A 72,089-nucleotide genomic window follows, 5' to 3' on the forward strand; every position below is an offset into this window, starting at 1 on the left:
AAGCAACAATTGAAAAACGCATTCCAGGGCCTTTCTCGCACCGTGCGAGTTTCCAGACCCCAGAACTCGCACGGTGCGAGTTTTCTGGGCTGGTTCCGTTTTGTGTTACGGGCTTTGCCTATGTTAAGCTCATGATTATTAGGTTATGTTAGGCTATATATATGATGTTTTCCTCTAGGTTAAGACATCTTATGCCACTTTAATTAATCAAGTTGTAATTTTGGGAATTATTCATCTTTGTTATTGGGTTTAGATCTAGCATGGAGAACTAATCTGTAACACCCTCATTTATTCGGGAGCCTTTAGCTAGACATTCCCAAATAAATAGGACTGTTACCATCTCGGTTTCCCGAGGTAGTGAATAACAAAGTACAACAAACCAAAGTACTTTAAATTAAAACTTTAGTGAATACATGTTTATTACAATTTAACTAACTAAAACTTAATATAAAATAATTACAACTCGCAGCGGAAATAAATAAAGTGATATAATTGTTCTATGTGATCTAGACTTCCACTATGGTCCAAGTCGAGTTCTCATCCCAATGCTCCCGAGTCAGTTAATCTTTAGTACCTGTCAAATCTGCTCCCCATAAAACGGTTCACCGCAGGTGTTCACGAATACACAGTCAACCGCGAGGTTGAGTAGGAATAAATACTAACAACAAAAACATACGATAAATAATCCAATTTCCATTTATATTGCACAACTCCCTGACAACGTGCTCCTTCCCTTTTTTTATTAGCACACTAATCATCCCGCCAATTCCTGGCTGGGGCAGCCTCAACCCGAAGGTGAGTAAACACATACTACATTACCAAAAGGTAATGTCTGCCTCAACATATAGTTGATTAATATCCACCAGATGGCCTGCAGACCAATCTGGGGCCTGCCTCGAGTAAACACGATAAAATATCGTCTGCCAGAATAAATCTGAAATACGTCACCCGAAGGCTCTTACCATGACGTCTGCCAATATAACCTCAAAAATAATCTACATCACCACGAAGGGATGTCTGCCAGTATTATACTGAATAACCGATGCAATAACAGTAACTCCATCATAACTAATTCAACCAACATATACAATATAATTCTCTCTTCCAACAATTTCAATGATATCAACCAACACAATTCTCATATGATCATCAATTCACTTTAATATAAATCATCCAACAAACATTATCGAGTAAAAGTTGAGTAGGATTTATCCTTACCTGATAAGTAATTCCAATTAAGCAGCTCAAGCAATCCAATAAATAAAGCAAATCCGATCCGATTATAATTCTTCACAACCGTCACCTAATCAAAATATTTTAATTCAATTTAATTCAATTATTAAAATTAATTAATTATTATTATTAAAGGTCTATGATATTAAAACCCGATTCAAATTCAATCCCGAGTCATACAAGTAAAACCGGTCTTAAAGCAAATAAGTCAACCCAAGTAACCAAATACCCAAACACGTGAAACAACCCAAACTACCAATGACAAACCACGTGAAAACAAACCCACATACACACTTATTATACACGATAAAACCGCGTCCAACGCCCATCCTTTAACCGCCTTCTCCCGACACTACCAACCACCAATGACACCACCATCGCCTGCCTCCTATTGCCTGCACTACGACAAACCCCGACATCCTCCTACCACCAGCTAAACCGCCCCCTGCAACCCTCAATCACACGCCCTAAACAGTTCCCGAAAACCTGACACAAACAACAACTTCACACTTAACCACCCTCACGGCCACCAGTGGTTATCACCTGCCGACAAAACACTCTCCTGACACCGGCGACACATCCCCACACGACCACCAGAACCCTGCCCTAGCAACGCCACCACGACACCCTCACAACATCAACACTATCGACACAACAACAACTCCAGTCTCTATCACCACCAGCAGCCACCTATGGCCACCACCATCATCGCCACTAACTCAAGGAGCTTCCATGGGTTATCTCCTCACCCCCTCGACACCATTACACAGGCCAGAATATTCAGTTTTAGACGGTGGCAAGAGAACAAAAACGAACCCCTGTTTTCGCGTTTTCCGACTACCCACCAGCACCAACCACCTTCTGCCGCCACGACAACACCACCACCATGGTCGACTAACTACCCCCGTCACAAACCCACCTTACCCATGTCAAGTCTCGGCCATTTGAGGGTTCAATTACCCACTACAATCACCCACGACCTAACCCGCAACACCCCCTGACCAGCCACCTTTAGCCACCCCAAAAACCACCCTATCAAGGTCCACGTCGGTCAAATAAGGTCAGGTCATAATCTCGGCAGTCCAAGGTTACTCTAGGTCCAAATCTCGAGTCCTATGGTGGTCTAGTTATCGAGTTATAATATGCTAAAGTGTATACATAAGATGGTCTGAAATATTACCTTGGGTCGATTAATTGGTTTTGTTAATTCCTTCTTCTTTCCGTCTCGCAAAGCTCCTCCTCTTTAATTTGTGATTAATTTCTCAGATTTAATAGGGTATTTATAGCGTAGGATTATAGAGAATACGAGGTCAATTAGGACACTATCATAATTTATCCTATTCCAATTAGTATAGGAATTACCATTATTATAATTACCATTATATTATTATTTTTACATATCTTACCATAAATAGGGTTCCCTCATACAATATTTACTAATTTATTATTGCCATAAATTATTATTATTATTGATATAATTATTATTACTTTTATATATTATTATTTCCGTATTATATTATTATTAATTCTCGATACAAATCCCGATTATATTCATACCAATTTAATAAATTTCGGCCCAATTAATCAATGGCACACGGTCCAACACTCGATTATCAACTAAGCCCAATTCACGACTTGGATTATTAAATTATTAATAAATTAATTAACGTCTTTCTTTATTATTAGAAATGCCATTAATTTAATTATTTAAATTACATAAATTATTCTCATAAATTATTATCAAAATACGGGGTATTGCAGTCTTCCTCCCTTAAAATGAACTTCGTCCCGAAGTTCGCCCACAGCTACCACAACAACATTTACAAACATTTACACAACTAAACCTCATTCCAACTTATGATCATTGCAACATAATCAATTTACTTAATTATTATCAAACCATATCTTACTTATCAAAAGATGCTTCAATAATTATTCAAAACATTAGTAGTATCACATTCCTTCCCCCTAAAAATAACTTCGTCCCCGAAGTTCGAGATATCAAACAACTACTTCTCTTTCCATGCTAACGAGATCATCAAAACCATAACGATAACACCACAAGAACATCTAACATACATTGTAAAATGAGCCATCTATTATTTTCGACATATTATCGATTGATGATGTAATAAAAGTTACTAAACATAAATTAAATAACTTCAACCTTTGAATTAATTTAGATTTACTACTTGCGCGATTATTTCTTACTAACGAATTCTAACTAAAACATGGATGCAATTAATGTAATTATACGTATAGGCTTAGGGGCAACACATTCCGCATATCACTAGACAGGTTATTCTACTTCACATAGATCATAACATCAAAATGCCAAGGTGAGATAACCAAGAAACATTTCTTTACAAATTTTAGCACAATTACATTTTCAAGGATAAGGAAATACATGTTACAACATCCAAAAATCATAAATAAATAATAACCTAATTATTCCTCGAGAGTTTATACTTTTTAGAAAATACAGAGAGTTAGTAAACCATGAGAAAAAGAATCAAGTCAAAGACTCAAAAGATCAATTTCTTATGCATTTTACAATTTATTTGGTCAAAACAAAAATTTCACAGCAACTTGTCAGAAACTTAGGTCAATTTGTAAAAATCACTATTAATTGTCAAAACTTTACCTTGCAACGTGGCTTATCAATTTCGAAACATATACGAATATTTTAAACGATGTAGTTGTAATTACACTAAATCGACAGGTAGTTTTTATGTGGCAAATTTTACAAAAACATGGCGCGAAGACATCACTGTACAGGAACATTCCGACCACTGTCCACTAAAATATTTATTTCTCCTAAACCGTATATTATTTAAGTATGAGACCAATGACATTTGAAAGCTAACTCACAAGGCTATTAATCATAAAATTCTCGTACAAGGATTTTAAACAGGCAGTAAACGGCAACCAAAACAATCAGGAGTAAAATTTCGAGAAATCAACCAAAATGACATTCTTCATAATTCCACGCAATTCCTTTAACACTTCACATATTAATCATACTCACACTTCCCACATATATGCCAGCATACTTTCCCCATATCAACATGCATATAACAATACCTAAAAGAAATCATATCACATCCCTTCACCGTAAAAGCAAGGTTACGTCCCGTAAACGCAATCATGAAAATAATATGCAAACAAGGCAACAAAACTCCTAAGAGAAATAATCTATATTCATTTAAATTACCCTACAATATAATATATCTCAAGGTAACCGGTTCAAAACTGTAAGGGCCAGATCAAGGACGTCTCCCTAACCTAATAAGGGGCACCTAAACAGTTTCTACCCGGGTTCATTTTATTAGACATATCCTAAGTTCATTATAGTTCAATGGTTAGGCCTGAGGATCGTTTTGCTCTGATACCACTTTGTAACACTTCCATTTATTCAGGAGCCTTTAGCTAGACATTCCCAAATAAATAGGACTGTTACCATCTCGGTTTCCCGAGGTAGTGAATAACAAAGTACAACAAACCAAAGTACTTTAAATTAAAACTTTAGTGAATACATGTTTATTACAATTTAACTAACTAAAACTTAATATAAAATAATTACAACTCGCAGCGGAAATAAATAAAGAGATATAATTGTTCTATGTGATCTAGACTTCAACTATGGTCCAAGTCGAGCTCTCATCCCAATGCTCCTGAGTCAGCTAATCTTTAGTACCTGTCAAATCTGTTCCCACGGTTCACCGCAGGTATTCACGAATACACAGTCAACCGCGAGGTTGAATAGTAATAAATACTAACAACAAAAACATACGATAAATAATCCAATTTCCATTTATATTGCACAACTCCCTGACAACGTACTCCTTCCCTTTATTTATTAGCACACTAATCATCCCGCCAATCCCTGGCCGGGGCAGCCTCAACCTGAAGGTGAGTAAACACATACTACATTACCAAAAGGTAATGTCTGCCTCAACATATAGTTGATTAATATCCACCAGATGGCCTGCAGACTAATCTGGGGCCTGCCTCGAGTAAACACGATAAAATATCGTCTGCCAGAATAAATCTGAAATACGTCACCCGAAGGCTCTTACCATGACGTCTGCCAATATAACCTCAAAAATAGTCTACATCACCACGAAGGGATGTCTGCCAGTATTATACTGAATAACCGATGCAATAACAGTAACTCCATCATAACTAATCCAACCAACATATAAAATATAATTCTCCCTTCCAACAATTTCAATGATATCAACCAACACAATTCTCATATGATCATCAATTCACTTTAATATAAATCATCCAACAAACATTATCGAGTAAAAGTTGAGTAGGATTTATCCCTACCCGATAAGTAATTCCAATTAAGCAGCTCAAGCAATCCAATAAATAAAGCAAATCCGATCCGATTATAATTCTTCACAACCGTCACCTAATCAAAATATTTTAATTCAATTTAATTCAATTATTCAAATTAATTAATTATTATTATTAAAGCTCTATGATATTAAAACCGGATTCAAATTCAATCCCGAGTGATCCAAGTAAAACCGGTCTTAATGCAAATAAGTCAACCCAAGTAACCAAATACCCAAACACATGAAACAACCCAAACTACCAATGACAAACCACGTGAAAACAAACCCACATACACACTTATTATACACGACAAAACCGCGTCCAACACCCATCCTTTAACCGCCTTCTCCCGACACTACCAACCACCAATGACACCACCATCGCCTGCCTTCTATTGCCTGCACTATGGCGAACCCCGACATCCTCCTACCACCAGCTAAACCGCCCTCTGGAACCCTCAATCACATGCCCTAAACAGTTCCCGAAAACCCGACACAAACAACAACTTCACACTTAACCACCCTCACGGCCACCAGTGGTTATCACCTGCCGAGAAACCACTCTCTTGACACCGGCGACACATCCCCACACGACCACCAGAACCCTGCCCTAGCAACGCCACCACGACACCCTCACAACATCAACACTATCGACACAACAACAACTCCACCCTCTATCACCACCAGCAGCCACCTATGGCCACCACCATCGTCGCCACTAACTCAAGGAGGTTCCATGGGTTATCCCCTCACCCCCTCGACACCACTACACATGCCACAATATTCAGTTTTAGACGGTTGCAAGAGAACAAAAACGAACCCCTGTTTTCGCGTTTTTCGACTACCCACCAGCACCAACCACCTTCTGCCGCCACGACAACACCACCACCATGGTCGACTAACTACCCCCGTCACAACCCCACCTTACCCAGGTCAAGTCTCGGCCATTTGAGGGTTCAATTACCCACTACAATCACCCACGACCTAACCCGCAACACCCCCTGACCAGCCACCTTTAGCCACCCCAAAAACCACCCTATCAAGGTCCACGTCGGTCAAATAAGGTCAGGTCATAATCTCGGCAGTCCAAGGTTACTCTAGGTCCAAATCTCGAGTCCTATGGTGGTCTAGTTATCGAGTTATAATATGCTAAAGTGTATACATAAGATGGTCTGAAATATTACCTTAAGTCGATTAATTGGTTTTGTTAATTCCTTCTTTTTTCCGTCTCCTAAAGCTCCTCCTCTTTAATTTGTGATTAATTTCTCAGATTTAATAGGGTATTTATAGCGTAGGATTATGGAGAATACGAGGTCAATTAGGACACTATCATAACTTACCCTATTCCAATTAGTATAGGAATTACCATTATTATAATTACCATTATATTATTATCTTTACATATCTTACCATAAATAGGGTTCCCTCATACAATATTTCCTAATTTATTATTGCCATAAATTATTATTATTATTGATATAGTTATTATTACTTTTATATATTATTATTTCCGTATTATATTATTATTAATTCTCGATACAAATCCCGATTATATTCATACCAATTTAATAAATTTCGGCCCAATTAATCAATGGCACACGGTCCAACACTTGATTATCAACTAAGCCCAATTCATGACTTGGATGATTAACTTATTAATAAATTAATTAACGTCTTTCTTTATTATTAGAAATGCCATTAATTTAATTATTTAAATTACATAAATTATTCTCATAAATTATTATCAAAATACGGTCGCAGGGTCGCTCTGATACCATTTATAACAACCCGACCCACCACGGTCGTAACACAACCCAATAAGATGGGATATGTATCTTTGGGCCCATTACTTGTCCTCACTTAAGCCCAAAAGCACAAGGCCTTGTTACTAAGTGGTGGTGGAATCCCTTATAAACATATCACAACCTCCTCAATTCCTCGATGTGGGACAATCTTATTCTCAATAACTTGGGGTGTTACATAATCTCCCTTTCTTAATCCGGCTCAAAGGTGTAATCTTTGGTTGTAAGACTACTTAATCTTTCCTTAATTTTTATTATCATTGTTAACCCTTTGTGTTTATTGTTTGAATTTTGGAATCCTTGTTTACATTGAGTAATTAAGTGTGATTTCCTTGTTGCTTAATTAATCAAGTTCCTTAATTTATTGTTGTTGGGATTATTAAGTGTGATTTCCTTGTAATCTCATCTTTGCAACACCTTGTTATTATGCTGATGAATGTGATTTCTTCTTGGCTTAATTAGCAAGTAAAGGATTAACTTGTAATTAGGCATTAATCGTGATTTCATTGTGTCTAATTACCCCTATTTAATCTCTAGTGCTCATATCTTTTTGTTAATTTGACCAATGTATGTGATTTCTACTTGGTAGAATTGATAAGTTGGGTTATTTGATTAAGTGTGATTTCCTTGTCATTTGGCCATTATTAAGGAGATCTAGAAGATTTATCTTCACAATAGGGTGATAATATTTCGTTAAAGGATTGATTTTGTGGTTTTACTAACTAAAGTGCCTCACTTTATTGAGTCGGATTAAGTCTCTCTCTAATTTGATAAATTTCCATCTCAAAAACTTACTTGTTTAATTACTTGTTGCTTACTCTTATTTGAATTTTGCTTTGTCTTTGTTACTTTTGAAAACCAAACCAAAATCCCCTCTTTTTACATACTTGTTTGTTGTTTAACTTGTCACAATTGTTCTACTTGCTCTAATTTACACACCATTGCAAACCCCCTTCTCTTGGGTTCGATCCCTTTGCTTACTACTTTACTAGTTTAGAATGAGTATTAATTAGTACGTATTGTGGTATATAAATTGTTAATTTGGCCGTCTTAAATAGCGACATTTTAGGCGTGTCAGTGGGTGTTGCAGTACATAAGGTGGAGTACTGCAATTCAACAAGCACCTTCAATGGAGCCGAGCTCAACGTTAAAGATGATGAAGAACCCTAGATAGAATAGTAGAGAGAGATTGTAGAGAGATATAAAATGAAAACTGAAATGTGTATATTTGATTGAATGAATTGTTTGTTACAACTTTGACAGTATTTATAACGACTTGACAACTAATTATAATTTGACTCTAACTAACAGACAGCTAGTTGCCAGCTCATCGACAGCTATAAACTTCTAACTGATTTTTAACAACTTAACAGCAAACTTTATAACAACTTTCTGATACTACAACATACTTTCCCCCATCAAAAATTGACTTGTCCTCAAGTCAAGCATTAACTCCTGGAATTCAAAGTTAGGATACTTCTCTTCAAATGCCAAAGCATACTCCCAAGTAGCTTCATGATCTGCAAAGCCCTATCACTGGACCAAGTATTGGATTTGAGCTCCATTCTGAAATTTAACAGTCCTTCTCTCGAGAATTGTAGCAGGCTGTAATACTCCATCTGACCTCTGTCCTTGCAGCCAAGTAAGAATGTGTATAGCTATAGGTAAGTTACCCACAAACTTCTTCAATTGTGACACATGAAAGATATTGTGGATTCTAGCCTCACTTGGTAATTTCAACTTATAAGCCACACTACCAATTTTAGCTTCAATTTGAAAAGGGCCAAAATATTTATGAGCCAATTTCTGATTACTTCTCTCTTGGACAGATATTTGTCTGTAAGGCTGAAGTTAAGCCAAACCCAATCCCCAATCTAAAACTCTCTTTCAGACCTATGTCTATTAGCCATCTGCCTCATTCTATTCTGTGTCTTCAACAGTTTTTCTTTCAACACTGAAATCATTTGTTCTCTCTTTTGTAATGACCTATCCACCGCCTCAACATCAGACTCTCCTGGTAGGTAGGGAAGGTGTAGAGGGGGAGGTTGATTGTATATCACCTCATAAGGAGTATTCCCAGTTGCAGTGTAGTAGTGAGTGTTAAACCACCATTCAGCTAGTGGTAGCCACATACACATCTTAAGTAAGCCTCCAAACATCTATTCACCACTTTAGTTTGGCCATCTGTTTGGGGATGATAGGCTGAAGAAAGCTTGAATTCAGTACCAGCAACAGTAAATAAGCCTTGCCAGAACTGACTAAGCAATACTGAATCCCTGTCACTCACAATACTTCTAGGCCACCCATGGAGTTTAAAAACATTATCCATGTAAGCATGAGCCACTTGGACAGCTGTAAATGGGTGGTTCAAGGCCATAAAATGGGCTCCCTTACTTAGCCTGTCAACTACCACAAAAATCACTTCTTTCCCTTTGGACTTAGGTAAACCAGTAATGATGTCCATGAAAATGTCCACCCACACCTCCTCAGGTATAGGTAAGGGTTGCAGCAGCCCTGGATAAGCTGCACAGTCAGCCTTGGCTGCCTGACAAGTCACACAGTTCCTAACCCACCTTGCTACATCCTTTGTTAAGCCCTTCCAATAGAAAATAGCGTTCACCCTCTTTAAAGTAATATCTCTTCCAGAATGACCAGCTTCTCCTGAAGTATGAAGCCAACTCAGAATTTTCTTCCTTAATTCTTCAGTATTTCCCACAACAATCTTTCCTTTCCTCCTTAATAATCCATCCCTCAATGAATAGTGGGTGATATGGTTTTGCAGATTAATTTGCTGGATTTTATCAGACAAATATTGGTCTGAAATGTAGTTGTCCTTAATCTACTACTGTAAGTCAGATGAAGCTACACAGATAGCCAAAATTTCTGACCCCTGAACTCTAGACAAAGCATCAGCTGCAAGATTTTCTTTGCCACTCCTATATTGGATTTCGTAGCTAAACCCCAAGAGTTTAGATAACCAAAATTGTTGGAAAGGAGTGGAAATTTTCTGTTGAAGTAACCACTTAAGGCTCCTCTGGTCTGTCTTTATGATAAAATGCTGCCCTGATAATTACTGTTCCCATTTCTGAAATGCAAACACAATTGCCAATAACTCCTTCTCATACACAGACAATTTTTGCCATTTAGATCCCAAGGCCCTGCTAAAGTAGGCTAAGGGGTGGCTCTCCTGCATCAATACTGCCCCTATCCCTTCATTTGAAACATTTGTTTCAACAGTAAATTGCTTAGAAAAATCTGGTAAAGCCAGTACTGAAGCAGTTGTCAAGGCTTCTTTTAATTTGTCAAAAGCTGCAGTAGCTTCATTATTCCAATTAAATGCCCCTTTCCTTAACAAATCAGTAAGTGGCCTGCTGATTACTGCATAATGCTTAACAAATTTCCTATAATACCCAGCCAAGCCTAAAAAACTTCTCAACTCCTTAACTGACTTGGGCGTAGTCCAATTTGCAACAGCTTCAATTTTCCTTGGGTCAGTTTCAACTCCCCTTCCAGAGATAAAGTGCCCTAGGTATTCCACCTTTTCCATTGCAAAAGAACATTTAAATGCCTTAGCTGACATCTAATTGTGCTGCATTATCTGAAATACTTCTTCTAAATGCTTCCAATGTTCATCTGGGGAATTGTTGTACACAAGTATGTCATAAAAAAAGACTAGCACACACTTCCTTAACAATCTTTTAAAGACTGAATTCATCCAGGCCTGAAAGGAAGCTGGTGCATTTGTCAGTCCAAAGGGCATGACTAGGAACTCATAATGGCCCTCATGAGTCTTAAAGGCAGTTTTATAGACATCATCCTTATGCATCCTAAGTTGGTGGTATCCTGCTGTTGGGAAATGTGTCCTCAACAATAGTGCGATCACATGATTTAATATCATAATTAAATCTCATACTAAGAATACGTGAGGGATGATTCTTTATACTGATCGATCGAGTCGTCATTAATCGGTAATGATTGGCTAACTAGAGTTTGACATTACTTGTCGTGTGACGGTGGTGGTCGATTGATCCCTTTAGGTCACACCTATAGGATGAAGCCCAAAATAGATATTTAATTAATTGTATGCGATACAGATTAATTAATTCCTTAATTATGGGAGTGCAATTTTGCGTCTTATTTTAATGTGATTAAATAAAGATAATATTTAGTAATTAAGTGTTATATTACTAAATTAGTTGAGATATTAATATGAGTTTTGAGGTAGAGGTAATAAGTTATTTGAAATTACAAGAAGTTGTAATTTTAACTAACTAGCAATTATGGGACCCATTATATGATGATATAATGGTAGTATACTACTCAAAAAGTGGAGTGTATATAATATTATTAATTGTAATATTTAAGTGTTAAATGATTACATTAATAATTAAATATGTAAGATAGTTAAACATATGACTTATAAGCATTTGTGGGACAAATGACAAAAGGCAAAAATGGTCCATAAAAGGACCAATATTTTGGCCAAAGACAAGAGCAAAAGATGCTCTAGTTTGTCTTGTTCATTTGTTATAACAATGGGTGATAGTGACTTGTCCATGACATATCTTACAAAGCATAAATCCTACACACTACCTACATAAACTATAGACTAAAAAACAAAGACAAAAAGATTCCTCTTTTTGTCCATAGCCACCGGTTTTTGGTTGATAAAAGGAGCATTTGGTTGCTCATTTTATCACTTGTTGTTTTTGGCTAGTTTTAGTTTATATCTCTCTAGTTTTCTCATGCAAAATTCAAACAAGCTCTCAATAAATACTAATACACCAAATCTATTACTAGAAGTAGTAATATAAGAATATTAGTATTATTAAGGTAATATTTCTACTACATATCTAGTTAATATTAGTAGAGATTTTTGGGATTCATCTTGGGTGCAATTTATTGGAGTGGCTTCTATACTTGGAGTCTTAGGAGGATCATCCATCATTATTATTAGCTCAAGAACAAGTGAAGGAAGGTGACCTTACTTGTGCCCAAATTTTCGAACCAATCTACAATGTAAGGAACATTGTTTTTCTTATAAATCTTTCATTTTGTTATGCATGCACTAGATCTAAAGAACAAATTATTAACAAGTTAATTAGTTCAATATTAGAGGAGTCTAATAATAGGTATATGAACTTTACAAGTGGTATCAGAGCATAAGGATGTTGCATGCATAATCGGTTATTGTTTTTCCGAGTTAAAAGGTTAACATATAAAACTTAAAAATTTGTGATTTATATGTATAAGTCACGAAATCAGCATGCATGTTATATATTCTGGTCCTAAAGTGTTTTTAGGTCATTTTTATGATTCATGGAAATTTATTGCTCATTTTAAGGATTTTTGGTCATTTTATTACATTTTTATGACTAAAATGGGAATTAAAATGCTAAAAATAGTTAAATTTCGTTTCTGACCTTGAAAAATTTATATGACCTCACATGCATATTTTACAAGTTGTGTGTAAAAGGACGAGTTAATTTGATTAATTTTGCATGATTTATGATTTTTATGAGATAAAAATGGATTAAAAGAGGTAAAATGGTTAAAATTAGTTAAATTTCGAATTAAGCCATGATCTTTTAATATGATGTCACATGCAAGATTTACAGAGAGTATGTAAATTTCTAGATTTAAATATCTTCTTTAGCATGATTTATGGATTTTTGAGTAAAAATGGCATAAATAGTGACTATTTTAGCAAAAATTAGCTAAAACGTATTGCATGGCTTGAGAAAATTATTTTAAGTTGCATAAATATCCCACTTATCAGATCTAAAGTTGTAAAAATTATTGGTTTAATTTTCGTATACTTTATACATTTTATGAGATAAAAACGATAAAAATGCAACTATATTTTCTCAAAATTGATTCGAAAATTTTAACCATATTTTTTGACATTATGAGGGTCATGGAATTATTCCAGAATGTTCAAAAATTTAAAATTCAAATTTTGAAACTTTTATGTATTAATTTGGATTTATTTCATATAAATTATGATTTTAAGGTCAAAAATGAGCATAAAATTAAATCAAGTTGAATTATTGTCAAAAATTTAGTGTTGACTGATTTTTGAGTCCTAAAATGTGTTAGGATAATTAACTTGAGCTTAGATGTGATTTAAGTGTTAATTAGTGATTTTAAAAGGTTATTATCACGCATTTCCATGAAACCGGGTTATATGTACGACATAAGTTAAATAGGGCGATTTGGCACATGATTTTACATGATAGGTACATATTATAATGCTGCATATTTCAATTGTTGAATGTCTTTTATTTATATAATTTTGAATTATGTAATTTTATCTTAGTATGGCCTTAGTTTTAATCAATATTACCCGTAATGAAAGGGAATATTGATTCGGTTGTAATTTAATGTGATCTCGTATCACTTTTATTTTTATTTTTTATTTCATTAGTTTTCATTTTACAAATGTATAATAGGAATAGCTTTGTATTTTTATTATTATTTGTAATTATGGAGCATCTTCAAGACGGTGCCATTCGGAAAGGTGATCCGACAAAGACGGTGTCTTGGGAGGCGTGCCATTTGAAGATTCAAGGGACCAAAGGAGTTGGTTTCCGAATATGTAATAGATTATTTGATTTTCTATTTTTAGGAAGGCCATACTAGGAATTTTATTTATTGCTTTGCATTTCTTTTAATATGTTGCATGCATTGCCAAATCGCCATAACAACACATGCATATCATATCGAGTTATCGACCGTGTCAATTATAATTATCGTAGTTCACCGCTTTAGTTCACTTAAAACGTGATAGATAATAAATTGACAAGACCTCTCACATATAATAATTGAGATAAAGCCTTACCAAATAGTAGAAACTCATGAAGTACCAATTTCGCAAGGGAGTTAATCCGGCTTCACCGTAATACAAACCTTGTTACGTTGGCGAAGTGGGGTAGTAAAATGTTATTACATCGAAATTTGGATTGAGCTCAACGGAAGTATTGTTGACCGTAGTCGCATGTGTTCCGGGCTAAAGATGAGAATTAGAGTAATTTTTATCGACCGAGAGTTCTAAAAGTAGAATCGATTAAAAGGTTAATCCACCGAGTTATATTAATAAGGGATGAATCGGCTCACCGTGCCCGAGTTGATATGAATTTGGATCTCGGAATCATTTATATAGTTGGGTGGAGGTCACTATATAAATGCAATACTTGTAGTTAATTTACGAGTATTATTAAAACGATGGATGTTAATTATTTCCTTCATTTCCGTTTTTGTAGTTAAATATTCGCAATGAATTCATCTTATACTCCTACACCAATCACCTTAATTCATAGCTCCAATCATACGATGAAAAATGCTCCGATTATGTCAATCATACGATTTGAGAATTACGCGTTGGCATTAGTAAGGATGGAAATCTTTGTCTTTTTACTACTTCTTCACCTCCCACTCACATACTCATGCCTACCTCTCAGGTAAGAGGTTCATATGAGAGGAATCTCATAAATTCCAAGATATCCTTGTTTGATGAAACAAGGAGTAATATCAAATTTAGTGGGAGTTCTAGGAAGAGTGTCCTTGCAAATGGAAGTAGTATTGGTGTTAGAAGAGCAAAGATATGTGAGAAACCCAAATCCGATTGTGAATTGGAAGTTGATAGTGAGACTACCACAAAACTAAGATGGGTATCCAATCCTACCATAAATATCATTATTTTAATGTCATGGGCCAATGGAAGCATATTTGCCCCAAGTATTTAGAAGATATCAAAGTTGGGCTTGTTACTCCAAGTGGGACTTGGAAATATGGAAAAGCTAAACAAGAGTGATATGAATCTCCGACAACGAAATGGAGCTCGGGTAGCCACCACTTCAAGAGAAATTTATATACTTGTTTTTGCTAATAGCTTTGAGTTATGATTTACATAATTGTTATTATGTTCCCACTTAGTCTAAAACATCATTTCTATGTGAGACATGAAAGGATCTATATTTTGTCCTCAAAGACAATTGTTGTATTTTATTGAAAATAGACGTGGATGTGAGCCATGTCACTTATCTTTATGATACACAAGTTTTAGACAGTTCCAACTCATGTAAAGATATCTACATAATACGATCGAAAAGACTCATAACTAGTAATCCAAATGATTTGAACATTTGATTTTTCAATTAGGGTACATAAATGAGAAACGCATTAAACGCTAGTGTCGACTAGAATTATTGAACCATTTGATTTTCAATCATATGGAATATGCGAATCTTGTCTCCTTTGCAATATAATTTGCACTTCCTTTAGTGGTAAAGGGACACAAGCAAGTGATTGTTGAGACTAATACATGCCGATGTATGTGTTCTAATAAACATCACCGCAAGGGGAATTTATGACTACTTCGTCACTTTTACCAATGATTAAAGTAGATAAGGGTATATTTACTTAATCTAATAAAAGGTGAAGCATTTGAGAGATTTGAGAAATTTCTAAAATGACGTAGAGAACCAATTGAATAAAGTTCTAAGCATTACGACCCAATCGTAGTGGCAAAGATCTAAGTAATAAATTTGATTTATTAAAGATGGATTATGACCTAGCGTCACTACCCATAAGATCAAACTAATATGAGTCGGTTTGAGTTGATGAACTCAATTTTGGGAATTTGCAATCCAAAACGGACAAGTAATTCTAATTGGATGGTCAACCATGAGATACATAGAATAGAGAGTCTATTAAACAGATGACATGGATAAGACTCGTATATTATCTAGCTGCCATGTTAGGATGGCCCATTGAAAGCTAATACATAGTCTAGATAAACTCCTAATACTCCGTTAAATATATATGTTTGTGACTCACAAAGCTATCTCTCATGAATATTGATATATTTCTGAGAGATAGAGTGGGAGTAGATTGAATCGTCACAAACATCTCTTATAGTTGAAATGTTACTTTGTGAAAGTAATTGAATTATAGAGTGGGAGTTGGTATTGAACTATTATCTATGAAGATAGTATGAGAGCATAGTTCAGTGGGAGTTTATCGCACATGTCTTATTGTTCAAAAATATTACTTTGTGAAAGTGATAGTATCATGACCTTGTTACATACGAGCCGAAGCATTACAATCCGAAAATTGTTGCTCATGAGTAGATTTACTTTAAAGTGAGGGTCTCTTTAAAGGGAAATAGAGCTTTAGAGTACACAAATGCATAAGATTTACATAAAGATGTTGATCAAGACAAATTGTGTTAGGAATTGCCGCATTTCATTTTAATGAAGAATGACAAATAGAATTCGCTTTTCTAAAATGGGAATTTAGAGAAGGAAGTGTTTCAAACACAAAACCTTAGATTAAGATCTAAGAATCCTAACATATTATGCGTAGCTATCTTAAGTGATCACAAGTTGGTTTTAAGCTAGCATTAAAGGATTATACTTTTCATTCATGTGATTATAGTGAATTGTTTCATTCACATGATTGAAGAATCATGATATACATGAAGTTAAGTGGGAGCTAGAATTGTTTTTCCATGTCTTATATGTTGATGACATATTAATTATTGAGAATAATATACCAATGCTCTCTTCTGGCAAGAGTGATTGGGAGACTAGGAAAGGGTGCAATATACGTTAGATTACCGAATCTATGTGAGAGTATATTGGCATAGAGTTGAGAGTCCTATGAGGATAAGATCTTTCGTATCTGTTGTAACATCAACAAGGTTGAATGGCTTATTCATGATGATGAAAGTGGAATTACTATGATGGAATCATAGTCGTTCACTGAACCCATTAAGTTGTTGATTACATGAAATCGATTGCTAATGTTTCCGCCATTAGAACGATTATGTATGCCAACAGACGCATGTGCTGTGATGAAAAATATGCCTAGGGCATAATAAGTCAATAACAAGATAATTCCCATGATATGGTTTGTGAGAGCCTTAAAGAACATCCTTGAGATTCTTGAGAAGAATTAGGGAAGGAGTCGTTCACATGTTTGGATGACAAACTAAGTTAGGTGTTGAAGGGTTGCACAAACTTTAGTTTCCAAACCAAAAGGGATTTGTTGAAATCCTAAGTAAATGTTATTGACAAAGGAGTAAGAAACTAAGAAATGTGTTTTAGTTTCGCGCATTGCAAATTCTACAAAAGGAATCTAAGTTAGTTGTGATAAAATGGTCAACGTAAGGATTAAGGGTGAATCCCTCTACAAATGACTTTATCACATGTTATGCGATAACAGTGGGAGCTTCTTTCAAGATAAAGAGCTCGGGTCTAGTATGAAGTCTAGACATATACTTAGAGAAATTCATGTCATTAAGAGATGACATTGATGTCATTAAGAGATGACATTGAATGGAAGGAAATAGCAATTAAAAGGTTGCAATATACGGATATCGGGTATATCCACTTTCCAAGCTTTTATTGCATTTAAACTGGTGTTTATAATACACTAGAGATTATAGAATATGAAGTAGTAATAGTGTATTGACTATTCATATGTGATAATCACATTTATCGTTTGAGTTTTATTAAACTCACCCGCTACTTTGTCGTATCCGAATGGGTTGTAGAGACAAATTGAACCCCATTAAAGTGAACTGGATTGACATGGTATTCGCCCCTAGTTACTCATATGAGGTGACGTCTCGAAGTGACTAGAGTGTGATGCGATTGATGGCAAGTTCAAGTGCCATAGAGTCATGTGGGATGACTAGTCGATCACATAGGCGGATGACGGGACAATCGCTTCGGGCGTGACCGCTTATAGAGTTCAGTAATTCATAAAGCCTGGTCGTGGCAAGAGCTACTATAGTATTCTTATGAGTCAATTCTTTTGACTAGAGACTATTCGCCCAAGTTGGCACAACTTCGGATTAGCTTTGATTTATACTCTACGATTTCTTAAACGAGGTCAAACTGGGTATATTTTGGGTTATGATGGATGTGGGTGAACGAAGGGAATAGGGCGATAGGAATTGTCCACCCCTTGTCAGGGTTGTTTGAAATCTCAAGGCCACTCGAGGAGTAGTTAACTGGAAATGCGTGGCCACGCTCGGAAAGCATCTATGATAGATAATTCCGGTCAGACAGTTAATCTCCAGATCGAGAAAACCACTCAAGATATGATCAAATGTAAGTACGACCTGCAAGACACCTTGCATTGAGTGGGAGATTGTAATAGGACAAGAGAATTGGTGACGCACACTTGTCGAGGACAAGTGGGAGATTGTTGGGAAATGTGTCCTCAACAATAGTGCGATCACATGATTTAATATCATAATTAAATCTCATACTAAGAATACGTGAGGGATGATTCTTTATACGATGATCGACCGTCATTAATCGGTAATGATTGGCTAACTAGAGTTTGACATTACTGTCGTGTGACGGTGGTGGTCAGTTGATCCCTTTAGGTCACACCTATAGGATGAAGCCCAAAATAGATATTTAATTAATTGTATGCGATACAGATTAATTAATTCCTTAATTATGGGAGTGCAATTTTGCGTCTTATTTTAATGTGATTAAATAAAGATAATATTTAGTAATTAAGTGTTATATTACTAAATTAGTTGAGATATTAATATGAGTTTTGAGGTAGAGGTAATAAGTTATTTGAAATTACAAGAAGTTGTAATTTTAACTAACTAGCAATTATGGGACCCATTATATGATGATATAATGGTAGTATACTACTCAAAAAGTGGAGTGTATATAATATTATTAATTGTAATATTTAAGTGTTAAATGATTACATTAATAATTAAATATGTAAGATAGTTAAACATATGACTTATAAGCATTTGTGGGACAAATGACAAAAGGCAAAAATGGTCCATAAAAGGACCAATATTTCGGCCAAAGACAAGAGCAAAAGATGCTCTAGTTTGTCTTGTTCATTTGTTATAACAATGGGTGATAGTGACTTGTCCATGACATATCTTACAAAGCATAAATCCTACACACTACCTACATAAACTATAGACTAAAAAACAAAGACAAAAAGATTCCTCTTTTTGTCCATAGCCACCGGTTTTTGGTTGATAAAAGGAGCATTTGGTTGCTCATTTTATCACTTGTTGTTTTTGGCTAGTTTTAGTTTATATCTCTCTAGTTTTCTCATGCAAAATTCAAACAAGCTCTCAATAAATACTAATACACCAAATCTATTACTAGAAGTAGTAATATAAGAATATTAGTATTATTAAGGTAATATTTCTACTACATATCTAGTTAATATTAGTAGAGATTTTTGGGATTCATCTTGGGTGCAATTTATTGGAGTGGCTTCTATACTTGGAGTCTTAGGAGGATCATCCATCATTATTATTAGCTCAAGAACAAGTGAAGGAAGGTGACCTTACTTGTGCCCAAATTTTCGAACCAATCTACAATGTAAGGAACATTGTTTTTCTTATAAATCTTTCATTTTGTTATGCATGCACTAGATCTAAAGAACAAATTATTAACAAGTTAATTAGTTCAATATTAGAGGAGTCTAATAATAGGTATATGAACTTTACACCTGCTGTTAAATCCAACTTACTGAAAATACTTGCCCCTGACAGCTCATCAATGAGCTCATCAATCACTGGGATTGAGAACTTTTCTTTGAAAATTTTCTTGTTGAGCTCTCTATAGTCAATGCAAAGTCTCCATGTCCCATCCTTCTTCCCCACTAATACCATTGGTGATGCAAATGGGCTACTGCTATTTTGAATAATCCCATTGCTTAGCATCTCTTCGACCAGTTTCTCAATTATATCCCTTTGCTTCAATGGGTATCTATAAGGCCTGATGCTTACTGGGCCTGCCTCTGGTTCTAGTGGTATCCTGTGATCAAATAGGCTTCTAGAAGGGGTAGTCTCTTGGGTTCTTTGTAAACTTCAACATACTTTTCCAAAAGAGTCTGCAGTTCAGGAAGTGAAGTTGGTTGCTTTCCTGCTGCCATAGTCAGGTGACTGAACTCCATTGTTGAACTGGTTGCAGGGGTTACCAGTTGCAGGAGGCACAATTGGGATGCCTCAGACATCAGTTTGTGAGTGATTTCTCCCTTATGGACCTTAAACTGACTGGCTGGCACTCCTTGCAATTTAACAGATATTCCCTTCCACTTAAAACTCCATAACCAGTCTTTTGAAATCCCATGGGACAGGTCCTAAGATGCTCAACCACTGTACACCCAACACCATATCACAACTTCCTAAAGGAATAAACAAAACATCTGTGATAAATTTTTGACCCTGCAGATCCCAAGAAAATTATTTACAAATGTATTGACAGGCCAAATGATTCCCATCAGCCACTGCCACAGCCTGAGGTGGAATTTTTTCCATCTGACAACCCAACTTGTGAGCTAGGTCTAAATCCATAAAGTTGTGAGTACTGCCAGAATCTATTAAAATATGTAATGGTTTTCTGCCATAGGTTCCCACCACCCACATAGTCTAATAACTTTGACTGTCAGATAATGCATTCATGGAAATACATGGTTCAACCAATGGCTGGTCAGTCAGTATTTCCTCATCCTCCTCTATAAAATCCAACAAATCCTCCTCCAATTCATCCTCACCCAAAATTTAACAGTAAACAGTTGGGTCTTTTTGAACTGTCAATTATGATTTTTATCATATGGCTTATTGCAGTAATAACATTCACCCCTAGCTAGTTTTTCAGCCCTAACTGATGCAAGAATGTAAGTGCGAGGGTTGAACTTAGAACCAACAGAAGAGACAGGTGTTTTAGGAGGAATAGAAGTAAAAGAGGATGTCATATTAGTTTTAGGATAAATTTGTGTTGGTTTAATGGCGGCAGAAATATTGTCTTCTTGCAGTCTAGCATAATCAATGGCTTCTGCCATTGTCAGGGGTTTAAAAGCTTTGACGAATGGTTTTAAAGAAGGCTTAAGACCTCCAATGAAGCAGTCCAAGAAATATCCAGCAGTTAAACATAAGTTTCTTTGCATCATTAAACCTTTTAATGCTTCAAAATATCAATGTATGAATCAAGGGATCCTAATTGCCGCAATCTGTTAAATCTTTCAACCACGTTATGAAAAGATTCATCCCTAAATCTTGCTAATAAGTCAACAACAAATTCATCCCACAAAATTCCCTTATGAATAACAAGATAACTAGTGATCCAAGTTTCAGCTTTGTCAATCATATTCAATGCAGCTAAATCAACTTTTTGCTCATCAATAATGTGACACAAAGAAAAATATCTAACACATTTTTTGACCCACATTGAAGCATTTAAACCATCAAAAACAGGGAATTCGAGCTTAGGAGTATACCCTAAAAGGACGAGGATGAAGAGATTCAGAATTGCCAGGATTTCCAGAATTAATAACCCTTTCAGCAGAAGCAGAAGGACGATCTTTTAGGGTTTCTTGAATGTTCTGTATCATCGTCATCATTTGAGAGAATTGAACCTCCAATTTTTGCGTATGACTTGATTGTTCTGCCATTTGAGTCTGCAAACCTTTGATTTGATCTTTCATGGCTGTCTTCTTTATTCTTGTTTTGGGCACCAGGATCGTAAGAAGTTGATACCAATGTTGCAGTATACAAGGTGAAGTACTACAATTCAACAAGCACCTTCAATGGAGCCGAGCTCAACCTTGAAGATGATGAAGAACCCTAGATAGAATAGTAGAGAGAGATTGTAGAGAGATATAAAATGAAAACTGAAATGTGTATATTTGATTGAATGAGTTGTTTTTTCTGACTTTGTGATATTTATAACGACTTGACAACTAATTACAATTTGACTCTAACTAACTGACAGCTAGTTGCCAGCTCATCGACAACTATAAACTTCTAACTGATTTTTAACAACATAACAACAAACTTTATAACAACTTTCTGATACTAAAACAGTGGGAAAAATAGATAAAGAAGCATATTGGGTTTGGCAAAGAGGATGGGTCGTTGGGTGGAGAACTGTGGAAGCATATTGGGTTTGGCAAAGAGGATGGGTCGTTGGGTGGAGAACTATGGAAGCATATTGGGTTTGACAAAGAGGTTAAACTTAAAGAAAAACAAAACTTTCCACAAATTTTTTACCAATAACTCATGCAATTATAAAGAACTTTTGCTTGCCAATCACCAGTAACTATCGTCTTTGTTGACAACCATGGGTACATGTGTGGATCCTCGACATGCATATGGAGATGTTAATTAAATTATTTAAATTTAATCAATTGAATAATTAAGTTTAGCTCTAACAAGAATTTATAAGAGAGACGTTAAAAATAGATTAATTGGAGGTGTTTAATATGGAATAGCTTTTGAGTTTTGAAGGGGGGAATGAAGATATGTACTAGCGGGAGGTGTTGTGGATAGAGATTAGGAGTGTGAGAGTTAGGGTTTTTAATTGGTCTCTAATTTGTTACTCGTATATGAATTGAGCAGCTTTTCAAGTGGAATGGATTGTGGTCTTGAGGGCTTGAGGTGGGAAATGGCTAATGGGCCGTTTTATGGCAAATTTAGGGCTATTAGCTAGCGGCAATTTCTAATTTAAAACGGGTATTTTTCGTTTTAAATTTAAGACTGGTTCCCATCATAAATTTAAGATATGCTAAATAGTCGATGTGGAATGTATAAGACAAAATCAAACCAATTTATAAAGAAATTGACATTCCATGACAAAGAAACTTTACAATATTTGTAATATTAAATTATGTAAGCAAATTTTCGTTCGTTAGTTGATATTAATTAGTATTTCAGAATATAATTTTATGGAATTCCGTTTTTAATATTTTGTAATTGAGTCAAATAGTATTTAAAACAAGTTTAATAAACAATCTCGTGCAATTTTGCACAGGTTAAAACTAATAAGAATAACAATAACAATAACAATAATAATAACAACAACAACAATAACAATAACAATAACAATAATAATAATAATAATAATAATAATAATAATAATAATAATAATAATAATAATTTAAGTTAATTTAAATTCGGATCCTATAAGTTTAGTTCAGATCCTATAAGTTCAGTTCATTTCAGATCCTATAAATTCAGTTCAGTTAAGATCCAATAAGTTCAGTTCAGTTCAGTTCAGATCCTATAAGTTCAGATCCTATAAGTTTAAGTTCAGTTCAGTTCAGTTCATATCCTATAAGTTCAGTTCAGTTCAGATCAGATATGTTTCAGTCCAAAAGAACAGGGCCTTATTTTATTTAATCAAAATAATTATTAATTTAAAATAAATTAATTATAAACATTAATTTAGGCTATCCAACAGGTGATTATGCGGGTGATAGACTATGATCCAAATCCCATCCTGAATTCGCCCATATCCATATCCCACCTTAAATTCAAAAAAAAGAAAAGAAAAAAGAAAATGTTATTCATATCCCAGCCATTTAATTTTGAGTGGATGGATATTCACATGATCAAGGATCAAGGTGACACTACCACCGTTAATTACGACTTATTACTAGGACAAATACTTGGGCTTGAAATATCCCGTCTTGGAAATTTTGAAAGGCGTAGATACTTTCAAGATTTAATACCAATTATCAACAAAAAAAACTAGGCACATGAATCAGAAATAGACAAAGCGACTAGTCAAGCAACCATTGTACGCAGGTGCACAATAGGAGCTTTTGAAGGTTGTTTCTAAGTGCTATCCAACGCCGTCAACATAATAGAGATTTAGTGTTTTTTTTTTCTCACAACCGGATGCATTCTCTTTTGCTCTTTTGGTACTCTCCATGAAAAACAAAATGGAGAGCAGCTCTCCTTGTGCTCTTAATGAAGAACAAATGAGTGTTACCTCTAGAGTTGAGTCATGACATGTGAGAGAGGAAGTTATTTGTTTGCAATTTTTTTATTTAAATGTAAACAAGATGGGGTAAGAACTTGAAATGGAGAACTTGTGAAAGAGCTTTGTTACTGCATGTGATTAAAATTAGTGTATGCTCTGCAGGTAATGAGTGTGTAAATGGATAACAAAATAGGAGATCTCCATATACTACTACCATTGTACATTCTCTAACAAACAATTGCTAATATATACTCATTTCAATAATCAAAACCGTTCAGCAAACTTCGGATTTAACAGATAAAGTACTATATATATATATATATATATATATATATATATATACCTACCTTACTAAAATATGGGTAAGGGATGTTACTATTCCTAATGAATAGTGTCTTTTTGGTTGACTTTGATTGACTTAGGTGCGGGCTTAAGATACCGGACAGAATAGGCGCAGATTCAAGGGAGTGGCCCAATTGCTCTGTTCAGCCCAGTAACTTCCTAAAGCTATCATTGCCACGTTTCGACATCGCCTTGATTGCTCCACACCTTATACAATCATCCTCATTCCTCCCAAGTTCTCTCCTCAATTATTTTGCTCCTTTCTCCATAAGCTTCCCACTCTCTTACATCACCTCTATTATTTTCTCCTCCATCAACCTCCTGTATCACGATTCTCGCTTCACATACACATTTGCTTCAAAAATTACAATTAGATCGTCACAAATCTCAGAAAGTCGGGATGTGTAAGTTTTCATCTTTCTCTTTGTACTTTGTAACTCCCTCTATTTTATTGTACTTATTCTTGATTCTAAAATTGTACATCATTAGAGGAACTGGATTAGAGGACACTCTTTAGATTCCTTATTGTTTCTCACTTGATTTGTTTATTCTAATCTAATCGTCATATTCTTGCTCTGATTAGTGCTTATATATGGAGTTTTTGGGGCTGTTGTTGCTGTTGTTGGTACCAATGATATAGCTCTAAGTTATTTAAAAGAGTTCGACAACTATGATGGTGACGAAGAGACCTGGGAGACGGGTAACCAGGTGGGAGACGGGTAACGAGGGTGGCCACAAATACAATACGTTTCCCTGGCTTCGATTGAGTTTATTTGGAAGTTCTCTATGTTATAATTTATGTTTTGTATTTTTGAAGAACATATGAAAAGAACAGGATTAAGAGGCAGAAAACTATTGTCTCCACTTTCGTCTGATTGTGGTTAAGTGTTGTATATATATCATGTGTGTATCTTAATTTCCTATTAGTTGGAATTTTGCTTTAATTTCTCTTCTATTTTATTAATTAGTGGCCTTCTGTATTTACAAGTAATAGTAGATATTTAGAAGATATGATTAAAGGACACCATTGAGAACTTAGTGGCCTACCTTCTCAAGGAAGTATATTGAACTGATAATAGTCACCTATTTCTTTCAACATCTCTGTGAGCACATCCTTCTCATTTTCACTCCTCGTTTCTCCAAACGTCCCAGTAAAGGAGTTACACAAGGCATGGTAGTAAGCATAAATTTGATCAAGTTGAGTGCCTGATCTATCTAAAATTATGGTTAGCAATCATGTTTTTGATATCTTGTGAGGTTTGATTATGTGTAAGTAGTTCAATAATAAGTAATGGAAGGGAAAGAAACAAGGAGCCTAGGTTCTGACTAAAGATATTATTAATAGAAAAACATTCTAGAGTCGGTTTCCTAAACTCATAATAGAAACATATGGGTCCTTGGTGCTAATAAGAGTCTTGTGTATTAAGATGGGTATGATCACGTCACAATATGTTGTAGCTGCGCTGACATTAGTTTTGATAAACCTGTCTAGATGTTGTCTAATTCCAAAATCATGTTTTTTTTTCTGCTTTGTTGTTAATTTGCTACCGGTTTCTTGGCCTATAATCTTCTTTGTGAATTTGGTAGTTGGATATATGATCGTATATCTTCTGTTTGTAGGTGCATTTGTACTTGAAGGACAACAGTTGAAGTAGGATATATGATCATATATCTTGTGTTTGTATGATCATATACCTTTGATTTGAGGTAGGATTTGGATGACGACGGTACAACTCAAATGCAACGACTAAAAAGTATTCGAAGCAACTCATGATTATGGTAAGTGGGTAATGATTTTTAAATCTTTGTGATTTGGTTTTTTATTTACTCTTATTTTGTCGGCTATAAGTTGAGTTTTTATGAGTTTCATGAGATTTTTGATTAATACATGGGTAAAAGAAAAACGGAAAACTTTTTAATTAGTGTTCCTGGTTTAAGGTGATAGGAGAGATCAGAGCAATACGCTGAGTCGCTGAGATGGTGTTAAGCTTGGATATCAGGACGAATACCAGGATCAAGGTATGTGACTTTTTTAATCTGATTTCAATTTGAGTTGGTACATTATAGCGATTGTGTAGTCAGCGTAGTCATCGACGGGCTGAGGACAATGCTGCAGCGACAACGATCAATTTATGCATCCATTCATATTGTTTTTGGTTTGTGTTAAGCTTTTTACTCTTGGTCCGAAAGTATGTAGGTTATGTAAGTTATTTTAAAGTTCCATTTTTGAGAAAGATTTTGTTTGTTTGCTGATGTTTTAGGAAAAGGAAATACTTTGAGACACAAAAGGAAAATAAAGAGTTTGGATGTTGTAGGACCATTGTACTGCAGACTGTACCATGTTTAAAGTGGTCTCAAAGTTACTGTAAGTGTGTTCAGGTTCTACTGAGATGAAAATTTTGATATTGTAGTAGTATAGACATTGTATTAGTTTTTCTTTGAGCATTTGAGTTGAGAATCTGTCAGTAGAAGTGAAATTATAAAGTTTATTTGCAGTTGAATTAGTTTTATTTATAGAGGGATAATTCATTTGGTATATTGTGTGGATGATCGGAATTTAAAGGCATTCGGTGGCGGGGTATTTTACTGAGTGTAATTGAAGTTGAACACTCTTTAGCATGGAAAAAAGGAATATCAATTACAGATATAACAATCGGAAAATATATTTCACTCGAAGATAGTGCGATATCTAACTATCGAAACTTTTTTTGGGTGCGAGAGAAGGGCTAGGCCACTAACTAACGGAACTTTAAAAAGGTGTGTTTATGCAAGAAGGCGGCAACTAGAACCGAGTTAACATACAGGGTGAAAATTAAGTTTAGACGTACTTTTGTTATTCATCTCTACATTTAAGTTTTAATACCTGGGTGGTGGGATGAATTCTCAGAACAACTTAAAATTAGTATGCTATGCTTTTGTTTTATGTTCCCACTCGCTGAGTCACGAGGCATTTTCAATTGGGTTTACCTCTTGAAGCTATAATAAAGATTATATTTTTGATAGTGATAAATAAATTAAGTATAACGAATCACAATCTAATGGTGATAATTATCTTTCTGTAGGTAACAGACTTGGTCTCTTTCGAATAATATTTTTACCGTCTATGAAAGTGACTATATAAACTCTCTTAATTATAAAGAAATGATAATAGTATCACTGCTAAAGAAGATTCTGATAATAATAACAATAGTTACATATTTAATTCTCAAAAAAAGAAATCATTTGAGTTATATTTATAATTCTAACTCTAATTCTTATGTGGTCAGATTTTGAGGTTATTTAGTGAATTTGCATTTCGGTCTGAAGGACTGATCAGTCTGAGGCAAAGAAAAAACTTGGTGCGGCTAACCTGCAGTTGCAGCAGTTATGGTATCGTACTGTTACATTGAGTCACATAATCTCCCTTTTAGACCAGGTCGAGGGACTATCTAAGGTATATACTATTCATGAACATTGTATGTAAATGCTACTATCTTATGCGTTCAAGTGTTTCCATGTATTCTCTTACAATTAATGTTTGTCCTTCCCTTGATTAATATATATGGATTACATTACATGAGTTCTCACTCAAACAAGGACTCGCTTCATGATCTAGCTGCTAACTTTTGATCATTTGTTAGAACTTTACTTTGAAGCTAAGCATTTCTATGTCGCTCGCTGTTCTTTTCTTGACATTATTGCAACTTTGTAGGTGTCTATAACGTGAGGTGAATTTATGATCGTATTAACAGGAAACTAGAATTTGATAAATAACTCCCTTTAATATATGTTTATGAGTTTCAACGGTGATAATACAATCAGTTTGACGCTTGTTGTATGACTCGAATCTCTTTGTTTTTAAACGTAAAATAAGTTTGTTAGGGACCAATGATATCTCTTTAGAAAAAAAGTTTAACAGTGACAGTTCAGAATATCGCTTAGCTATACATAATAATGTTATCTTAGATGTGTGTAAAATATCAATCTTTTGTAATGATAGTACTTTGGGCAAGATTTATTTAACTTGCGCTCTGTGACAATGATCTCATACTATTAATATAGAAAGAGAGGGGTAATTGGTCATTACGTTACTATTTTTAGCAACTGTACACGAGAGAGGGAGTGGGAAAGAGGTCAGTGTGTTGATTTTTTTAACAAATATATAAGAGGAGGGAAGGGGGGGGGGGTGATGTCATTATGTTGCTAGTTTTAGCAAATGTACATGAGACGTCATTGCGTTAGTTTTAGCAAATGTAAATGCGACCGGAGGAGAGCGTGTGAGGTAGTTTTAACAGCTAATAAGAGATTTGTATGGCATCGACAATGTATTCCAACTTTAGGTATGATTGCAATAGTTTTTGCGTATTCTCTTCTTTCTGAATTTGCCTATTTGCCTTTGTTTAAGTAATTAAATTGCACTTAGGAGCGGATTTTTCGACTATGTTGCGGTATTTGAGTTTTCGATTATGTTGCGTTAATTGAGGTTTTGTCCAGCTTATTGTGAATTGTTCTCTGATGGAAGTACCTTATATTTTGTTTTTAAAAAAGATGGACAAAACCCAAAAAAAGAACTCAGAAAGGCAGTGAGAGCTCTTGAGCTGCCTTCATGACACGGAGTGAGGTTGATCAACTTGAGGATGACTATCTTTGGAGAAAGTATGGCCAAGAAAAACTGTCAAAACAACCCTTTTCCGAGGTATCCTGTGTCTTACTTTTCGTACCAAGTAGCATGTTTGTTTAAAGACTTTTGAGGGTTTCACATCAATTGTGTTGACTTGGGGTTATGTATATAACGATATGTAACTAAAATACCAAAGTGGTCAAGGTATGTTGCAGGTTACCCGTAGTACGTAAGAGCGATGAGGATGCCATGAAGGGATGGAATTGAAGCAACAAAATTGCGGTTAACAAATTTCACGTCTTGTTAGTTGAATGTTTTATTGGTTTGTAATGTAGCTATAACATATGAACTACAATTTTTGATGTAATTTAAACATAATTTTTGATCTCGTATTGGAATTGGGGCATGTGCAGCATGTTCACCTAACGTTATTTATATTAAATGCCAAAATGTAGGTTTTTTTCAAACCATGATAAAAACTATAGGATTTCCTTTGCTTTTACTCCGATTACATTCCTCAAAAAATGAATCTTGCGCTTGTAATGAATGAATTACAACCTTGATAGAAGTACATATGAATCCAACCTTCCGTGGAGAAATGTCTACTCTATAATAAAATTGGCTTTTTACCCTTTTTAGAGATGGTTGTAAGATATAGTGGCCTCAATTGTGCGTGTCCTCTATAGCGAGTTTCATGACATCGTCATGCCGAAAGTATAAAATTATGCGGTGAAACTATCTTAGAGTATGGCGCGCGAAGCGCGCCGTACAACAACTAGTATATATATATATATATATATATATATATATATATATATATATATATATATATATATATATATATATTTCAAAGATAATACAGGAGACGATCTCACACATTACATTTTGTGATACTGTTCTATTTACCCATCAAATATCCAATTATATTTTATTACAATCCTATTTATTGAGCAAGACAGGGCCATACTTCAAGGTCATACAATTAAACTGAAAAGTGCCTGGACAACTCTAGGTCTCTATGCTAGGTGAATGCGTACACAAATATAGCCACCGTTGAATTATGTAAACCTTGGTCATGTAAAAGCTATATGTCGATGTCAATGTATTTTGTATTGAATAATTTCGTGTGTGTCAATTACAAGATGACGTGCATATATATATACACTTACAAGAGACATTAGGAAAAACCCTACATAAGATATGGGTATCGACCCAATATGACAGAATATGGAAAAATACCAAAATACAAATATTCGGACTATAGAAAATATCTCAACACCCCCCTCAAGTTGGAGCGTGGGGATCAACGACGCCCAATTTGGAGAGTAGATAAGCAAATTGACGTTCTCCCAAAGCCTTCGTAAGAATATCTGCAAGCTGATCAGATGTATGAACATAAGCAGGTTGAATAAGACCATCGCGAATAGCATCACGTACAAAATGACAATCGATCTCAATATATTTAGTACGCTCATGAAAAACCGGATTACGAGAGATGTGTAAAGCCGCTTTATTATCGCAATGAAGAAGAGCTGGAGAACGGGTCGAGACGCGCAAAAATTGTAAAATACCTGCAACCATTTAACTTCACAGGTCGCAGCACGCATAGCGCGATATTCGGATTCAGCGGAAGAGAGTGACACCGTGGGCTGTTTCTTAGTCTTCCAAGAGATCGGTGTTCCACCCAACAAGACAAAATACGCAGTTAGCGAGCGCCTTGTAATAGGACAATTGCTCCTATCCGCGTCACAATAAACTGGCATAGCAAGAGAAGTACGATGCTGAAACAACAAACCTTGTCCCGGTTGATTTTTGAGATACCGTACAACACGCAGAGCCGCTTGCCAATGCGTCTCTCATGGGGCATGCATACAACAAGATAAAATATGGACGCTGTAGGATAAATCGGGACGGGTGTTGGTCAAGTAAATCAGACGACCCACCAAACGACGATAGACTTCTGGGTTCGTAATCAATGCATCATTAGCTAAACCAAGCTTATGATTTTGTTCAAGTGGAATAGAAGAAGGACGTGCACCAAGAAGACCAGTCTCTGTTAAAATGTCAAGGGCATACTTTCGTTGATAAAGAAAAATACCAGAGCTGCTCCTTGCAACTTCAAGACCTAAAAAATATTTTAGAGGACCCAAATCTTTCATGTGAAAACAAGTACTGAGGTAATCTTTGACACGTCGAATACCGTCCGCATCATTTCCTCCGATGACTAAATCATCCACATATACCAAAATAAAAACCTCAACATCACCATTTTGATAACAAAATAGCGAATAATCCGACAGGCACTGTCGGAAACCAAAAGCCAAGAGTGAATCAGATAATTTCTCGAACCAACACCGAGACGCTTGACGGAGTCCATATAAGGACTTCTTAAGGCGACATACTTTACCCGGCTGATCAACAAAATAGCCATGTGGTAAACGCATGTAAACCTCCTCATCCAGATCACCATGAAGGAAGGCATTATGAACATCCATTTGATGTAATTCCCAATTTCGCACTGCAGCAACAGCTAAAAAAACCCGTACAGTAACCATCTTAGCAGTGGGTGCAAATGTTCCAAAAAAATCAATACCTGCCCCTTGTCTATTCCCAAGAATGACGAGACGAGCCTTAAACCTCTCAACCGAACCGTCTGCCTTCAATTTGATTTTGTAAACCCATTTATTTCCAATGGCTTTCTTACCAACAGGTAAGTCAACGATGTCCCATGTACCATTTCGAACTAATGCATCAAGTTCGGCATTCATGGCATCACACCATCGTGAATCTTTTACGGCTTCGCGAAAACTGGTCGGCTCATGACAATTATCAACGGCTGCTAAAAAAGCACGATGACGCAAAGAAAATTTATTACAACAAACAACATGTGCTAAAGGAAATGGCATACCTGAAGAAGTCGATGGAGAGTGTGAGCTGGTGGAAGGGCTATAATCTTCTAAATCAGTAAGTACACGCGCTGCTCCCGTCACATACTCATCTTTACTATACTTAGACCAGGGAATATGAGGTCGCTTACCACGCCCAAGTTCAGGTGCAACCGGATCATTAACAAGAGGCACCTCCTCATCCACGGCTACCCCTTGATCCACGGCTGCCCCTTGATCCACGGCTGGCCCTTGACCCGTAGCTGCCCCTGTATCCTCGGCAGCTCCAACTACACGTTCTCCCTCATCCGACTCCCTTTCATCGTCATCAAAAATACCATCATTCACAGGTGTATTAGTTAAAATAAATTCACCTTCATCACCAATGGATACACTGTCATTCGTATCATGCTCTGCGGCTGGTGTACCATTTGTATGGAGAAACGGGAATTTAAATTCATCAAAAACGACATCACGGGAAATAAAATATTATTTGGTCTCCAAATCATAAACTTCCCAACCTTTCTTACCAAATGGGTAACCGACAAAAATACAACGCCTACTACGAGATGCAAATTTATCGCCATCTTTTCTAGGATGCTTGACATAACATAGGCATCCAAAAGTACGCAAATTATCATAACTAGGAAGTTTGGCAAATAATACCTCATACAGAGTCTTTCCTTGGAGCAAGACAGAAGGAGTACGATTAATTAAATAACCTGCTGTCAAAACACATTCTCCCCAAAACTCCACTAGTAAGCCCGCCTGAAACCGTAGCGCCCTAGCAACATTGAGAATGTGACGGTGTTTTCTTTCCACCCGTCCATTCTGTTGTGAAGTACCAACACAAGTAGTTTGATGTATTGTGCCTTGTGTGTTAAAATAATTTTCTAAACAAGTGAATTCCGTTCCATTATCGGCACGAATAATCTTAACATTAGCATCAAACTGCCTCTTAGCCATGACCACAAAATTTTGCAAGAGTTGAGCAACTTCACTTTTTGCTTTAAGCAAATAGACCCAAACACCACGAGAAAAATCATCCACAATGGTAAAAAAATATCGACTACCGCAAGAAGAAGTAACTCGATAATCGCCCCATAAATCACAATGGATAAGCTCAAAAATGGAAGTAGCTTTATTTTTACTAATAACAAACTTTTCTCTTGTTTGTTTGGCACGTAAACAAATGTCACAAAGCGAAGTATCATGCTTACTAGACTTATTATGATCAATAAAAGGTAATAAATTTACTACTCTTCTCGAAGGATGGCCTAGTCGACGATGCCAAAACTCTACATCATCGTTGATGGCAGCGTGTACCACAGCAGTGTGTACCTCTACCATCGACCCTCCTTCCAGAAGATATAGCCTTCCTTGTTGCTCACACTTGTCAATCGTCTTCTTCGATATGCGGTCCTAGATTACACAAGTAGCGTTAGTAAATTTAACTTCACAATCAATGTCCTTTGATAACTGAAATATAGACACCAAATTGCAATTAAAATCTGGGACAAACAAAACATGTGTCAAATGTAAATTTCCACCAATAGAAACCGTTCCTTCTTTAGTTTTTTTCGAAAATTTCCCATTGGGAAGGGCAACCATACAGGCATCAATCTCCTGCACGTCTCGTAATAAAGAGAAATTTCCTGTCATGTGGTGCGTTGCACCGGAATCAAGAAGCCACAAATCTGTGTGGTCTGTCTTACCATTCATCCTAATTTTCGAAGAAGATGCCTTGGTATGATTCACATAAGCATCCCATTGCTCCTTCGGAATGCTTACAAACTGCTCTTTATTGTCCACCGTCTTCATTGATGCGTGCTGCTGCTGCACTTCCACGGCCAGGTCCCGTGCTGCTGCTGCTTCCCCCACGGCCGCCATTGCCTCTGCCCCTCTCACGCCAGCCCTTTGGGTATCCAATGAGTTCAAAGCATGACTTCTTTAGATGACCCCATTTGTTGCAGTGATCACATTTGGGGCGTCCTTCATTGGTCTCTTTCTCTTCTCCCTCTGGTGTGCGAGTAGAGGGTGTATATCGAGCCGCAAAACCACCAACAGGTGCTCCTCTGTTTTCAGTGCTACGTGCGCCATTTAAAGGAACGAGCTTGCCTTTGACGCCCTCTTCCTGAATCAGCGTGGAGTATGCGCGGTTGAGAGATGGGAGGGGTTCCTGTAGCAGTAAATTTGAAACCACAGTGGAATAGGCCGAGTCTATACCTAACAAGAAAGCGTGTAATTTGTCTTCATCTCGCTTCTTGTCAAGTTGTTTATTCAATCCACACTTACAACCACCACAAGTGCAAGTAGGTTGACGATCAAATTTATCGAGTTCATCGCAAAGTTTCTTGAGGCGCCCCAAATACTCAGTAATTGTCTCCTTTTCACCTTTCTTGCAAGCCATGATCGAGCCTTTTGTCCTGTGCAATTTCGGACCATTACCAACGCTAAAGCGTTGCTCAATATCGTCCCACAAAACTTTCGCTTCTTCCACATAAGAAATAGAAGACCCCAAATCCGGGTCAATGCAATTGAATATCCAATTTACCACCATCGCATTAACCATGTACCAGTCCTCAAGTTCATCCGAACCATCAGCGGGTTTTTTGATTGACCGGTCAATGAAGCCGGTTTTCTTCTTTGAGCGCAAGACTCCACGCAATTTTAATGCCCATTCATCATAATTGTCGCCTTTCAGGGTAATAACTATCAATTTATCACCCGCTTTATCAGAGGTAGAAAGAAAATAAGGACTGAGTTTACCGTCTTTCGTCATGGGAATTGAATCGGAATCAGAATCGGAGGAACTGACGTCTCCTTGAGTTGCTGCAGAATCGTGAACGTCTCCTTGAGTTGTTGCGGAATCGTGAACGGAACCGGAGGTATGAACTTCTCCGTCAATTTTAGTGCTCATAAAAAAAACTAGAATGACCTAGCTCTGATTACCATGTAAAAGCTATATGTCGATGTGAATGTATTTTGTATTGAATAATTTCGTGTGTGTCAATTACAAGATGACGTGCATATGGGTATCGACCCAATATGACAGAATATGGAAAAATACCAAAATACAAATATACGGACTATAGAAAATATCTCAACAGGTCATAAAATTTTCAACTATCTCTAGGTCTCTATGCTAGGTGACGTGCATATATATATATATATATATATATATATATATATATATATATATAGATTTAGGATCCGGTGAGAACGATCACTCGGTGCAAACGGTGAGAACACACCTCATCTGATAAACAACTCGCTGTCTCACGTGTGATTGCATAAAAATCCAAAACCAACTCACTACCCTTATCCTTTTATTTCTTCTTCCCTGCTCCATTAAATCCCCCTATCACCTATCATCACCTGTTGACCCCAACTGCCATCGTCGCCGGCAACGATCACCAACACTGACGGCTAACACCGTAAACTTCTCTAATACCGACGCAATTCTATGAATTTCATTCAACATTTCGAACCACAACGTTCCTCACCCTCATCCCTGATTAAAGACCACCACCACCAATTATCTTAGCTTCCGACCAACCAACAAAAACTACAAGTCCCTTTGACGGCAACGTCGGTGACCCATCAAGCACCCTATGCCGGAGAATCTCATGACTGCAGTCCACCATATCACCCCTAAACCATCGGTCAACAACGACACAACTTGTTTCGTTGCAGCTGAGTTATTGACAAAACCACGGGTCGACGCAACTTTTGATAGTGTCGCGGGCGTCACGGGGTTCCTCGCGCTGCTAATGGTGGTGGATGAGATTGTGTGATGTTAGGCTGACGGAATCGGACAGGGAATCTTTGGTCGAATTGGGAAATGGCAGACGGGTCGTCGCCGATGGCGACTACCTCACTTCCCCCCCTTCGTTGGTTTCCTGTCAATTTATGTATCTACACTAATTTTTGATGTATCTAATCATTAATTTAATGTATCTTACCATAGATACACAAAAGTAATTACTAGGTACATTAAAATTGGATTGAGATACATCAATTTAGAAACCAGATACATTAATTTTGTGTAGCTCAATTTGATTTTGTAGCTCAAATTGATAATGGTTGGAAGGAGAAAGCTAATGTGCTGATGAAGAAGAAATCTTTGTCCAGTGTGCGTGCGACAGGGTCTGAGACTGTTGAGGGTCGGTTGATGATAGCGATTGTCGGTGAAACGTTGCTTACCGGAGCTCCAGCGGCATCAATGTCAGAGTTATGTAATGCTTAATAGAGATTGGGTGTGTGGTAACTGGTATTATCTTAATAAAGGATTTATATATTAAATTAAACCCCATCACTTTTTGCATCGGGGATGCTCGATGGTGTTCATGGACTTTGCTGGTTATCGCCTCCACTGGCTACGACATTAGATGAGTGGTGATGGGGGATATATAAGGGGTGGTTTGGGGTTGAAGAGACAGGGGAGCTGGCGTCTGGTGGCGGTGCTATTTGCCGGTGGCTGGTAGTGGTGGGAGCTCGTCAGAATGTCTCCATGGTGGTGATTGTCGGCGGTTGTTGGTGGTGGTCGTGGATGGATATAAGGGAGATTTGGGTTTGGTTGTGTCGTTAAAATTGGGGTTGGTAGCGTCAGACTTTTGGTTGAAGATGTAGTGTCAATGTTATTGTGTAGTTCGTTCTCACCGTTTGCACCGAGTGATCGTTTGCACCGGATCTTGACTCTATATATATATATATATATATATACACTTCAAGGTCATATGATTAAACTGAAAAGTGCCTGGACAAGTCCTTGAACCTCGGACAACTCTAGGTCTCTATGCTAGGTGAAAGCGAACACAAATATAGCCATCGTTGAATTATGTAAACCTTGGTCATAAAATTTTCAACTGTCTTATTTAATATGGGTTCAAGTACCACCACCCAATATGCAGCTACGCCACTCTAACTACATGTCTCACAGTTTCTATATGTAAGACGGATTCATAGAAGACTAACCGGAATAATAGTGAACCCTTGTTAAGTTTGTTCTGCAGTTTCTCTTCTGTAAGCTTGCAGTATCTCTTTCCGCTTCTTGCTCTCTTCAAAATTAGCCTTTCGCTTTGCAGCTTTCTGAGAAGAACAAAAGACAATTCTGAATGTTTGTATTAATGCACAAAGAAGCTCAGGAACACCAGACCAAAATGAACGAAAGAGCACATCAAATAAAAGAATAAGCATTGTTACCTCTTGCCTAAAGCAACGGTCAAGCTTAATTTTAAGTTCTGTGCAGCTACCAAAAAACTTGCCATATGGGTATTCCGCATGACATTTCTGGAAATCCTCAATTATCTACACAGCAGACCCGACAGCATCATGAATATCGTTGATCTCTTAAAACAAAAATTCGACAACAGAACAAACAAGTGTAAAAATATTAGGTCAAAGCATAACTTATCATTAATGGTTACTTAGTAGTTACCACAATCTCCTTCCAAAAGAAAACAGCAACTGATCAAATCTAACTAACTAATATGGCACAAGTTTGAATGAACGAGGAGCTGATCATCTATCCCATTCCATGTCCCATGCTCTGCCCAATAATCTTCTTTTAACAAATTAGAAACTTGATATAATTTACAGGAGTATATTATACAGTTATACGGAGTATATGTTAAAGCGTGCTGTGTCAAGAAGAGAACAAGAGATGAGAAACATAGATGCGACAGAGTTGGTGCTCTAGAATGTATGTCTTAAGACAAAAGGGGGGATGTCAATCAGAATTGCGCTAAAATACAAAAATGAGAGGAGAACGATAACAAAAAAAACTAGAAATGGAGAGAACACAAAAAAAAAGCTATTTTGATAACTCACGCTTTGTTCGTTAACACTTTGAGTCAGGGTTTTCTGTTTTCAGTATACTTAAAGTGGTTTCTGTTGTTTATTTCTCATTCTCAATGAACTGATTTTAATCACTAAAGTCTAGTAGTCCATTTAGGAACTTAACGGATGTCCGCTCATGAAGCCATTTTCACCTCTTCAGTCTCTGCCGACTCACCATTATCAATGTCGCGTTTCCTTTGACTGTTATATCAAGATCTTCTGGATGAATCCCAAAACTTGCTAAAACTCTTGGTAGTTGGTATAATGAATTGAACTGTGACAAAGTACCATCACCTTAACCTGCCTACTTGAATCCTTCAATTCCCCACCCTTCCCACCTTTCCCTATATCTATTCACATTATAACATATGAAAATTTTGGTGCTTCAGCTTCGGTAGATGTCTTGACAATCATCGCCAAAGGTTTAATCAGTCCCAAAACTTGCTAAAACTCTAGAATGTATGTCTTGACATTATAACATGTGAAAATGCTGCCCACAGGGACAGTAAAAAAAAAAGAGAAAAGGAAGGGAGTTCCTAATCACATTTAATAAAACAGCTCCGAGAAAATTTTAGATATGCTACGAAAAGGAAACCATCAAAGACATTACCAAATGCAGCAAAAGTTAGAACATCATGTAGCTACCAATTTTCTTGACAATCATCGTCAAAGGTTTAATCAGTTTTATTCTATGTTTCAGTTTGGCTCACAGAAAATAGAATATAGATAATAAAGAAAAGAAAGAAGCCAAACTAAGGCATGTGACATAAGACTAGAGACAAAGCTGTAGAAGCAAAGGGATCGAACTTACTTCAGCGCACATTGGATGTTTGTGTAACGTCAAAGGTGGATGCATCTTCTAAGCTAGAAATAAAAAAAAAAAAATCAGATTTATTAGTATAGAAGATCATTGTGAAGAAAACTGAAATTGATAGTAACCAGAACAGAGGTGATGATGAACCTTAGACGGTGATTTCACTTGAACAGATAGAGGACTCTAAGAATCCCCTGACAATGAGTGTTGAGAGCTGGAAATCTCCTGACAATGAGCGTTGAGACCTGGAGAGGCAAAAGAACCTGAGCACCATAAAATAATTAACTTTACAAAAATAGAATACATCTTCTTGCACTCATTCTTCGCCCAACACTAAAACTTAATACCTACTTAATCCCCTTCCCTTCTCTCCCTTTTGCTCTTTTTTGTTTTGTGCAGTATTACATGATTTTTCGAACTTTTTGATTAAACCTCCTTATATTTTTTTAGCACTATTGGAATATGTGACGGTTTCAAAAGATGAGATTTATGTCAGCAGACCCAAAATCAATTTAGGATTAAGGGTCTGATGTTGCTCTATTCGAACAAAGATTAAGGTCACAACTCAAAAAACTTGGTTACCACATTCGCGCAACTCCTATTGAATCACGAATCTATTGGAGCGTATTCTATCATGAATCATACATATATCACACACTCTAACAAGGGAAAACGCCGAATCGGATATTATGTATGCATAACGAATATAACCATGTCAAGAACAATTTGATACTGCTTTTACTTGGTAAAATATGTAAATGAATATTCATTCATACGCTCAAAGAACGAGCCACGTACCAAGGACTATTACACTATCTTCCTCATTTCTAACTCCCATCATCATCGCTCTCCTCCATCTTCTAATTCATTTAAGCTCGATTATCCCCTTAATAATTACCTTCATTCTAAGCGAACCGGTAAAGTACCGCCAAGGCGGAGCAAAGGGATATGATGTATGCAGTCTTACAAGTGAGCAGTGATCAAATTCAATCATACGCGACAAGATCATTCATAGAGCATGAAGATACAAGGATCAATGAGGAGGTAGAAAATATGGCAATTTCATCAAATTATTAATCAACAAATAAATAAACGAAATAGAAAAGAATGTCGTGAAGCATTTTGAATACAACATAAAATCAACAAACTGAGAGCGAGACAGAGATAGTGGTGGAAGTTTGGAACCTGTCTTAAATTTCTCAGTCACCGGAAAAAAAATGCGATTTTCCACTTAAGTTTCTTTTTGGTCAAACACCACCTTTAATATATGGCACTTTATAAAACACCACTTTCAAATTTTTTTTTGGTTTTTTACCACCTTTTAAATTTTGTTTTTGTTAAACAGTACCAAATGGCCGGAGATTGATTAAAATTAAAATAATTCTGGCATTGACTTCATATTCGACTACCTCCTCACCCCGTCACTTTCCTTCCTCACCATTAATCCATTATCACCCTCTTTCCTCGACACTCCTTCACTCTCCTTCCTTTGTCTTCACATTTTTCTCTTTTATTATGAGTTTGTGTTGGTATCTAATGTTTCATTTTCCTCTAATTATCTTTACCAATTTCTTAATTCAATACCAAAAATTTAAATTATTCATCTTATCTTATAATTCACTAGTCCACTTATTACATTTGAGGTTTAATCTATCAAAAGCTAAAGAAGCAAGAGTGAAGCGGGTTGTATCTCTTCAATATCTGCTAAATGGAGGGAAATGAAAAGAATAAAGCAAGTCAATGGCGGAGTTTTTTTATTCCTGCCTAGATTCCGGCCATTTGGTACTCTTAAATAATTTTTTTTTAAAGGTGGCAAAAAACCAATTTTTTTTTTAAAGGTGGTGTTTCGCAAAACACATTTTTATAAGGTGTTGTTTGACAAAAAAACCCCTTCCCCTAATGTGATTAATACGACTATTTTTCCTGACCCAACCGTCACCCAAAATGGAACCCCCGAAGCCCCGACACATTTTACTTTGTAAGGTCAATATGAGACTATGACAGATTGAGAGCATCGCTATTCGTGGAGACTTGTTAAATGGGTCATTTAGTTTGATTTTGGATCGGTTGACTTAATTTGGGTTGACCTCTATTTCGAATTCATTTTAGTTAGCCATTTTAATCGATATGTCATATCTCGAGTCGTGTATGGTTTAGATCGAGTCAATACCGTTTAACCCTTGCCTATTTTGCCTTGCCTCTTTTCTTGTTTCTCTACCGGATGATCACTCTTAATTTCTTTGTTGGTAGTGTATGTTAAACTCTATTTAGCTTTGGTGAACTATGGTTAGAATATGTTTAAACCGTATGTTTGTGTTGACCTTGTTATCTTGTCACGTTTGTGTGTGTCTTTTCGTGTTTTCTTATGCGTGTTTGCTCTTGAATGCCATTGACATCCCTGCCCATTTTGATGATGTCAAGAGGGGGAAAAGGTAAAATCATGTTCTTAATCTCCATGCAAATCTCCATGCAATTCAGTTAACTCATAACTAGGCCTAACCTTCACAACTTTTACTCTTGTTTTGGGGCAATGTAAACTTGCCTTGGTAAGTTTGATATAAGTTCTTGCTCCATAAAGTAATATAGTTCTTTCTCTCATATGATCTTGCTTGATTAATCTTGATATTGGTCTCTCTTTTCTTACATTCGTTTTAGGGCTTGTCATCCTCAAAGGGGGAATTTGTTGGGTTCCTTTGATTGATGAGAACATGCCCATTTAATGTGTGTTATCTTAGTTTACCTTTTCAGGATTTATGATCAAATCAAGCTTAGATTAAGATGTGTTGAATTGTTGGTCACCCAAAGTATAGAGTCACTTGTGTCATCTAATGTACAAGTTAGGGAGTAGAGTACTTAAAAGCAATAGTAACAGTTAAGACTATTGTTATCCTTAAAAGTGACAATAGCCTGGATAGTCACTATGATCCGTAACACTTGAAAGTTATTTTTCACTTTTCGAAAATCCTTTTTATCCTTTTAAAGCAACTCGGATTTTATAAACAAACTTTCAGATTTCTCTTCAAAGAATTGGGTTTCTAGAAAAGAGTTTAGTTAATTACCAATTCAAATTGTTTCCTCTTTGTGGCAATTTGACTCCTTGGTCTTTTATAAAACAAGGTTTGCCTTTTGCCATTTTGGTGAAAACTTGTCACCTTGTGACTTGTTTTACACCCTTTGTTTTCTGAAAAACCAAAGGCTCCTTTTGGATACCAGATCAAGGTCACAACTCAAAAAACTTGGTTACCAGATTCGCGCAACTCCTATTGAATCACGAATTTATTGGAGCGTATTCTATCATGAATCATATATATATTACACACTCTAACAAGGCAAAACGCCGAATCGGATGTTATGTATGCATAACGAATATAACCATGTCAAGAACAATTTGATACTCCTTTTACTTGGTAAAATATGTAAATGAATATTCATTCATACGCTCAAAGAACGAGCCACGTACCAAGGACTATTACACTATCTTCCTCATTTCTAACTCCCATCATCATCGCTCTCCTCCATCTTCTAATTCATTTAAGCTCTATTATCCCCTTAATAATTACCTTCATTCTAAGCGAACCGGTAAAGTACCGCCAAGGCGGAGCAAAGGGATATGATGTATGCAGTCTTACAAGTGAGCAGTGATCAAATTCAATCATACGCGATAAGATCATTCATAGAGCATGAAGATACAAGGATCAATGAGGAGGTAGAAAATATGGCAATTTCATCAAATTATTAATCAACAAATAAATAAACGAAATAGAAAAGAATGTGGTGAAGCATTTTGAATACAACATAAAATCAACAAACTGAGAGTGAGACAGAGATAGTGGTGGAAGTTTGGAACCTGTCTTAAATTTCTCAGTCACCGGAAAAAGAAAATGCGATTTTCCACTTAAGTTTCTTTTTGGTCAAACACCACCTTTAATATATGGCACTTTGTAAAACACCAACTTCAAATTTTTTTTTGGGTTTTTACCACCTTTTAAATTTTGTTTTTGTTAAACAGTACCAAATGGCCGGAGATTGACTAAAATTAAAATAATTCTGGCATTGACTTCATATTCGACTACCTTCTCACCCCGTCACTTTCCTTCCTCACCATTAATCCATTATCACCCTCTTTCCTCGACACTCCTTCACTCTCCTTCCTTTGTCTTCACATTTTTCTCTTTTATTATGAGTTTGTGTTGGTATCTAATGTTTCATTTTCCTCTAATTATCTTTACCAATTTCTTAATTCAATACCAAAAATTTAAATTATTCATCTTATCTTATAATTCACTAGTCCACTTATTACATTTGAGGTTTAATCTATCCAAAGCTAAAGAAGCAAGAGTGAAGCGGGTTGTATCTCTTCAATATCTGCTAAATGGAGGGAAAATTTGGAGAGAAATGAAAAGAATAAAGCAAGTCAATGGCGGAGTTTTTTTATTCCTGCCCAGATTCCGGCCATTTGGTACTCTTAAATAATTTTTTTTAATGGTGGCAAAAAACCAGTTTTTTTTAAAGGTGGTGTTTCGCAAAACACATTTTTATATGGTGTTGTTTGACAAAAAAAAACCCCTTCCCCTAATGTGATTATTACGACTATATTTCCTGACCCAACCGTCACCCAAAATGGAACCCCCGAAGCCCCGACACATTTTACTTTGTAAGGTCAATATGAGACTATGACAGATTGAGAGCATCGCTATTCGTGGAGACTTGTTAAATGGGTCATTTAGTTTGATTTTGGATCGGTTGACTTAATTTGGGTTGACCTCTATTTCGAATTCATTTTAGTTAGCCATTTTAATCGATATGTCATATCTCGAGTCGTGTATGGTTTAGATCGAGTCAATACCGTTTAACCCTTGCCTATTTTGCCTTGCCTCTTTTCTTGTTTCTCTACCGGATGATCACTCTTAATTTCTTTGTTGGTAGTGTATGTTAAACTCTATTTAGCTTTGGTGAACTATGGTTAGACTATGTTTAAACCGTATGTTTGTGTTGACCTTGTTATCTTGTCTCGTTTGTGTGTGTCTTTTCGTGTTTTCTTATGCGTGTTTGCTCTTGAATGCCATTGACATCCCTGCCCATTTTGATGATGTCAAGAGGGGGAAAAGGTAAAATCATGTTCTTAATCTCCATGCAATTCAGTTAACTCATAACTAGGCCTAACCTTCACAACTTTTACTCTTGTTTTGGGGCAATGTAAACTTGCCTTGGTAAGTTTGATATAAGTTCTTGCTCCATAACGTAATATAGTTCTTTCTCTCATATGATCTTGCTTGATTAATCTTGATATTGGTCCCTCTTTTCTTACATTCATTTTAGGGCTTGTCATCCTCAAAGGGGGAATTTGTTGGGTTCCTTTGATTGACGAGAACATGCCCATTTAATGTGTGTTATCTTAGTTTACCTTTTCAGGATTTATGATCAAATCAAGTTTAGATTAAGATGTGTTGAATCGTTGGTCACCCAAAGTATAGAGTCACTTGTGTCATCTAATGTACAAGTTAGGGAGTAGAGTACTTAAAAGCAATAGTAACAGTTAAGACTATTGTTATCCTTAAAAGTGACAATAGCCTGGACAGTCACTATGATCCGTAACACTTGAAAGTTATTTTCACTTTTCGAAAATCCTTTTTATCCTTTTAAAGCAACTCGGATTTTATAAACAAACTTTCAGATTTCTCTTCAAAGAATTGGGTTTCTAGAAAAGAGTTTAGTTAATTACCAATTCAAATTGTTTCCTCTTTGTGCCAATTTGACTCCTTGGTCTTTTATAAAACAAGGTTTGCCTTTTGCCATTTTGGTGAAAACTTGTCACCTTGTGACTTGTTTTACACCCTTTGTTTTCTGAAAAACCAAAGGCTCCTTTTGGATACCAGATTAAGGTCACAACTCAAAAAACTTGGTTACCAGATTCGCGCATCTCCTATTGAATCACGAATCTATTGGAGCGTATTCTATCATGAAACATACATATATCACACACTCCAACAAGGCAAAACGCCGAATCGGATGTTATGTATGCATAACGAATATAACCATGTCAAGAACAATTTGATACTCCTTTTACTTGGTAAAATATGTAAATGAATATTCATTCATACGCTCAAAGAACGAGCCACGTACCAAGGACTATTACACTATCTTCCTCATTTCTAACTCCCATCATCATCGCTCTCCTCCATCTTCTAATTCATTTAAGCTCTGTTATCCCCTTAATAATTACCTTCATTCTAAGCGAACCGGTAAAGTACCGCCAAGGCGGAGCAAAGGGATATGATGTATGCAGTCTTACAAGTGAGCAGTGATCAAATTCAATCATACGCGATAAGATCATTCATAGAGCATGAAGATACAAGGATAAATGAGGAGGTAGAAAATATGGCAATTTCATCAAATTATTAATCAACAAATAAATAAACGAAATAGAAAAGAATGTCGTGAAGCATTTTGAATACAACATAAAATCAGCAAACTGAGAGCGAGACAGAGATAGTGGTGGAAGTTTGGAACCTGTCTTAAATTTCTCAGTCACCGGAAAAAAAAATTCGATTTTCCACTTAAGTTTCTTTTTGGTCAAACACCACCTTTAATATATGGCACTTTGTAAAACACCACCTTCAAATTTTTTTTTGGTTTTTTACCACCTTTTCAATTTTATTTTTGTTAAACAGTACCAAATGGTCGGAGATTGACTAAAATTAAAATAATTCTGGCATTGACTTCATATTCGACTACCTCCTCACCCCGTCACTTTCCTTCCTCACCATTAATCCATTATCACCCTCTTTCCTCGACACTCCTTCACTCTCCTTCCTTTGTCTTCACATTTTTCTCTTTTATTATGAGTTTGTGTTGGTATCTAATGTTTCATTTTCCTCTAATTATCTTTACCAATTTCTTAATTCAATACCAAAAATTTAAATTATTCATCTTATCTTATAATTCACTAGTCCACTTATTACATTTGAGGTTTAATCTATCCAAAGCTAAAGAAGAAAGAGTGAAGCGGGTTGTATCTCTTCAATATCTGCTAAATGGAGGGAAAATTTGGAGAGAAATGAAAAGAATAAAGCAAGTCAATGGCGGAGTTTTTTTATTCCTGCCCAGATTCCGGCCATTTGGTACTCTTAAATAATTTTTTTTTAATGGTGGCAAAAAACCAATTTTTTTTAAAGGTGGTGTTTCGCAAAACACATTTTTATATGGTGTTGTTTGACAAAAAAACCCCCTTCCCCTAATGTGATTATTACGACTATATTTCCTGACCCAACCGTCACCCAAAATGGAACCCCCGAAGCCCCGACACATTTTACTTTGTAAGGTCAATATGAGACTATGACAGATTGAGAGCATCGGTATTCGTGGAGACTTGTTAAATGGGTCATTTAGTTTGATTTTGGATCGGTTGACTTAATTTGGGTTGACCTCTATTTCGTATTCATTTTAGTTAGCCATTTTAATCGATATGTCATATCTCGAGTCGTGTATGGTTTAGATCGAGTCAATACCGTTTAACCCTTGCCTATTTTGCCTTGCCTCTTTTCTTATTTCTCTACCGGATGATCACTCTTAATTTCTTTGTTGGTAGTGTATGTTAAACTCTATTTAGCTTTAGTGAACTTTGGTTAGATTATGTTTAAACCGTATGTTTGTGTTAACCTTGTTATCTTGTCACGTTTGTGTGTGTCTTTTCGTGTTTTCTTATGCGTGTTTGCTCTTGAATGCCATTGACATCCCTGCCCATTTTGATGATGTCAAGAGGGGGAAAAGGTAAAATCATGTTCTTAATCTCCATGCAAATCTCCATGCAATTCAGTTAACTCATAACTAGGCCTAACCTTCACAACTTTTACTCTTGTTTTGGGGCAATGTAAACTTGCCTTGGTAAGTTTGATATAAGTTCTTGCTCCATAAAGTAATATAGTTCTTTCTCTCATATGATCTTGCTTGATTAATCTGGATATTGGTCTCTCTTTTCTTACATTCGTTTTAGGGCTTGTCATCCTCAAAGGGGGAATTTGTTGGGTTCCTTTGATTGATGAGAACATGCCCATTTAATGTGTGTTATCTTAGTTTACCTTTTCAGGATTTTTGATCAAATCAAGCTTAGATTAAGATGTGTTGAATCGTTGGTCACCCAAAGTATAGAGTCACTTGTGTCATCTAATGTACAAGTTCGGGAGTAGAGTACTTAAAAGCAATAGTAACAGTTAAGACTATTGTTATCCTTAAAAGTGACAATAGCCTGGACAGTCACTATGATCCGTAACACTTGAAAGTTATTTTTCACTTTTCGAAAATCCTTTTTATCCTTTTAAAGCAACTCGGATTTGATAAACAAACTTTCAGATTTCTCTTCAAAGAATTGGGTTTCTAGAAAAGAGTTTAGTTAATTACCAATTCAAATTGTTTCCTCTTTGTGCCAATTTGACTCCTTGGTCTTTTATAAAACAAGGTTTGCCTTTTGCCATTTTGGTGAAAACTTGTCACCTTGTGACTTGTTTTACACCCTTTGTTTTCTGAAAAACCAAAGGCTCCTTTTGGATACCAGATTAAGGTCAAAACTCAAAAAACTTGGTTACCAGATTCGCGCAACTCCTATTGGATCACGAATCTATTGGAGCGTATTCTATCATGAATCATACATATATCACACACTCTAACAAGGCAAAACGCCGAATCGGATGTTATGTATGCATAACGAATATAACCATGTCAAGAACAATTTGATACTCCTTTTACTTGGTAAAATATGGAAATGAATATTCATTCATACGCTCAAAGAACAAGCCACGTACCAAGGACTATTACACTATCTTCCTCATTTCTAACTCCCATCATCATCGCTCTCCTCCATCTTCTAATTCATTTAAGCTCTGTTATCCCCTTAATAATTACCTTCATTCTAAGCGAACCGGTAAAGTACCGCCAAGGCGGAGCAAAGGGATATGATGTATGCAGTCTTACAAGTGAGCAGTGATCAAATTCAATCATACGCGATAAGATCATTCATAGAGCATGAAGATACAAGGATCAATGAGGAGGTAGAAAATATGGCAATTTCATCAAATTATTAATCAACAAATAAATAAACGAAATAGAAAAGAATGTCGTGAAGCATTTTGAATACAACATAAAATCAACAAACTGAGAGCGAGACAGAGATAGTGGTGGAAGTTTGGAACTTGTCTTAAATTTCTCAGCCACCGGAAAAAAAAAGCGATTTTCCACTTAAGTTTCTTTTTGGTCAAACACCACCTTTAATATATGGCACTTTGTAAAACACCACCTTCAAATTTTTTTTGGTTTTTTACCACCTTTTAAATTTTGTTTTTGTTAAACAGTACCAATTGGCCGGAGATTGACTAAAATTAAAATAATTCTGGCATTGACTTCATATTCGACTACCTCCTCACCCCGTCACTTTCCTTCCTCACCATTAATCCATTATCACCCTCTTTCCTCGACACTCCTTCACTCTCCTTCCTTTGTCTTCACATTTTTCTCTTTTATTATGAGTTTGTGTTGGTATCTAATGTTTCATTTTCCTCTAATTATCTTTACCAATTTCTTAATTCAATACAAAAAATTTAAATTATTCATCTTATCTTATAATTCACAAGTCCACTTATTACATTTGAGGTTTAATCTATCAAAAGCTAAAGAAGCAAGAGTGAAGCGGGTTGTATCTCTTCAATATCTGCTAAATGGAGGGAAAAATTGGAGAGAAATGAAAAGAATAAAACAAGTCAATGGCGGAGTTTTTTTATTCCTGCCCAGATTCCGGCCATTTGGTACTCTTAAATAATTTTTTTTTAAAGGTGGCAAAAAACCAATTTTTTTTAAAGGTGGTGTTTCGCAAAACACATTTTTATAAGGTGTTGTTTGACAAAAAAACGCCTTCCCCTAATGTGATTATTACGACTATTTTTCCTGACCCAACCGTCATCCAAAATGGAACCCCCGAAGCCCCGACACATTTTACTTTGTAAGGTCAATATGAGACTATGACAGATTGAGAGCATCGCTATTCGTGGAGACTTGTTAAATGGGTCATTTAGTTTGATTTTGGATCGGTTGACATAATTTGGGTTGACCTCTATTTCGAATTCATTTTAGTTAGCCATTTTAATCGATATGTCATATCTCGAGTCGTGTATGGTTTAGATCGAGTCAATACCGTTTAACCCTTGCCTATTTTGCCTTGCCTCTTTTCTTGTTTCTCTACCGGATGAACACTCTTAATTTCTTTGTTGGTAGTTTATGTTAAACTCTATTTAGCTTTGGTGAACTATGGTTAGACTATGTTTAAACCGTATGTTTGTGTTGACCTTGTTATCTTATCACGTTTGTGTGTGTCTTTTCGTGTTTTCTTATGCGTGTTTGCTCTTGAATGGCATTGACATCCCTGCCCATTTTGATGATGTCAAGAGGGGGACAAGGTAAAATCATGTTCTTAATCTCCATGCAAATCTCCATGCAATTCAGTTAACTCATAACTAGGCCTAACCTTCACAACTTTTACTCTTTTTTTGGGGCAATGTAAACTTGCCTTGGTAAGTTTGATATAAGTTCTTGCTCCATAAAGTAATATAGTTCTTTCTCTCATATGATCTTGCTTGATTAATCTTGATATTGGTCTCTCTTTTCTTACATTCGTTTTAGGGCTTGTCATCCTCAAAGGAGGAATTTGTTGGGTTCTTTTGATTGATGAGAACATGCCCATTTAATGTGTGTTATCTTAGTTTACCTTTTCAGGATTTATGATCAAATCAAGCTTAGATTAAGATGTGTTGAATCGTTGGTCACCCAAAGTATAGAGTCACTTGTGTCATCTAATGTACAAGTTAGGGAGTAGAGTACTTAAAAGCAATAGTAACAGTTAAGACTACTGTTATCCTTAAAAGTGACAATAGCCTGGACAGTCACTATGATCCGTAACACTTGAAAGTTATTTTTCACTTTTCGAAAATCCTTTTTATCCTTTTAAAGCAACTCGGATTTTATAAACAAACTTTCAGATTTCTCTTCAAAGAATTGGGTTTCTAGAAAAGAGTTTAGTTAATTACCAATTCAAATTGTTTCCTCTTTGTGCCAATTTGCCTCCTTGGTCTTTTATAAAACAAGGTTTGCCTTTTGCCATTTTGGTGAAAACTTGTCACCTTGTAACTTGTTTTCCACCCTTTGTTTTCTGAAAAACCAAAGGCTCCTTTTGGATACCAGATTAAGGTCACAACTCAAAAAACTTGGTTACCAGATTCGCGCATCTCCTATTGAATCACGAATCTATTGGAGCGTATTCTATCATGAAACATACATATATCACACACTCCAACAAGGCAAAACGCCGAATCGGATGTTATGTATGCATAACGAATATAACCATGTCAAGAACAATTTGATACTCCTTTTACTTAGTAAAATATGTAAATGAATATTCATTCATACGCTCAAAGAACGAGCCACGTACCAAGGACTATTACACTATCTTCCTCATTTCTAACTCCCATCATCATCGCTCTCCTCCATCTTCTAATTCATTTAAGCTCTGTGATCCCCTTAATAATTACCTTCATTCTAAGCGAACCGGTAAAGTACCGCCAAGGCGGAGCAAAGGGATATGATGTATGCAGTCTTACAAGTGAGCAGTGATCAAATTCAATCATACGCGATAAGATCATTCATAGAGCATGAAGATACAAGGATCAATGAGGAGGTAGAAAATATGGCAATTTCATCAAATTATTAATCAACAAATAAATAAACGAAATAGAAAAGAATGTCGCGAAGCATTTTGAATACAACATAAAATCAACAAACTTAGAGCGAGACAGAGATAGTGGTGGAAGTTTGGAACTTGTCTTAAATTTCTCAGTCACCGGAAAAAAAAAATGCGATTTTCCACTTAAGTTTCTTTTTGGTCAAACACCACCTTTAATATATGGCACTTTGTAAAACACCACCTTCAAATTTTTTTTTGGTTTTTTACCACCTTTTAAATTTTGTTTTTGTTAAACAGTACCAAATGGCCGGAGATTGACTAAAATTAAAATAATTCTGGCATTGACTTCATATTCGACTACCTCCTCACCCCGTCACTTTCCTTCCTCACCATTAATCCATTATCACCCTCTTTCCTCGACATTCCTTCACCCTCCTTCCTTTGTCTTCACATTTTTCTCTTTTATTATGAGTTTGTGTTGGTATCTAATTGTTGGGTTCCTTTGATTGATGATAACAGGCCCATTTAATGTGTGTTATCTTAGTTTACCTTTTTAGGATTTATGATCAAATCAAGCTTGGATTAAGATGTGTTGAATCGTTGGTCACCCAAAGTATAGAGTCACTTGTGTCATCTAATGTACAAGTTAGGGAGTAGAGTACTTAAAAGCAATAGTAACAGTTAAGACTACTGTTATCCTTAAAAGTGACAATAGCCTGGACAGTCACTATGATCCGTAACACTTGAAAGTTATTTTGCACTTTTCGAAAACCCTTTTTATCCTTTTAAAGCAACTCGGATTTTATAAACAAACTTTCAGATTTCTCTTCAAAGAATTGGGTTTCTAGAAAAGAGTTTAGTTAATTACCAATACAAATTGTTTCCTCTTTGTGCCAATTTGACTCTTTGGTCTTTTGTAAAACAAGGTTTTCTTTTTGCCATTTTGGTGAAAACTTGTCACCGTGTGACTTGTTTTCCACCCTTTGTTTTCTGAAAAACCAAAGGCTCCTTTTGGATAATTAGAAACTCTATTTTCTTACTTTGTCTCTAAATAGAAGTACCTTCTTTTGTGCAAGTTTGGAAAAGTGTTGAACCACATCACATGTGATGATCTTTGATTTCAAAAACCCTAACACCTACCTTGGATGCTCTCCCTATAAAAGGCGTGCCTCATCCCTTCATTTCCTTAAGACTTTTTCCTGAGAATTCATTCAAGTTTGCAAAAATTATTTTCAAAGTTTTAAAACCGAGTCATTGTTTTGCAAAGTCTTAAAAAGTCTTCAAGTGTTACAATCATAGCCACTGTTACTTTAAAGTACTAAACTCTCTCACTTATGAACCGTTTGATCTTTTAGAAGTTGTCCATATCAATTCTTGTCAAGAATAAGTTTGTGGAAACTTGATCCATATAAAGTTCTAAGTTAGTGTGTTTAGTTTAGGACGGAGTAGTCTATAACTCTTTGGCAACCGGAGTAGGTTGCAAGTCACCTTGTTCTAGGACGGAGTAGTTCTTGAACTTGTGTCACAACAGGAGTAGGTTGTTGGTCTTTTTATTGTACGAGTTTTTAGTAGTCGGAGTAGATCACTAAAATTAATCAATAAAAAGTAGATTGGACGTAGGCACTTGAGTTCTTGCCGAACCAATTCAAAAATCTTGTGTTTGATTTTATTTGTTTATTCCGCTGCTTTTTAGTAAGTCTGCATTTCCTTTGCTTATCTCTTGAAGTAACAGTTCCTCATACTGTCACATTTGGTCTGCAGTCTATACTCCATAAACTGAGACAAATAGTAACAGTTAGAACTATTGTTACCTTCATACTTTAGCAAACTTCCATTGTAATACTCGTTTAATCTCTCAATATTATTCGAAGTATTCTTCTATCTCTTTACATCCAACAACTTACTTTAATTCAATAAAGTTTAAGTTAAAATTTTTAAATAGTACCTAATTAACCCCCTCTCCCTATTAGGTACTTGAATCCATAAACTCTTCAATTGGTATCAGAGCCTCGTGCTCTTGATCGAGGTTAATCGCCTTAAGAGTTTGATTCGTGGGTAATGGATTACGAGAAACACTCCAAGATCCCGGTCTTTACCGGTGCGAATTTTGGATGGTGGAAACTCAAAATGGAACATTACTTCAAAAGTATAGACTATCAATGTTGGACCATCATCCAAAATGGACCTCTTGTCATTGAGGAAACCGATATATTAAACGGTTTCACCAAAACAAAAGAGGAAAAGGATTACAATGAAAATGACTTTAAACTTGCCGAAAAGAACTCCAAAGCAATGTCGATTCTTCAACGTTGTGTTGGTGAGGGGGAAGTTAGTCGAATCTCTGGATGTCCGACGGCAAAATCTATTTGGTACTCTCTTGTACTTGCTTATGAGGGAACTTCCCAAGTTAGAAAACACCATATTGACCTTCTCATGTAACAATATGAGATGTTTAGAATGTCAAAGGACTAGTCCATAAATAGCTTTTCTTCTCGTTTCTCTTGTATTATTAATAAGCTAAAGAGTCTAGGAAGGAATTTCGAGTCCGAGGACATCATTCGAAAAATCTTTCATAGTCTAACCTCTAAGTGGAAACCCAAAGTTACCGCCATAGAGGAAGCTAAAGATTTGTCAACCCTATCTCTTCATGAACTAATGGGATCACTAATGGCTCATGAGTTTAATCTCGACAAGCATTCTAGTGAGTCGTCAAAGGGAAAGAGTCTCGCCCTCACATCCTCTCCAAGTGATGGAGAAGATGAGGAGGAAGACGAGTTTGCTATGTCCTCAAGGAATCTAGCCGGGTTTGTCAATGGTCAAGGAAACAAAAGGTTCACTAATAATCACTCGAAAAAATGCTTTCCTAAGAAACGACCTAATTCCACCGTGGGATGCTTTAAATGTGGTGATAAAACTCACCAAATTAAGGAATGTCCCAAGTGGGATGAGATCAAATCCAAGGAAAGACGAGATAAAGTTAAAAAGGACTATAAACATAGAGTCATGAGTGCTATTTGGGAAATGTCCGACTCCGAGGAAGATGAGGAACTCATCGAGGAGGAGCTAGAGGCTAAAATGTGTCTTACAAGTCATCTTAAGGACAAAGTCTCCAAAACTTCAAAAAATGAACACCTAAGATGCCTCATGGCTAATCTCGATGATTCTGAATCCGATTCCGACAATGAGGGCTTGGTGAGAGGCGGCCGCAATTGGTACTTGTATAGTGGATGCTCTCGTCACATGACGGGTGATAGAAGCCAATTCCTCTCACTTAAAGCATACAATGGTGGCACGGTAAGGTTTGGCGATAACAAAAAGGGTGAAGTAATTGGCGTTGGAAAGGTTGGTAAGTCACCATTACTTTGTGTCGACAACGTGCGGCTTGTCAAAGATTTGAAGCATAATCTCCTTAATATATCTCAACTTTGTGATAAGGGTAATATTGTAGAATTTAGTGCTAATTTGTGTCGAATAATTGATGCCAATACTCATGAATTAATTCTCGAAGGAAGACGTGTATTTAACTAATTTGAACACCCTATCCGGTCATACCATGTCTTGCATGAGTGTAATGAATAATGATCCTTGGTTGTGGCATAAAAGGTTTGGTCATGTTAGTACTAAAACTCTTAACACCCTTAAAAGACCCGAATTAGTTGAAGGTTTTCCCAATATGAAATTTGATTTTGATAGAGTGTGTGATGAATGTACTAGAGGCAAACATGTTAAAAGTTCCGCTTAAATCCAAAAGAATTGTGAGCACACTTCAACCTTTACAACTTCTACATATCGACTTGTGTGGACCTATGAGAACTAGAAGTAGAGGTGGTAGTCGTTATGTGTGTGTCATTGTTGATGATTACTCTAAGTTCGTTTGGGCACTCTTTTTAAGCTCTAAGAATGAGGCATTTGATGAGTTTCTAATTTGGTTAAGAAAGATTCAAAATAAACTTAATTTAAAACTTATTTCCATAAGAACCGATCATGCAACCGAATTCGAAAACTCTTCATTTGGTGCTTATTGTGATGACAATGGTGTAGATCATAACTTCTCGGCTCCTAGAACCCCACAACAAAATGGTGTGGTTGAAAGGATGAATAGAACCCTTGAAAATATGGCTAGAACAATGTTGTTATGTAGTAAGTTGCCTAAGAACTTTTGGGCCGATGAGGTAAATACCGCTTGCTATATTCATAATCGTGTTATGATAAGGAGTATCTTAAATAAAACTCCCTATGAATTACTACGTGGAAGAAAACCCAACGTTTCACATTTTAGATGCTTTGGAAGCAAATGTTTTGTTCACAACAATGGTAAAGACAACTTGGGTAAGTTTGATCCACGTAGTAATGAAGGGGTGTTTATTGGCTACTCCGACCATAGCAAGGCCTATAAAGTTTACAATAAATGAACCATGTTAATTGAAGAAAGTATTCATGTCATTTTTGATGAATCTAGTATGCTTGGACAGGTACAAAACGTGGAAGAAGACGATTATGATGATGATGAGTTCGAGATCGGTCTTATTCGAAAGGACTTTGTGTTTGAGGAAGTGGAAGCAACGAATAATGGCGCTGATCAGCAACAGTCTCAGGGACTGTTACCTTCAAAGGAAAGCAACAATTCAGGGGGAACACATGGTACACCTGCTACTTCCTCTCAGGATGCAACAGACCTAACGACTGTTGCTTCTACCTCCAGAATTGAATCAACTCAAAACAGTGCTGATGAAGACCACTCTAAGCAAAAGGAAACAGTCACTGAGACTGATACTTCCGATGGGCAACAAGAAATAATTGTTCCAAAGAAGTGGAAACATCAAAGCTCTCATCCACTCTCAAATCTCACAAGCGATCTCAACTCCGGAATTCGAATAAGATCTTCTCTCAACAATCTTGCTCATCTTGACGAATATTGTGCCACAATGCCTTCCTTTCTCAAATCGAACCTGCCAATGTAACAGTCGCTCTGACTGATGCTGACTGGATGCTTGCAATGCAAGAAGAACTCAATCAATTCAAGAGAAACGAGGTATGGCACTTAGCCCCTAGACCATCGAATCGTACCGTCATTGGTACTAGATGGGTCTTTCGCAATAAGCTTGATGACTCGGGAGAAATTGTAAGGAACAAGGCTAGACTAGTGGTGCAAGGTTATAATCAACAAGAGGGTATTGATTACGATGAAACCTATTCACCGGTAGCTAGACTTGAAGCCATACGATTACTTATAACTTTTGCGGCTCACAAAGGCATTAAACTTTTACAAATGGATGTTAAAACCGCTTTCTTAAATAGATATTTGGAAGAGGATGTCTTTGTGGAGAAACCACCAGGCTTTAAGTACAATGATTTGCCTAACCATGTTTTCAAATTAGACAAAGCCCTTTATGGTTTAAAACAAGCACCTAGGTGTTGGTATGATAGATTGTCCAAATTTCTTATTGAAAACGGTTTTAAAAGAGGCTCCGTTGACAAAACTTTGTTCTTAAAGTCACAGTCAACTGAACTGTTGGTTGTCCAAATATATGTTGATGACATTATATTTGGTGCAACAAATGAACTCCTTTATGTGTATTTTTCGGAACTAATGAAATCGGAGTTTGAAATGAGCATGATGGGTGAGCTAGGATTTTTCCTTGGGCTCCAAATCAAACAATCAAAGGATGGAATTATGATCCATCAACAAAAGTTCATCAAGGAAATGCTTAAGAAACTTGGGATGATAAATGGTAGGTCTCATGATACACCTATGGTAGCCGGGTCCAAGTTGGACAAAGATGAACTCGGTAAGAACGTTAGTGAAAAGGTGTATAGAGGTATGATAGGCTCACTTCTCTACTTAACCGCAAGTCGTCCCGACATTCTCTTTAGTGTTTATTTATGTGCTAGGTTCCAAGCAAATCTGAAAGAATCTCACTTTAAAGCCGTCAAACGAATTCTTCGGTATTTAATTGGAACACAAGATCTCTACTTATGGTATCCTTTACATTGTCCTTTTGATCTCATAGGCTTTTCGGATGCGGGATGCACGATAGATCGAAAGAGCACCTCCAGAATTACAACATTCTTGGGTCCTTGCTTGATTTCATGGGGCTCAAAGAAACAAAATACGGTAGCTCTTTCAACGGCCGAAAGTGAGTATGTTAGTGCCGCACATTGTTTCTCTCAACTCCGTTGGGTAAGACAACAATTCCTTGATTTTGGTATCATTTATGACTCCGTTCCCATAATGTGTGACAATACGAGTGCAATAAATATATCCAAAAATCCTATTCAACACTCTAAAACCAAGCATATTGACATCCGTCACCACTTCATTCGTGATCATGTGGAGAAAGGACATGTTAGACTTATTTTCTGCAAAACCGAAAATCAAATTGCCGACATTTTTACTAAGCCACTTGCTAGAGAACATTTTGAGAAATTTAGACTAGAAATTGGGTTAATTAATTGCTTGTAATTTCTAATATAAGTATTACTAATTTCACCAAATGATTAAATAAAATGGGCATATGTTATTGCTTGTTCTTTGTGCATTCATACCATCTTTTGACCGAAAATTGATACCATACTCGTGAGTCGATAATCACTCAACCTCATATCTAAATTTACGTTTATATTATTCTACCTTGCTTTTAATTTTGAAGTGATTAATCCTATTTATTGGGCCAATTACCTCCCACTTACCTCATTTATGTTGGGCCCTTATACCACCTACAACCCTTCGTCCAAACTCCCCGATCAACAAAAACCGTCCCACTTCCACTCTTCCTCTCCCTCACCTACCTTATAACCCCTTTTTACCCAAGATGGTTAAAAATTCTTTCAACACATCCATCCTCATCAAAACCTCAAAAATGACCAATCCATCAACATCAATTGACCCACCAGCTACCTCCAAAGACACTCAACCTCCAAAAGACTCCTATGCCTTTCCTCGATATCAAAATCCAACCACAAATCCATCAACGTCTCCTAACCCAGAACCTGTAAACCCTCACCCAACTCCTCTCACTGTCATTCTCCTAAACACGGTCCCATCTGACGACGTTCCGATCTCCACCATGGTTGGGCGTCGAACCCGTGGTGGTCGTAAAAGGAATACTGCCGTCTCAAGCTCATCCACTGAAACAGTCACCGTGGTCGATGATGGAAACGAGGAAATCTCTCCATCCAATATTAGTGGAAATCTGTCTGAGACTGTCGATCCCACTCTGACTCCGGCAAAGAAAGTCAATAAGAGAAAAGAAAAAGGTACTTCATCATCTTTACCCCTAATTTCTGAAAGTATCGAACAAAGTGAAGTTGACTCCGGATCTGCTACTCTAAATTCGACATTTGATTCCCCAATTGAACCATCTCTTGAACCTCCTTCCAAAAAATCAAAACCATCAAAGAAAAAACTTGTGTACCTTTCACCATCAGATTCCGTGCCCCTCACCTCCAAATGGGATATGGCTCGTGTTTGGCAACAACTTAAAAACTTGGATCTTCCCACCTCAATCTACAAAATTTGTGAACGATTGATGTCACCTAAAGCAATTCACTCTCCTCGGGTCTATAAACAGTCATGGTTTGAGTCTCCCGCATTTCACAACGTAAGAGACATGATTACTGCTCAAGGGTGGGAAAATCTATTGGAGCTTCGTGAACCCGTGTTTGTCAGTGAAGTGGTTCAGTTTTTCGCAACGGTACGAGTGGATAAGTCGGGTGATTTTCTCACTTCTAAGGTTAATGGTAAGCCGCTCAAACTTTTCCAATCTGATTTTGCTACTGTTCTTAAAATCCCAACCGGAGGTTATGACAATCTTCCTGCTGAAACTTGGGTTGCCTTACCTTATGCCTCACCCCTGGCTGTTGCCAAAGTTGTGTGTCCAAAAGCCGTAACTTGTGGCCCTGTTAGTAATACTTCCATACCCCCTCCTCTCCGATTAATCTTTAACATGCTTTGTCATTCCCTTTACCTTTCGGGTGACCGAGCAATATTGTCCATAGCCCAACAATATCTCATATATCATATTGCGACCCACAAAAATTTTAATTTAATTGGGTTAATGTTCAACCGTTTTGACCTTATCTCGGCCAAACTCCGTAAATCCTCCACTAGTGTGCTTCATCTCCCCTACGGAATGTGGTTGTCAATTGTGCTTAAGGCACATGGGGTGTTAGTTTGCTCTAGTATGGGGTCATTGGACATGTGTGATATAATGAGTGACGGTCAAATGGGAAAGATGCTTATCAAAGTAGATAATGATGAATTAATTTCTGTGAAAATCAAGTCGGATCCAGAGGGTGGGTCTTCTAGTCAAGTTGGAACGGGTAGTATATGCGAAATTCTTCAAGCCATTGCTGATTTGAGTGGTTGGGTGAAACAAGATGATAGTCAAAAGGATGCGGCTCTCTCGGCTCTTGCCTCCACTATGGATGTGATTCGTGGTGAAGTGGATATCATCTCCACTCTTGTCTCAAATAAGGAGCATGGTGATGATGGCGTGGCCGACCCGCTGGATGAGGACCCCTTGGATGATGAATCAGATGGTGACCAAGCCTCCTCTCCTTGAACCCTTTTACCCGTTTAACCCTTGCCTCTTTTCTTGTTTCTCTACCGGATGATCACTCTTAATTTCTTTGTTGGTAGTGTATGTTAAACTCTATTTAGCTTTGGTGAACTATGGTTAGACTATGTTTAAACCGTATGTTTGTGTTGACCTTGTTATCTTGTCACGTTTGTGTGTGTCTTTTCGTGTTTTCTTATGCGTGTTTGCTCTTGAATGCCATTGACATCCCTGCCCATTTTAATGATGTCAAGAGGGGGAAAAGGTAAAATCATGTTCTTAATCTCCATGCAAATCTCCATGCAATTCAGTTAACTCATAACTAGGCCTAACCTTCACAACTTTTACTCTTGTTTTGGGGCAATGTAAACTTGCCTTGGTAAGTTTGATATAAGTTCTTGCTACATAAAGTAATATAGTTCTTTCTCTCATATGATCTTGCTTGATTAATCTTGATATTGGTCTCTCTTTTCTTACATTCGTTTTAGGGCTTGTCATCCTCAAAGGAGGAATTTGTTGGGTTCCTTTGATTGATGAGAACATGCCCATTTAATGTGTGTTATCTTAGTTTACCTTTTCAGGATTTATGATCAAATCAAGCTTAGATTAAGATGTGTTGAATCGTTGGTCACCCAAAGTATAGAGTCACTTGTGTCATCTAATGTACAAGTTAGGGAGTAGAGTACTTAAAAGCAATAGTAACAGTTAAGACTACTGTTATCCTTAAAAGTGACAATAGCCTGGACAGTCACTATGATCCGTAACACTTCAAAGTTATTTTTCACTTTTCGAAAATCCTTTTTATCCTTTTAAAGCAACTCGGATTTTGTAAACAAACTTTCATATTTCTCTTCAAAGAATTGGGTTTCTAGAAAAGAGTTTAGTTAATTACCAATTCAAATTGTTTCCTCTTTGTGCCAATTTGACTTCTTGGTCTTTTATAAAACAAGGTTTGCTTTTTGCCATTTTGGTGAAAACTTGTCACCTTGTGACTTGTTTTACACCCTTTGTTTTCTGAAAAACCAAAGGCTCCTTTTGGATACCAGATTAAGGTCACAACTCAAAAAACTTGGTTATCAGATTCGCGCAACTCCTATTGAATCACGAATCTATTGGAGCGTATTCTATCATGAATCATACATATATCACACACTCTAACAAGGCAAAACGCGAATCGGATGTTATGTATGCATGACGAATATAACCATGTCAAGAACAATTTGATACTCCTTTTACATAGTAAAATATGTAAAAATAATATTCATTCATACGCTCAAAGAAGGAGCCATGTACCAAGGACTATTACACTATCTTCCTCATTTCTAACTCCCATCATCATCGCTCTCCTCCATCTTCTAAATCATTTAAACTCTATTACCCCCTTAATAATTACCTTCATTCTAAGCGAACCCGGTAAAGTACCGCCAAGGCGGAGCAAAGGGATATGACGTATGCAGTCTTACAAGTGAGCAGTGATCAAATTCAATCATACGCGATAAGATCATTCATAGAGCATGAAGTTACAAGGATCAATGAGGAGGTAGAAAATATGGCAATTTCATCAAATTATTAATCAACAAATAAATAAACGAAATAGAAAAGAATGTCATGAAGCATTTTGAATACAACATAAAATAAACAAACTGAGAGCGAGACAGATAGTGGTGGAAGTTTGGAACCTGTATTAAATTTCTCAAGTCACCGAAAAAAATGCGATTTTTCTCTAAGCTTTTTTTTTTTGTCAAACACCACCGTTAATATAGGACACTTTGTAAAACAGCACCTTCAATTTTTTGTTTTGTTTTTTAGGACCTTTTAAATTTTGTTTTTGTTAAACAGTACCAAATGGCCGGAGATTGACTAAAATTAAAATAATTCTAACATTGACTTTATATTCGACTACCTCTTCACCCTATCACTTTCCTTCCTCACCATTAATCCATTATCACCCCCTTTCCTCGACATTCCTTCACCCACCTTCCTTTGTCTTCACCTTTTTCTCCTTTCTTATGAGTTTGTGTTGGTATCTAATGTTTTCTTTTCCTCTAATTATATTTACCAATTTCTTAATCCAATACCAAAATTTTAAAGTATTCATCTTATCTTATTGTTGGGTTCCTTTGATTGATGATAAGAGGCTCATTTAATGTGTGTTATCTTAGTTTACCTTTTCAGGATTTATGATCAAATCAATCTTTGATTAAGATGTGTTGAATCGTTGGTCACCCAAAGTATATAGTCACTTGTGTTATCTAATGTACAAGTTAGGGAGTAGAGTACTTAAAAGCAATAGTAACAGTTAAGACTACTGTTATCCTTAAAAGTGACAATAGCCTGGACAGTCACTACGATCCGTAACACTTGAAAGTTATTTTTCACTTTTTGAAAATCCTTTTTATCCTTTTAAAGCAACTTGGATTTTATAAACAAACTTTCAGATTTCTCTTCAAAGAATTGGGTTTCTAGAAAAGAGTTTAGTTAATTACCAATTCAAATTGTTTCCTCTTTGTGCCAATTTGACTCCTTGGTATTTTATAAAATAAGGTTTGCTTTTTGCCATTTTGGTGAAAACTTGTCACCTTGTGACTTGTTTTCCACCCTTTGTTTTCTGAAAAAACAAAGGCTCCTTTTGGATAATTACAAACTCCATTTTCTTGCTTTGCCAGTAAATAGAAGTACCTTCTTTTGTGCAAGTTTGGAAAAGTGTTGAACCACATCACATGTGATGATCTTTGACTTTCAAAAACCCTAACACCTACCTTGCTTGCTCTCCCTATAAAAGGCGTGCCTCATCCCTTCATTTCCTTAAGACTTTTTCCTGAGAATTCATTCAAGTTTGCAAAAATTGTTTTCAAAGTTTTAAAACCGAGTCATTGTTTTGCAAAGTCTTAAAAAGTCTTCAAGTGTTACAATCATAGACACTGTTACTTTAAAGTACTAAACTCTCTCACTTATGAACCGTTTGATCTTGTAAAAGTTGTCCATATCAATTCTTGTCAAGAATAAGTTTGTGGAAACTTGATCCATATAACGTTCTAAGTTAGTGTGTAGAGTTTAGGACGGAGTAGTCTATAACTCTTTGGCAACCGGAGTAGGTTGCAAGTCACCTTGTTCTAGGACGGAGTAGTTCTTGAACTTATGTCACAACCAGAGTAGGTTGTTGGTCTTTTTATTGTACGGGTTTTTAGTAGTCGGAGTAGATCACTAAAATTAATCAATAAAAAGTAGATTGGACGTAGGCACTTGGGTTCTTGCCGAACCAATTCAAAAATCTTGTGTTTGATTTTATTTGTTTATTCCGCTGCTCTTTAGTATGTCTGCATTTCCTTTGCTTATGTCTTGAAGTAACAATTCCTCTTACTGTCACATTTGGTCTGCAGTCTGTACTCCATAAACTGAGACAAATATAAATAGTTAGAACTATTGTTACCTTCATACTTTAGCAAACCTCCATTTTAATACTCGTTTAATCTCTCAATATTATTCGAAGTATTCTTCTATCTCTTTACATCCAACAACTTACTTTAATTCAATAAAGTTTAAGTTAAAATTTTTAAATAGTACCTAATTCACCCCCTCCCCCTCTTAGGTACTTGAATCCATAAACTCTTCAATTGGTATCAGAGCCTCGTGCTCTTGATCGAGGCTAATCGCCTTAAGAGTTTGATTCGTGGGTAATGGATTCCGAGAAACACTCCAAGATCCCGGTCTTTACCGGTGCGAATTTTGGATGGTGGAAACTCAAAATGGAACATTACATCAAAAGTATAGACTATCAATGTTGGACCATCATCCAAAATGGACCTCTTGTCATTGAGGAAACCGATATATTAAACGGTTTCACCAAAACAAAAGAGGAAAAGGATTACAATGAAAATGACTTTAAACTTGCCGAAAAGAACTCCAAAGCAATGTCGATTCTTCAACGTTGTGTTGGTGAGGGGGAAGTTAGTCGAATCTCTGGATGACCCACGGCAAAATCTATTTGGGACTCTCTTGTACTTGCTTATGAGGGAACTTCCCAAGTTAGAAAACACCGTATTGACCTTCTCATGCAACAATATGAGATGTTTAGAATGTCAAAAGACGAGTCCATAAATAGCTTTTCTTCTCGTTTCTCTTGTACTTCCTCCATTCAACTCCACTCTACCATATTCTATTTTGTACACTATTCATAAATGGGCATTTAATTCCATTTTTCTCTCAATACATAAGTGAAAATATATTCATGTGGGATCTTGTTTGGTTCGTCTTTACGAGTACATTAAAAATATCTAACTTTTATAATTTTTGAAAATACGTAGCTAACGATATTTAGCGCGTAAAATACGCGTTGACAAACATGAAAAAGTAAAGTGGTAGAGTGGAGTTGAATGGAGGAAGTATTATTAATGAGCTAAAGAGTCTAGGAAGGAATTTCGAGTCCGAGGACATCATTCGAAAAATCCTTCGTAGTCTAACCTCTAAGTGGAAACCCAAAGTTACCGCCATAGAGGAAGCTAAAGATTTGTCAACCCTATCTCTTCATGAACTAATGGGATCACTAATGGCTCATGAGTTTAATCTCGACAAGCATTCTAGTTAGTCGTCAAAGGGAAAGAGTCTCGCCCACACATCCTCTCCAAGTGATGGAGAAGATGAGGAGGAAGACGAGTTTGCTATGTTCTCAAGGAATCTAGCCGGGTTAGTCAATGGTCAAGGAAACAAAAGGTTCACTAATAATCACTCGAAAAAACGCTTTCCTAAGAAACGACTGATAGAGCGATGTCGTCGGGTGACATCCAATCAAAACACATTTTTAATACTCAACAAACAACTAGTTAGCGGTAAGTCGAGGTCGATCCATGGAACGGTTTGCTTTGGGTTCTAAGTCTATCTATCTCAATTTATGCTAGGGTCACAATTTATTTGGGTTTGTAGTTGTGTCCTAGGCTAATACAAGCAATAAAGTAAAACAAGCAAAAAAAAAAAAAAGGAAAGATGTAAACAAATGATTAAAAGTGCTAGGATATCATGGGGTCATAGGGGATTCATGGTGTTGATCATAGAAACATGTTTACAAAGTTGCAAGCAATTAATGTTGTGGAGGAACCGAGTTGGTTTATGTCTTACGGTTCTTAGGAAGGTTTGGGTCCCGGAGCCGAATCGATTAGATTAGATTGTACAACACCTACAAGTCGACTTACTTTCCTCCTAATCAACTTCTATGCATGGTCTAACAAGACTCGAGTTGGTTTATATCTTACAAGTCAAGTTGAATAGATAAGAGATGGTTGTAAATGCAAGGATTCATAGGCTTGTCATTTCATCAAACATAACATGTGAATAAAGTTGACATCACAACAAGCGAGCAATTTAATCATGTGAACATATTAGATTAAGCATGAATCAATCCCATGTTGGTTTCCCCTAATTACCCACTAATCCTAGCTAAAAGACTACTCACTCATTATCATGGGAAACATGTCATTAATGGTGTCAAACATCACAACAAGTATAAACATGATAATAGAATGAAGAAATGAACAATAAAGAGTAAAGGGTAAAGGAATTATACCAAACTTGAGGTGATCCAAATAATAATGCAAAGAATAATAGAAGAACTTGATGATTGATGGAAGGTTGTCAATCTCCCAATAATAACCCAATAATCTTCAATTACCCAGTAATAAACTTGAATAATAAACTTGAACAATAATTAAGAAGAGATTAATGTGTAATGTGTGGAAAGATTAAAGAGTAATCTATTCTAATCTACTCCTAATCTAATCTAAAGGAGGATTTTCTACTCTAAAAACTTGATAAAAGGATCCCCCTTTGATTATTTACAAATGGGGTATTTATAGTAGAAATTAGGTGGATGCATTAGGGTTAACTAAGGGATAAACTAGTAATTACACTTTTTAAATGGAGCAGGGAGGAGCCGATATCTTTTGAAAGAAGGGCTTCTTTCTTTGAAGCTTTGAAGAAGATGAAAATGTGCTGGGCTGAAATCCGAGCGTTTTTGGGAGACTCCGGGCGGATTGGTGAAGAGGAAAACGGGCGGATTGGGGAAAAGACGCACGGGTTCCGTGCATTGTGGACGGCCGGATTTCAGAGAATCCGCTCGGGTTGGACTTCAGTTTTCGTTTTCTCTTCTATTCTTCCCTTTCCTTCACTTCCATTTTATTCTTGTAGGCTTGGTCTTCAGTTCTTGCTTCCTCCTCATACTAATCCATCAAATGTCGTCAAATAGCTTCCGAATATGCACGAAAGACGGGAATTTCCGCCTTATTAACTCCTTTCCTACAAAACATATAGAATGCGATAGAAAAGCAAATAGGAAGGTTTTGACGGATAAAATGGCCAAAGAATGTTATAATAGTATGCAAAATGGGCTCAATTAGGGGACTAAATGTGCGCAAATAATGGTCACATCAAATATCCCCAAACCGAACCTTTACTCGTCCCGAGTAAAGAGGTGACAAAAACATAGACCTTTATTTAAACTAACCTAATATCATAGCCGATATGAGACAATTAGCGGGTCTCACTCCGCCCCTTCAACTCACAACAAGACAACCATGAGGTAGGATGCCTTCTTGCAAGGCAAGGTGGGTCTTGCCAAAATGGCGACACATCCAAACATTAAGCACACAAAATCACATAATGGATGCATCTACAAAAGAATAGCCACTTCCTCATCAAGTGGCGGAGGCACTAAAGAGGAACAAATTTAAGAGCATGTAATCCTTCACAAATACTAGTTCAACAAATTACTAAGGCTAAGAGGATAGAACTAAATCACCTCCAAATGGTGTTAAACTAGACTACTTTTGTCCTCAATTTCCAAATGCTTTCGTCAAGAGCGATCGGATGGTGGTGGAATGATGATCCCTATGATGCTAGTAGAATATGACATGACAAGTCTCGAATTCTCTACAAAAGTAAAGGTCATGGATCGTCCCAAGCTCGACAAAGTGGCTTGACAAAAGGCTTTTTGGGAATGAAATGCTCAAATCTTTATACACAACGGGTGGATATGACTAGTATTCAAAAATTGACCTCATTTCAACTTTTACATTTCAAAAATTTTAGATGGGGTTTGTCCCTTCCGGGCTAGTGTCCTTTGCTTTCGCCAATCGCTTATTAGGCAACCGAATAACCTCTAGACAATAGCTTTTCGGGGTGATAGTCACTCTGTCTCTGGGCGGCCGAATTCACAACCGTGTGGGGGCCCAATTCAATGGATCCCGCTCCAAAGCACATCGAAGTGGTACGCCTCCATCAAAACAATTTAAATTTCTCAACATTCAACAATTCATAACATTTGAGGTTTCCTTGGCATTAAATTACTTCCACATGACAAAATTCCTTGAAATGAGCACTTCAAACTTTATTGATAGAAAGTATTTTTGGGTTGCCTTACCACAAGGTCAATCAAGGTCACCTAGACAAGTTAACCAAGTCCACATCGCATCACGGGGTTGGATAGGTGACTCACATGCAAACCCTTGACTAGGCTTTGGGTCATGGGTCAAAAGACACTAGTATGACACTATCTATGGTGTTTTACAACCATTCTAGTAGGCAAAGTCTTAAGTTGAACAAGTATTTGTAATGGCTTAGTTGCTCTTGTCAAAGTTCCCAATTAGGCATTTCTCAAAACTTTTATCTAAATGAAACTATATGCTATTATGCAACTAATATAAACATCCTAATGCAAATGATTCTACTAACTAATATGACATGTAAACTAAATGCAAGTCCTAAGTTCACATTGTTATACCGCATCAATCAAAATAAAGCCACATAGTCATTAACATAAAGAGGAAAAAGGAGATTGGAAAGATCATACCATGCGGTCTTCATTATCCTCATGTCTCGGATGTGGCGTAGTCAATCAATGTGAACAAAGATAGAACAAACACAATATATACAACAATATATACACGACCACATTACAAAGGAAATGAACTTGTTTTTGGTTTTTCAATTTTTCAAATTTTTATGGTTTTTGATTTTATGAAATTAAAGAACGTATTTTTGGGATTTTTCGAATTTTTTCAATTTTTATGTATTTTTGAATTTAAATTCCCATCCCCCACTTTATTTTGGACATTGTCCTCAATGTACATGTAGGAGTAGGAATAAAAAGGAAATACATGTTTTTGGATTTTTGATTTTATGGAAATTGAATTACAAATGCAATGATATGATATGAATGAATGCATGCTCTAACTAAATGCAATTCTATATGACATATATATCAAATGAATGCAATCTAAACTATACTATATGATGCATGATAAATGCTTAAGTCACCTATGATCAAACCTCCCGAAACCGATTTAAACACTATTTCTAGTGTAGAAATGAATAGGTTTGGCCATTAGTAACTATGCATGAATTCTAATCTATATGTAACTATACGATATGAATTATATTACAATGCAATTTATACTATATGGACTACTTATGCAAATGCAATATGGAATATAATACAAATGCATGCAAAAGAGAGAGGGAGAGATGGGTATCATACAAATGGAGGTGGTGAGGTAGGTCTCTTTCACTCGTCATCCTCATCTTGATCATAGCCATAACGATGAGAACTCCCGGCTTGGTCATACCCGCTTGCTTGACCCCAATACCCTCCTTGGTCAAATTCTCCCCCTTGACTCGAGTACCCTCCACCTTGGCTAGAATGCCCTCCGTCGCCTCGACCCCAAGCTTGGTCCCCTTGATTTGGGAACAAGAGCTCCGGTTGTGCCCAAGAGGGCTTAGGACCATTAGGGTCAATATACCCTTGTTGAGCCATGTTATAGTATTGGGGGTAGAGGGCCAAGTAGTTGTCTTCCCTCCCTTCATGTACCCCTAGGTCCACTCTATTCATGAGTGCCATCAAATCGTTAATACCCGGGTTATTGGGGATTGCCGGTCTAAATTCGGTATACGGAGTAGGGTATGGTGGGATAGGTACATAGGAAGGTGGGCGAATAGGTCTTCCCGGTGCTCCACGAGGTATTTGGCGGTGCGGGTCTTCCCTTGGAGGGGGATTGTCAAGAATTTGGATATCAAGGAGGTAGCTTGGTGGAGGCGAGTATCGGCTCAATCTTGGGTCAATGCCCGGTATCTTCCAACCTTCAAGGATCATTGAAGTGCATCCTTTGGTGTGCCACTCTACACTCCCATCTCGAGTGTAGTTACACCATCGGTGACTGTTGAAGATGGTGTGCAAATCAATCAAAGTCCTCCCCTCAAGAGGAATATAGGTTCCTCGGGCATTGAACCCGGGACAAAGGTGGTGGGCCAAACTGGTAATTAGACCTCCCATCACGAAGGTCTTGAGTTGGGTGGTTCCTTGAGCAAAATCATTGAACCTAGTAAGTATCTCAAGTGGCGTATTGAAGTTATAACGCCTCACCGCTCGAACATTCAAATAGGATTCAAGAAAAGTTAAGTCGATGAGAGTACACCTATCTTGTTCGTACCTCCCATTGATGGTACCGGCCACAAAGCGCTCGGTGAATCGAATCACCGGATGTTGGATGGCGAAGGTGTGGCAATGCTTTGGGTGGATAAAATTCCTCCCGGAGATAGCCTTCCAAAGAAGGTCCACACCAAAATTATCGGGTTTTTCGGTATAGTTGGTGGGCACTACAAGACCGAAAACATAGGCAAATTCCTCAAGTGAAAGATGATGGTCTAGGTTGCACAACCTAAACTCCATGCCCACATCGGTGTGGGTATTCGTCACAATGCGAAGGCTACTCAAGAATTCAAGTGTGAGACTAAGGTAAGTCTCCTCGTGGGCATGGAAAAGTTTCCCAATGCCAAGGCCATTACAGAACATCTCGGTAGGGTACCTTATCTTAAGGATTTCCAACACCCTAGTATCTACGAATTGAGTGGGTTCGTAGTTCTTACCTAGTAGCTTGACAAAGTTTGTGCGATGGTCATCGGATTCAAAGAGTACCTCTTGGAAGTGATCGAGTTGTTCAATTCCTCCCCTCATTAAGGGTTGGGAGCTCCTTGGTAGCACTATCTCCCGCGGCATTGAAGAGGTTGATCCCTAGCGCTTCTTCCCGATTGATTCAACCAATTTCTTAGCCTTTCCCTTGGTGTTCATCAATGGTGCCATTTTGGTGTGGGTGATGGGAGTGTTTTTGAGGATTGGAGGGTGATTTTGAGGATTGAGATGAGTGTTTTAGGGTTTGATAAGGTGAGGAAATGAGGAAGAAAGGGGGTGATTATATAGAAGAAAGAGGGAATCCGAACGGATAAGGATGGGTCAAATCCGTTTTAACCGAAAGAACAGGGCAATCCGAGCGGATTTCCATCGGGACGGGCGGATTGTGAGAGAAGAAGACGGGCGTCTTTGCTTGAATCCGCACGGATTCTAACACAGCAATTTTCCTTGGCTGAGAGGTGGGAAAAGACGGGCGTCTTGCGTCTGGGACCTGCGGCTTAGTCGGGACGGGCGTCTTATGCTAAATCCGCCCGTATTCTGGCGCAGCACAAAATCTTGTTTCTGGGTGACATACGGGACGGGCGTCCCGTGAGGAAAACGGACGGTTTGTCCAGGACGGGCGGTTTTGCTCAAATCCGCACGTCTTCCTCTACAGCGTTAATCATTTTTCTGACGTGGGCCCTGAACGGGCGTCTTCCTCTAAATCCGGGCGTCTTCTGCTCCTTCCCTTCTTTTTCCTTCTTTTTCGTGCAATAACATACCCCTTTTCACCGATTTTCTCTTTTTCCTTATCTTTTTCTGAAATTGGCTCCTTAAACATGTAAGATGATTCTCTCTCTCTCTCTCCCTCTCTCTCTCTCTCCACTCTCATGCAAGAATTTAAATGTAAATGCAATAAAGTACAATTTTATACAAAGTAAAGGGTCCAAGAAATATCTTACAAATGGTGGTTTGAGATAGAACTCCACCAAACTAATTCAAATTGTAGAAATTCTTATCCATAGAGCTCAAGGCTCTTAATAAAAGATCAAAAGCTTGTGAACAAGGTCCAAATAAGCACAAGTATGGGTTGCTCAATTTGAATATGAAATTTGGCCAAGGAAGCTTGTAGAATGTTCTTTTCCCTGCTTTGTCCTTAGCATTAGAGCTTTCCCGATGCTTTAAATAAATAAGCCCATGATTCTTGTCAATACTAAGCATGAAGTGTGGTCCATTTTCATCCGAAGACTTCCACTTACCAACTTCTTCTTCAATTTCGGTGATGATGATAACATTTTGATTTTTCAATCCTTCCAAGGTAGAAGGAGAATTTTCATAACATTGATGATCGGATACCTTAGGAGTTGAGATTGTGGGTGCCAAATCTTCACAAGTAGCCTCACGAGCAATTTTCTCTTTGAGCTTTTTCACCAAGTAGCTCTTGTATGAAACTTTGGCTTTTTGAAGAAGGTCTATCATATCCTCTTCAATGATCATTGGCTCCATGATAGGTGTCAAGTGATCTTCATGAGGAATAAAGGAAGGACGTCCTTCTTCATGATAGGGTATCTCAAATGTCTCAAGGATAGGCTCCTCAAGCAAGGTGATATTATGAGTCCATCCGTTAGGTTCATCATCATTGTTGCTATCTTCACATGAACCATAAATGGGGGCTTCATGTAGCTCTTTTTCCAACAACCCAATATTTACCTCAAAGAATACACCCTCATACTCACAAAGGTTAAGAGTATTTATTTTGCTTAACCTCATGTCTTCCTCATCGAACACAACACTTTCATAGTCACAAGAGCCCAAGGAGATTGGCTCTTCCCATTTCTCATTTTCCATATCAAAGGTTACTACTTCAAATTCGCATTCGTGCCCAATGTCCAAAGAATGGTGGGGAGTGATTGCTTGAGATTCTTTTAATTGGGAAATTTGAATCTCCAATTCCCCTCTTTGGGCAACAATGTCTTGAAGAACATTATCCCTTCTTTGGCTCTCTTCTAGCATTTGTTTGAAGAAGTTTTGTTGGTCTCCCATCATTTGGAGAATCATATTTCGAATGGGTCCATCTTCTTATTGTGGGTAAGTGTGAAAGTGGTTGTATTGTGGCAATTGAGGCTCATCATGAAGTGGGTATTGGGCGGGTGGTTGTTGTGGATATTGGATGTGGTGATTTTGGCGGGAAAATTTGGGGTAGTAGTTAGGATTTTTATTGTACAAATAATAAGGTAGGTTTGTGTTGACTTGCTCCTCAAACTCCCCATACCCATAGTCATACTCAAAAAATCCACCACATACTCCATAAACCAAGTCTTGGGTCATCATCATAACCAAGATAAAGGTGCAACTACAAACATGGAAACTACACAAAAACGGTAAGAACAATCCTTGAGGAACAAGTTCCTCAAGGTGAAAGCAAAATCAAAATAGACAAACAAGTAAGAACTTAATCACATAGCACCGTCCCCGGCAACGGCGCCATTTTGATAGAGCGATGTCGTCGGGTCACATCCAATCAAAACACATTTATAATACTCAACAAACAACTAGTTAGCGGTAAGTCGAGGTCGATCCATGGGATGGTGTGCTTTGGGTTCTAAGTCTATCTATCTCAATTTATGCTAGTGTCACAATTTGTTTGGGTTTGTAGTTGTGTCCTAGGCTAATACAAGCAATAAAGTAAAACAAGCAAAAAAAAAAAAGGAAAGATGTAAACAAATGATTAAAAGTGCTAGGATATCATGGGGTCATAAGGGATTCATGGTGTTGATCATACAAACATGTTTACAAAGTTGCAAGAAATTAATGTTGTGGAGGAACCGAGTTGGTTTATGTCTTACGGTTCTTAGGAAGGTTTGGGTCCCGGAGCCGAATCGATTAGATTGTACAACACCTACAAGTCGACTTACTTTCTTCCTAATCAACTTCTATGCATGGTCTAAAAAGACTCGAGTTGGTTTATATCTTACAAGTCAAGTTGAATAGATAAGAGATGGTTGTAAATGCAAGGATTCATAGGCTTGGCATTTCATCAAACATAACATGTGCATAAAGTTGACATCACAACAAGCGAGCAATTTAATCATGTGAACATATTAGATTAAGCATGAATCAATCCCATGTTGGTTTCCCCTAATTACCCAATAATCCTAGCTAAAAGACTACTCACTCATTATCATGGGAAACATGTCATTGATGGTGTCAAACATCACAACAAGTAGAAACATGATAATAGAATGA

General features: G+C 36.8%; 2 protein-coding genes across 7 annotated transcripts; both read right to left on the minus strand.

Moving 5' to 3' along the window:
* Positions 1–4,741: 4,741 nt before the first annotated feature.
* Positions 4,742–39,163, minus strand: LOC141600327 (COX assembly mitochondrial protein 1-like). Of its 6 annotated transcripts, none has more exons than XM_074420545.1 (5): positions 38,780–39,163; positions 38,630–38,682; positions 37,183–37,287; positions 36,955–37,068; positions 4,742–4,939 (listed from the first exon to the last, which is right to left on the minus strand). In XM_074420545.1, the coding sequence occupies exons 2-4, from the start codon at positions 38,672–38,674 to the stop codon at positions 36,976–36,978; spliced, it is 243 nt and encodes an 80-aa protein (XP_074276646.1). In that variant the 5' UTR covers positions 38,675–38,682; positions 38,780–39,163; the 3' UTR covers positions 4,742–4,939; positions 36,955–36,975. The 6 variants fall into 6 exon arrangements, with proteins under 6 accessions (XP_074276646.1, XP_074276645.1, XP_074276647.1 ...); XM_074420544.1 differs by lacking the exon at positions 4,742–4,939 and adding an exon at positions 30,184–30,469; XM_074420546.1 differs by lacking the exon at positions 4,742–4,939 and adding an exon at positions 33,048–33,399.
* LOC141602029 (uncharacterized) lies at positions 33,779–34,897 on the minus strand. The gene has a single exon (XM_074422337.1). The coding sequence runs from the start codon at positions 34,895–34,897 to the stop codon at positions 33,779–33,781; it is 1,119 nt and encodes a 372-aa protein (XP_074278438.1).
* Positions 39,164–72,089: the final 32,926 nt, after the last annotated feature.

This window comes from Silene latifolia, chromosome 9 (assembly GCF_048544455.1).
Source record: "Silene latifolia isolate original U9 population chromosome 9, ASM4854445v1, whole genome shotgun sequence".
Lineage (NCBI taxonomy): Eukaryota > Viridiplantae > Streptophyta > Magnoliopsida > Caryophyllales > Caryophyllaceae > Silene > Silene latifolia.

What these genes read in the sequence shown, in the direction of transcription:
- LOC141602029 (XM_074422337.1), bottom strand. Translation starts at nt 34,897, where the DNA reads ATGAGCACTAAAATTGACGGAGAAGTTCATACCTCCGGTTCCGTTCAC.
- LOC141600327 (XM_074420545.1), bottom strand. Translation starts at nt 38,674, where the DNA reads ATGCATCCACCTTTGACGTTACACAAACATCCAATGTGCGCTGAA. An exon ending in AACATCCAATGTGCGCTGAA is followed by an intron (nt 37,288 to 38,629) that starts GTAAGTTCGATC and finishes TCTGCTGTGTAG; the next exon opens with ATAATTGAGGATTTCCAGAA. An exon ending in ACCGTTGCTTTAGGCAAGAG is followed by an intron (nt 37,069 to 37,182) that starts GTAACAATGCTT and finishes TGTTCTTCTCAG; the next exon opens with AAAGCTGCAAAGCGAAAGGC.